The sequence below is a fragment of the Tachyglossus aculeatus genome (assembly GCF_015852505.1).
Source record: "Tachyglossus aculeatus isolate mTacAcu1 chromosome 12 unlocalized genomic scaffold, mTacAcu1.pri SUPER_6_unloc_3, whole genome shotgun sequence".
Lineage (NCBI taxonomy): Eukaryota > Metazoa > Chordata > Mammalia > Monotremata > Tachyglossidae > Tachyglossus > Tachyglossus aculeatus.
The window spans coordinates 2,993,189-3,065,277 of NW_024044830.1; positions in this window are offsets into that span (position 1 = coordinate 2,993,189).

Consider the following 72,089-nt stretch of genomic DNA (forward strand, 5'->3'; position numbering starts at 1 on the left):
GAGCTTAGCAAGTACTACTGTTATTATTACTACTCTCCAAGGGCTTAGTGCACACAATAAGCTCTCAATAAATATGATTCAAGATTACTTGATTGATAGTAAATTATACTGTGTCAACGTAGCCCAGGTGGCTGGAAAGCCAATGAGGGTAGGGATTCCACACTTTTCCGCTCCTTGCTTTCTCCCCACATTTGGGAAAAACTCTCACAGGGAGCAACTGCAAATAGTGCCAGTGGCGGTCCAAAGCCGGTCACACCCTCTCAGCCCTGCATGTCATTTACCCTCTGAAAGGGATTCTGGGACCCACGGAAGGCCAAAGTGACTGCCCATATTACTTACACTGTGCTGGAGCAGTTGGAGCACCGTAGTTGGGAGGGTAATTGGTATGGTAGTTAGGTTTGATGAGGAAGGAGGAGATGTGTGTGATTGTTATGGGTTACTGAACTGGAAAACACCTCCTCTCCTGCTAGCACTCCTGCCCTTCTGGGGCCCACCACCCTGTTCCGAACCCCAATTTAGGCCCCAGACTGGCTCCATATCTTCCCTCCTCATCGTCATTCCTCCTGTCCCTCCATCCCACTCACCCTCATTTACTCTCACCGGGGAGGCATGTGGCTCGCGGTCACTGACTTCTGCAGGGCTGGGCTGGTCCCCTCTTTCCCTTCAGAGTCATGGATTCGGTCAGCCAGGAAGGAATAGAGAGGAGCCCTCGATCCCTCTCCGTTCTCACTCAGACCCTGAGAAGCTCTCCAGACAGCCCCTTCCCCTGTAGATGAAGCAGGAGCTGCTCCAAGGGGGTTCCCTGAAGGATGGCTTGGGACCCTGCCGAAGGACGCCGTGGCCGGGACAAGCCAAACACCCTCTAGGGTCATGTGGTTTCTGAGGCTCCTGGGTGACGAGTCACTGCAGCATCAACCATAGTGCCGGTCCTCCGGCTTCCCGTTGAAACAGTGGCATCTGCATCCCAGCGTCCCAACGCTTCCTGTTTTCAACGACAGTCTTTAGCACAGTGCTTGGCTCAGAGTAAGTGCTTGACAAACACATTTATTATCTTCCCTGAAATCAAAACCCTTGTTGTCCTAGTCTGTAGTTTACCGATCTTCATGACCTAGCAGCAGCATGGTGTAGTGGATAGAATACATGCCTGGAAGTCAGAAGGTCATGGCTTCTAATCCCCGCTCTGCAACCTGTCTGCAATGTGACCTTGGGCAAGTCACTTCACATCTCTGTGCCTCTGTTACCTCATCTGTAAAGTGGGGATTAAGATTGTGAGCCCCACGTAGGACAGGAACTCTGTCTAACCAGATTTGCTTACATCCACCCCAGAATTTAGTAGTTTAACCAATACCATTATTATTATTATTATTATTATTATTATTATTATTATGACTCATAATTATTAACCTTTTGTTGACCTCCCACACTTCACCCCTTGCCAATGGGTCACACGTTCTTGGGAGGCAGAGGCAGGGATTTAAAAATATTATTTATTAGGTGCTTACCATGTGTCGAACACTCTTCTTAGAACTTGGATAGATATGAGTCAATTATGTTGGACACAATCTCTATCCCACATGGGGCTCACAGTCTAAATAGGAGGGAGAACGGGAGAAATGAAGCACAAAGAAGTGAAGTGACTTGTCCAAGGTCACACCGCAGACAAGTGGCAGAGCTGTGATGAGAACCCAGGTCCTCTGTCTCCCAGGCCTGGGCTCTTTCTACTAGACCACGCTGCTTCTTATGGTAAAACCTCACGAAAAGCAATGACTATCAAATTCCCATTGACACAAGTGTCATTCGGGTCCAACTATTAGGAAAAATGTCTAGCCATTCACATATTTATTTCCAAAGAACGCATTGAGTTAAAGTTGAGATAAAAATTTCAACTGTTTTTAATTTTCAGGATTGAGAACAGATTGAGTAAATATGCAAATGAACTCCTATCTCTCCGTTATTGAAACTTTAGTCCATTAATGAAATCACCTGTAAATAAGGCACATCGGATAATGAAACAGGTTGGCTCTGTGAACAATAATATTATCATCATCATTAATAAGAAGAATAGTAATATTTACTATTTACCAGTGCTCAGGACAGTGCTTGACACATAGTAAGTGCCTAACAAATACGATTACAAAATTACCTGGCGCTTACTATGTGCTAAGCTCTGGGCTAGATACAAGGTATGAGATTGGAAATAGTCCCTGGCTCACACAGGGCTCACAAAATCTATCTTAACCCCAGTTTACATATGAGGAAATTTTGAGAGAGTGGTACAGAAAAAAATAGCAAGAGGATAAGAGAAAAAATGAGAGCGAGGATGAGGAAAAAAGAAAGAAGGAAAAATCGTATGAAGGAGTGAAAGGGAGAATAAAAAAGGAGAGAATAAGTGCGAAAGAGAACCAGAGAAAAAGTGAGTAGTAGTAGTAGTAATAATAAGAAAAACAAAAATAATAATAGCATTTGTTAAGTGCTTATTATGTTCAAAGCACTGTTCTAAGCGCTGGGGTAGATACAAGGTAATCAGGTTGTTCCACATGAAGCTCATGTTTTAAAGATGAAGTAAGTGAGGCACAGAGAAGTTAAGTGGCTTGCCCAAGGTCACGCAACAGTAGCATTGATCGAGCACCCTGTGCAGTTTCATTCACATTCAGATGTAATAGGACTCGTATTTATTTCACTCTTTCTACGTGCAAAGCACTGTACTAAGATCTGGGATTGAAATAGATTGGGTTCTTTGCCCGCAAGGAGCTCTGATTCTAAGATAATAATAATAATAATAATAACAACAACAATAATAATAACAATAATAATGATAGTACTTGTTAAGCACTAACTATGTGCCAAGCACTGTTCTAAGCGCTGGGGTAGATACAAGGTATTCATGTTATCCCACTTGAGGCTCAAAGTCTTAATCCCCATTTTACAGATGAGGAAACTGAGGCACAGAGAAGTTAAGTGACTTGGCCAAAGTCACACAGCTGGCAAGTGGTGGAGTCGGGATTAGAACCCATGACCTCTGACTCCCAAGATCAGGCTCTTTCCACTGAGCAACGCTGCTGTCCTCGCTTCCCTTCTGGACACCTCAGCTCCAGTGAAAGGTGGAAGGATGTGGAGAGGGGCGAGAAAAGGGGATGAAATTTGATCTCTTGAAGAAATGGTAAGTTTTAGAAAAACTTACCCTGGAGTGGAGACTCTTTCAAGGGGTCTTCTCCCTTCAGAAAGGGAAGGATTTTCATTCTGTCTCCTCTTGAGCCAGGATAAGAGTCAGTAGCTGACCATGAAGCAGGAGGGATTGAGGGTAGATTCTTAGAATGAATTTCTGGTCATTTAACACTGAAAAGTGAGACGTAGGCTATGGACTCTGCATCCCAAAAGGTTCTAACAGAAATAGAGAGCTAGAGATAAATTAGATTTTCCATCGATTTTTCTAGCACCATTCCCTTTCTATCCCTCTTTCCCATCTTTCTCTGTTCCTTTCGACCTTCTCTGAGGACCAATGTGTCTATCAAGTCTGCTATATTGGACTCTCCCAAGAACTTGATGCAGTGCTCTCTACACAATATGTGCTCAATAAATACCACTGATGGATTACTCTAGCTCGTTCATTCATTCATTCATTCAATCGTATTTATTGAGCGCTTATTGTGTGTACAGTACTGTACTAAGGGCTTGGAAAGTACAATTAGGCCACAGATGGAGACAATCCCTACCCAACAACGGGCTCACAGTGTAGACTGGGGGAGACAGCTAACAAAACAAAACAAGTAGGCAGCACTTGCTGAGTGCTTACTGTATGCCAAGCACTATACTAAACTCTGGGGTACACAAAAGATAATCAGATCCCATATGAGGCTCACAGTCTAGGTAGGAGGGAGAACATGTACTGAAACCCAATTTTGCAGATAAGGAAACGGAGGCATAGAGAAGTGGAGTGAGTTGCCCTAGAGTTCCACAGCAGGTGGCATACAAGTGGCTGAGCTAGGATTCGAACCCAGATCCTTCCGACTCCAAGGTCTTGGATCTATCCGCAGTCCAACGCCACTTCTCACCCCTCAGCTCTTCCTTAGGGCTTTCCACTCCTCAGCTCCCTGAGGTCAATGAGAACTTCAGCTCACACTCTTGGTTCCCTTGACACTCTCCCCAAGCCACTCCTGGACTCACATTTAGGAGTGGACCATCTCTGTTCGGCTGGGACAGGGCTAGCAATTGCGGGCTAGTGATGGTCAAGGCTTTCTCTCTGATTTCTTCAGCGTCTGTGGTTTTGCAGGCAGTGTGGAGTTTTGAGGTAGGGCCAGAAGTAATCCACACAGGGCAGACTAGACCATAAGCTCCTCGAGGGTAGAGATCCTGTCCTATATTGCACTTTCCCCTGCTCTGCACAGAAGGAGTGCTCAATAAATACTCTGGATTAGTAGCACATATACCGAATTTCCATTTTCTTAAATATGCCAAAAGCTACAAAATGGCCAGGGGGGGAGTGTTGGGTTCTTTGTTTCATCCCTAATCACCAGTCCTGGTGCGAAATGAAAGGCAAACAGATTCCCACTCTGGTCTGAAGAAATGATTCTACTGTATGAGCTGTGTAGGAGTAAGTTTTGGAGAATTCATCCTTAGCCTCGTGAGCGAGGATGTGAAAAGGAAGCTGAGCTGGAAACAGCTGAGCTGGGAGGCGGAGAAATGATTATCCCCAGCCATTTGTTCCAATCTCTCCAGGAGTGGGTGGCCCATGGGAAGATGGTTAGGAGTCGAGCTGACGTCCAAGGAAATTTAATTCCTCCAATCGCCTCTGCTCTACATCTCTTTGTCTTTCCAGGGTCCTACTGCCCTTTCTGTAGGATCTAAGGAATTGAGATAGGCGATCAGGAGATAAGGACCAGAATGCCTCTCCAGGTGCTCTTCGCATTTGTGGGTTGGGGAAACCAATGTTTCTTGAGCATGGGATCGTCAAAGGGAGAGATATGTTGGCATAGATGTGGAGCGGCCCCCTGGGATTCTCGCGCCCTCCAGCTGCAACAGTTAGTTGGGCAGAGAGGAGGCCAGAGCAGGAACTCCTGGGAGAGAGGCTTGGGGAGAAAGATGCCTTAGCTATCAGCTTCTGAGCACCTTAGTAATCAGCTTCTGAGCACTTCAATGCATTCTCAAATTCATTATTCCCCAGCTCTGCCACTCGTCAGCTGTGTGACTTTGGGCAAGTCTCTTAACTTCTCTGTGCCCCAGTTACCTCATCTGTAAAATGGGGAGTAGGACTGTGAGCCCAACATAGGGCAACCTGATAACCTTGCATCTGCCCCAGCGCTTAGAATAGTGCTTGGCACATAGTAAGCACTTAACAAATACCATTATTATTAATATTAATATTATTATTATCTTATGGGCTTCATCATCAGTGGAATTATCGAGTGATGAAACCCTCAAGATGCCTTCCCTGATCACGGCTTCATTTCCACTACCTTCCCTTCCTTCTGCATCATCTATGATTGTGGTTGCATATTCCTTAAGCACTTTAATATTCACCCCAGTCCCACGTGAATCAACCAATCGTATTTGAGTGCTTGGTGTGTGAAGAGCACCATACTAAGAGCTTGGGAGAGTATAATATAACAGAAATGGCTTACACGTTCCTAATAGGAGCTTACAGTCTAGTCTACAGTTCATACATACACATCCTTGTATTCTATCTCCAATGTATTTATGTCTATCTCATCCTGTAGTCTGAGGATTCATTGCGGGCAGGGATTGCAACTTCTAATTCGAGTGTATGGTGCTTTTCCAAGAGTTTGGTACAGGGCTCTGCACACAGTAAGCACTCTACAAATACTCTTGATCGACTGATTACTGAGAGACGAATTCCATGCTGCGTGTTCGGGATAATGCAACAAAACCAAGGCACATGCTTAGCATTGCCTTCCAGAAGCTCTGTGAGCTTGTTGTGCACAGGAAATGCGTCTGCTTATTGTTGTATCATGCTCTTCCAAGCGCTTAGTACAGTGTTTTGCCCAGAATAAGCTCATAGTAAGCAGCATGACTTACTGGACAGAGCACGGGCCTGGGAGACAGAAGGTCATGGGTCAAATCCCGGCTCTGCCAACTGTCCGCTGTGTGACTTTGGACAAGTCACTTAACTTCTCTGGGCCTCCGTTACATCATCTGTAAAATGGGGATTAAAACTGTGAGCCCCCCATGGGACAACCTGATCGCCTTGTAACTTCCCGAGAGCTTAGAACAGTGTTTTGCACATAGTAAGCGCTTAACAAATACCATTATTATTATTATTGTTATTATTATTATTATAATCCTGGCTCTGCCACCTGTCTGCTGTGTGACCCTGGGCAAGTCTCTTCACTTTTCTGTGCCTCAGTTACCTCATCTGTAAAATGGGGATTAAGACTGTGAGCCCCAAGTGGGACACCCTGATTACCTTGTATCTACCCCAGCACTTAGAACAGTGCTTGGCACATTGGAACCACTTAATAAACGCTATTATTGTTATTATTATTATTATTATTATTATATATGTTTGAGGGAATAAATGAATAATGGGGTGGACAGCGTGACAAGGGTCTTCTTCCTTGATCTTCAACCTTGATCTTCATCTTGCATTCATTCATTCATTCAATTGCATTGAGCGCTTACAACTACAATTCAGCAATAAAGCGAGACAATCCCTGCCCACACAGGTCTTACAGTCCAGCAGGGGGAAGACAGACATCAAAACAAGTAAACAAGCATCAATATAAATAGATTAAATTATAGATACACACACATCAAAACAAGTATACAGGCATCGATATAAATAAATGGAATTATATATATACATAAATACATAACTTCTGTGGAGTGCGGAGAGGTGGGGGAAAGAGCAAAGGGAGTGAGTTGAGGTGATGCGGACAGGAAAGGGAGCTGAGGAAAAGGGGGGCTTAGTCTGGAAAGGCCAGTTTCTGCTGAGACAAAGGCCAGTCTGTTTACAGACACACCCTCGACTGCTTCTGACTCTTTCTCCTGCTTGTTCTAGGTGCAATGCGAAGAGTTCAGAGTGTCTCATTTTCATTTATGACTTTAGTTTCTGCTGAGACAAAGGCTAGTCTGTTCACAGACACATCCTTGACTGCTTCTGATTCTTTCTCCTGCTTGTTGTTGCTGTTCTAAGTGCAATGCGAAGAGTTCAGAGTTTTTCATTTTAATTTATGACTTTCGTTCCTGCTGAGAAAAAGGCCAGTCTGTTTACAGATACACAATTGACTGCTTCTGATTCTTTCTCCTTCTTGTTGTTATGATTAAGCACTTACTATGGACCAGACACTGTAGTAAGGGCTGGAGTCGATGCAAACTAATCAGGTTGGAAACAGCCCCTGTCCCATATTGGGTTCACAATCTTAATCCCGATTTTTGAGATGAGGTAACTGAGGCACAGGAAAGTGAGGTGACATGTCCAAGGTCACAGAGCAGGCACGTGGAGACCCTGGGATTAGTACTTAGGGTCTTCTGACACCATGCCCTGTGCGTTTTCCACTCTTCACACCGCTACTCAGGTTTGTATGCTTTGCTATAGAATTACAGGTCTGGGTGGTTAAGTTCAGTGGTTCCTGCATACATAGTTTGTGAGCTCGATATGGTCGAGGAACATTTCTACCAACAGTGTTGTACTGTCCCAAGTGCTTAGAACAGTGCTCTGCAGAGTAAGTGCTCACTAAATGCCATTGATACTATTAAATGAAGTTTGTTTCAGGGCTCCACTAGTAACCTAGGAGTTATTACCATGTGGGACAGGAACCGTGTCCAGCCTGATGAGTTTGTATCGACCCCAGAACTTAGTTCAGTGCATGGCACACAGGAAGTGCTAACAACAACCTTCAAAAATGTTTGCTAGTTTGACTGATCGATTGCCTGAACCTTCCCTAGAAGTAGATGATGTGTTTCATCAAAAGTTTCCGCCCCCCCCGCCAAGGTACGCATCCCCAGGACGAACTTCATGTGTCCCTGTTTCTCAGAGCCATCCTCTCACACCCTCCTCAGAGCTGCCTGTCCCAGTTCCTCAGGCTGTAAATGAAGGAATTCAGGGCGGGGGGCTTCATGGCATAGAACATGTACATCAGCAAGTCCAGTGTCGAGGAGGAGTCAGAGGGCGCTTGAGGTGGGTGACAGTCCCCATGGAGGTGAATGAAATCACCACGGCGAGGTGTGGCAGGCAGGTGGAGAAGACTTCGGCCCGGCCCTCGGCATCCGGCATCCTCAGCATGGCCCGGAAGATGTGCACCTACTGGACGACGATGGAGACAAGACATGAGACGTTGAGAATGGCGGAGAAGACCGTGACTCCAATTTCATGGAGGTTCCCACTGAGACCTGAAAGTTCCATCATTTGGGGAGTGTCACAGAAGAAATGGTGGATCACGTTGGATGCGCCGAAGCCGATGGAGAAGGTGGTGGCCACGTGCATGGCTGCGCTCACGGTACCACCCAGCCAGAAGGCGGCCGCCATCTTCCCAAAGGCCCCTCGGTCGATGACCTCGTAGCTCAGGGGGCAGCAGATGGCGGCATAGTGGTCGCAGGCCAAGGCCATGAGGAAGTACAGCTCAGAAAAGGCGAACAGCAGGAGGAACAAGAGTTGAAAGACACAGTTCAGGAAGGTGATTTCTCTACAGTCCGTCAGGGAGTTGTGGATGGATTTGGGGACGGTGACAGAGATGTAGCAGAGGTCGAGGATGGACAGTTTTCTAAGGAAGAAGTACATGGGGATGTGGAGGCGCCGGTTGAGGGCAGTGGTGGCGATGATGAGGAGATTCCCCATCAGAGACACCAGGTTGACAAGGAGGAACAGCGTGAGGGGACCAGTTGAAGCTCCGGGACCTCGGATAATCCCAGCAGGAGGAATCCTGTCACAGCTGTGAAATTGGCCATTTCTTTCCCAGAGATAAGATGTCTTAGCTGTGTAGGAGAATACCGCTTTTAACCATTATAAATGTGTCAAATCATCACACAGTAAGCTCCTTGTAAATACTTGTCCTACTAGTCCTACTTTCCTCTAATGGGCAAGATCATGGTGGCACATATTTGACTCTCCCAAGTGCTTAGTACAGTTCTCTGCACATGGTTAGCGCTCAATTCATGCCACTGACTGATGGCTTGATTAATCAATGGTTGCTTTCCCTTCTAGATTATAAACTACTTGTAGACAAGGAACATGTCAACCAACTCTGTTGTACTATACTCTCTCTAGTGCTTAGTACAGTGCTCTGCACGTAGTAAGGGCTTAATAAATGCGAATAACTGATAACACTCAATAAATATCATTGATTGATCGATTGATTGATGACACACAGCCAGTTTGAGGTTACCCATTTTTTCTTAGGCTGCAAATACCATAATAATAATAATATGTTGGATTCACCAGATTTGAATACTACTTGTGGTATTTGTTGAGCACATACTATGTTCCAAGCCCTGGAATGGATAAAATCCAATCAGATCAGAAACAGTTCCTGACCCACGCAGGGGTCATAATCTACGAGGAAGGAAAACAAGTATTTTAATGCCCATTTTACAGATGAGGAAACTGAATCATAGAGAATTTAAGTGATTAGTTCAAGATCACACAGCAGGCAAGTGACTCCCACCCCTTTGACTCTCATCCCTCTGCACTTTCCACTAGTATGCACTCTTTATCCCCACATCAATATTGATCAACAAGTGGTATTCATTCATTCATTCAATCATTCAATCGTACTTATTGAGCGCTTACTGTGTGCAGAGCACTGTAGTACGCGATTGGAAATACAATTCGGCAACATATACAGTCCCTACGCAACAACGGGCTCACAGTCTAGAAGGGGGAGCACTCAATGTATGCTATACTAAGCATTTGGGGGAGTACAAGAGTTGATAGACACATTCCTTGACCACAATGAGCTTGTTTTCCTTCCTACTTAAACTGTGAGCCCTATGTGGGACCGGAACTGTGTCCAAACAGATTAACCTCTATCTTCCCCTGTGCTTAGAACAGTGCTTGACACTTGGGGAGTGCATAATAAATACTAGATAAATAAAAATAGATGAGCATCCAGTTTAGAGATGCATGGAGACCGTCTGGATCCATTCAGGAAAAATATATTTTTTATGGTATATGTTAAGCACTGACTATGTGCCAGGAGCTATACTAAGCACTGTGGTAGATTCAAGCTAATCAAGGTGGACACAGTCCCTGTCCCACATGGAGCTCACAGTCTTAATCCCCATTTTACAGTTGAGGTAACTGAGACACAGAGAAGCCATTAAATAACTTGTCCAAGGCACAGCAGACAAGCGTTAGAGCAGGGATTAGAACTCAGATTCTTCTGGTTCCCTGGCCAGGGATCTTTCCACTAGGCCACATGACATCTACACTGTGTCCGCCAAACCCCACACCCAACATTTCTACTGACAACCTGACAACTGATAGAATAGCACATAGAGTTATCATGTACCAGTGACCAAATGAGATGGTAGGGACTGAGTCGACTAATCTCATCCACCTCCTCTTCTCCAAACGTTGGAAACCCAAGAGCAAATCTATGATTTTCACCTCCAGTCTGTTCGACGAGAGGTTGGAACTAGCTGAGCCATAGAGGGGGTAGGTTGTTTTATTCCTCTCCGGTTGGGAGTTGTTGCAGGACATCGTTGTATCACTGTTTTCTCTCCATCACCACATTTACTAGTTGGGCTGCTAGTCCAGGGACAGCCAAAGAGCTCAGAGACAGAGTTAAACCACCTGAGACACACTGCACTTCCTGCCAGGACTTTGCTAATCTCCAGGTACACCTGGAGTTTTTTTGTTTGTTTGTTTTTGTGGCATTTGTTATGTGCTTCCTATGCATCAAACGCTGTTCTAGGTGCTCTTTGGACAATCCACTTAACCAGTGGTCCAGAAGTACACATTCAGGTACACAGTAAAAGTCGTAATAGTATTTATTAAGTGCTTACTATGTGTCAAACACTATTCTAACCGCTGTTTGGACAATCCACTTAACCAGGGGTCCAGGAATTCATATTCAGATACATAGTATAAGTTGTAGTTGTATTCATTAAGTGCTTACTGTGGGCAGAGCACTGTACTAAGCGCTTAGTGCAGTGTTCTGCACATAGTAAGAGCTCAGTTAATACAACTGAATGAATAATAAAGGATTGGAGAAAGTACACATGAGGGGATTAAACACAGTCCCCGTCCCTCAGGCAGATCACAATCTAAAAGTGGACAGGAATCACATCTGCCAACTCTGTTGTATCGAATACTCCCAAGCACTTAGTACAGTGCTCTGCATCATCATCATCATCTATGGTATTTATTGAGTTCCTACCATGTGCAGAGCACTGTACTAAGCACTGAATTCCTTAATAGATACCATTTATTGATTGATAGTTGTCCTTCATCCTCGAAGAAGCTTCCACACTAATAATAAGAATATAGTAAGGGCTTAACAAATGCCGTAATAATGATATAGTGAGTGCTTAACAAATATCATCATAATAATAATAATATAATTGCGTAACAAATGCCATAATAATAATATAGTGAGGGCTTAACAAATACCAAAATAATAACATAGTAAGTTCTTAACAAATGCCATGATACTAATAATATAGTAATTGACAAATTCCGTAATAATAATGTAGTAAGTACTTAGCAAATCCAATAATATTAGCATAATTAGTACCTAAGAAATGCCATATCAATAATATATTGAGGGAACAATGTCCCAGCGCTTAGAACAGTGCCTAGTGGCCCATAGTAAGTACATAACAAATACCATTATCATTAGTATTATTATTGTTATTAAGTGCCTTAATAATAAGATAGTGAATGCTTCACTAATACCGCAATAATAATATAGTAAATGTTTACAAATGCCATAATAATATAGTGGGTGCTTAGCAAATGCCATAATACTAATATAATAAATGCTTAACAAATGTCATAATCATAATATAGTGAGAGCTTCATAAATTCCATAATAACAATAGTGTACTGAGTGCTTAACAAATACCATAATAATAATATAGTAAGTGTATAACAAATGCCAAAATAATATACTCAGTACTTAACGCATACCATAATAAGGATTTACTAAGTGCTTAACAAATGCCATAATAAAAACAATATGAGTGCCTAGCAAATGTGATAATAATAATATTGTGAGTGCTTAATATGTACAGCAATAACAGCAGAGTGAGTGCTAAACAAATATCAGAATAGAATAGTGAGTGCTTAACAAATGCAACAGCAATGATGATAATATTAATAATTATTATAAATCTAGGTGGATAAATCTAGATGGTCCAATCTCTTCCGTGAGAGATTTCTAGAGGTTTCTACTTCTAGAGGTTGAACATAACAGCCCAATGGGAATGCTAGCCTCTGTGAGCAGGCAGGATCCCCAGGGGATGGGACAAGATGAGAGTCGTACATTTTTCAGTTCATAAAACCGGCTCCTCTGTTTGTGCAGCACGTTGATCTGAGAGTATTTACCATCAGGGGCTCAGATGGGATGAGCATCAGAGATCTAGAGCACTTTCTGGAAATCGTGAGTGTGGTGGCTGAGATCCGAGTAATTGTGAGAGCTAAGGAGAGAATCCATCAATCAGTGGGTGCTTACTGGGTGTAGAGCACTGCACGAAGCACTTGGGAGAGTACACTTGGGAGAATACACTAGTACAGAGTGGGTAGGCACACTCACTACCCACAACGAGCTTAAAGTCTAGAATTAGAGACAGATGTTAGTCAAACAATCAGTGGCATTATCTAGCGCTTACTGTGTGCAGGGCACTGAAAGCGATTGATAGAGTCCAATATAGCAGAGTTGGGGGATATAATCCCTGGCTCAGCAATTTTACACTGTAGTTGGGGAGGCAGACGTTAGTCAATGAATTAGTGGTATTTATTGAGCTATTGTGTGAAGAACACTGAAGTAAGCAACTGGAAGACTACGATAGAGTCAGTAGACACATTTCCTGTCCACAACGAGCTGATCGTCTAGAGGGAGCAAGCAAAGCTCTCTCATTTCATTCCAGGCCTGATTCTAAGAAGACCCATGAGGAAGGTGAACTTGATTTTCCTGATTTTAATGAATTGGGTATTAAGTTGAGGAGATTGAGATGCAGAGAAGCGAAGTAGCTTGCCCAAGGTCACACAGCAGGCGAGCGGCAGAGCCAGGATTATGCTGTTTTTATTAGACCAAGCTCAGGGTACTATTTACAGGACACGGAATGACTAGGCTGGGTAGAGATGTTCTGTACTGAAGCTGGGACTGAGAACGGAGAGGCTTTTTATGATGATGGTGATATTTGTTAAGCGTTTACTATGTGTCAATCACTGTTCTAAGCCCTAGGGTAGATACAAGGTAATCTGGTTGTACCACGTGGGGTTCACAGTCTTCATCTCCATTTTACTGATGAGGGAACTGAGGCACAGAGACGTGAAGTGAGTTGCCCGAAGTCACACAGTTGACAAGTGGTGGAGTTGGGATTAGAACCCATGACCCCTGACTCCCAAGACCGGGCTCTATCCACTAAGCCACGCTGCTTCTATGTGTTAAGTAGTATTCGTTAAGTGCTTACTATATCAATATTACCATTCCTTCACTATTATGGCATATTACTATTATTATTATTCTAATTACTGTTCTATTCTACTGCTCTACATTCTGTACTGTGCCACTGTTCTATTAATACTCTTCTAAGAGCTGGAGTATATTACAAGTTCATTAGGTTGGATATAGTCCCTGTCTTGCATTGGGCTCACAGTCTAAGTAAGGCAGAGAAGAGGAGAACTGAGGGACAGAGAAGTTAAGTGACTCGTCCAAGGTCATACAGCAAGCAGTTGGCAAAGCCAGAATTAGAACCCAGCTCCTCTGAATTCCAGGCCCATGTTCTTACCACTAGGCCATGCTGCTTCTTCCAGGCTTGTTAGTTTGAGGGTCCCTTGGAGGTTGCAGAGACCCTGCCCTGAGAGGTCTTAACCTGCCATGGCCTGTGATATGCTGCCTTGTACCATATTTATTTATTTATATTAATGTTTGTCTTCCCCTCTAGACTGTCTGCTCATTGTGGGCAGGGAACATGTGTGCTAATTCTGTTGTGTCGTGATGTCCCACGCGTTTTAGTACAGTGCGCTGCAAATAGCCAATAAATACCACTGATCTATTCACTGATTAATTGACTGTGAGAAGCAGTGTGGCTTAGTGGAAGGAGCGTGGGCTTGGTAGTCATAGGTTGTGGGTTCTAATCCCCGTTCTGCCACTTATCAGATGTATGACTTTGGGCAAATCACTCAACTTCTCTGTACCTCAGTTACCTCATCTGTAAAATGGGGATTAAGACTGTGAGCCTCACGTGGGACAACCTGATTGCTTGTATCTATCCCAGTGCTTAGAGCAGTGCTTGGCACATACTAAGAGCTTAACAAATCCCATTATTATTATTATTATTATTATTATTATCAATGTTATTGTGTGCCATGGAACTGAAAACTGGAGGAGCTTGGGTTCAGTTATAGTTGCAGATTAACTAGAAAAATTAAAGTTGCTGGCATTTTTCTCTAATATTTCCTTGCCAGAACAGCATTTTCCAATAGTCAGTCCATCAATCAATCAATAGTATGGATTGAATGTCTTTCATTTGTAGATGCCACGCCCTGGGTAGAGGGGAGAAGAGGAGAAAATGAAAAGGAGGAAAGAGTAGGATCTAATCCTCATTTTACATTTGAGGTAAATGGGACCCAGGGAAGTGAAGTGACTTACCCAAAGTCACACAGCAGACACATGGCAGAACCGGGATTAAAGCCCAGGTCTTCTGACTTCCAGGCCCATGCTCTAACCACTAGACTACACTGTTTGGATAACAATATTTTCACCTCCATCCATCAATTCATTCATTCATTCATTCATTCATTCATTCGTATTTATTGAGCGCTTACTGTGTGCAGAGCACTGTACTAAGCGCTTGGGAAGTACAAGTTTGCAGCACTGGAGATGGTCCCTACCCAACAGTGGGCTCACAGTCTAGAAGGGGGAGACAGAGAACAAAACAAAACATATTAACAAAATAAAATAAATAGAATAAATACGTACAAGTAAAATGAATACGTAGAGTAATAAATACGTACAAACCCTATTTCCTCACAAGGAATTCCTCCTGTTGGGTTTCTCCCTGCTGGGTTTCTCGGAGATCCGGGGCCTGCAACTTGTTCAGGCCGCACAGTTCCTCCTGGTATAACTGGCAGCCCTGATGGGGAATATTCCCATCGTCGCTGTCACCACTCTCGACTGGAGCCTCCACACCCCCATGTGCTTCTTCCTCAGGAACCTGTCCGTCCTTGACTTCAGGCCCATCTCTGTAACCGTCCCCAAATCTATCCACAAATCCCTGACCGACTGCAGAGAAATCTCTGTCCCGGGTTGCATCCCTCAAGTCTTCTTAGTAATCATCCTTGGGGGTGTCGAAGGAACCCGGGTCACGGGGATGTCTTATGACCGCTATGCTGCCATGTGCCACCCCCTGCGCTACGAGGTCATCATGGAACGAGGGGCTTGTGGGAATATGGACGCCACCTCGTGGCTCAGCAGAGGGCTGAACGGAGGCATCAACACGTCCGTGACTTTCTCCCTCCTCTTCTGTAACACCAACTCCATCCGTCAGTTCTTATGCGACATCCCTTCCCTCATCCGGCTCTCTTGCTCCAGATGCTACAGTGATGAGATCGCTGTTCTGGGCCTTAGCGTGTTTCTGGGCGTCGGTTGTTTCGTCTCCACTGTCGTCTCATACATGCGCATCTTCTGGGCTGTGATGAGGATGCTGGCCGCCGAGGGCCTGCCAAAGCCTTCTCCACCTGCCTGCCCAATCTCATCACTGTCACTGTCTTCCTCTCCACAGGTGTGTTTGGTTATCTCAAGCCGCCCTCACACTCTTCCTCGATGTTCGACGTGCTGATGTCTGTGTTCTACACCATGATGCTCCCCACCATGAACCCCCTCATTCACAGCCTGAGGAACCAGGAAATGAAGGCCGCACTGGGAGAGTCCTGAGATGGACATTTTTCATGTATAATGGATGCCTCTAGTCTGTTCAAAAGTGGAAGATCAGCAATGACTCTATCCACCAATCAGTAAGCTGTATTTATTGAGTGCTTACTGTATGAAAAGCACTATACTAAGCGTAGATCCCTTGGAGGAGACAGATATGTGCACTCTAAAGATTTCAGCACCTATTCAATTAATCATATTTATTGAGTGCTTTCATTTTTTAATGATATTTATTAAGTGCTTCCTAGGTGCCAGGCTCTGCTGTAAGCACTAGGGTAAATACAAGCTACTCAGGATGGACACAGTCCAGTGTCCAACATAAGGCTCACAGTCTTAATCCCCATTTGACAGATGAGGTAATTGGGGCATACAGAAGTTAAGTGGCTTGCCCAAAATCTCACAGCAGACAAATAGCAGAGCCGAAATTAGAACCCTTGTCCTCTGCCTTATTTATTGAGTGCTTACTATGTGCCAAGCACTTTGCTAAAAAAAAAACACCCTCGTGCTAGATTAGGATAGAGGTAGACAGGGAATATATCTATCAACTCTATTGTACTGTCCTCTCCTAAACGCTTAGTACAATGCTCTTCACACAGTAAGCACTTAATAAATACCACTGACTGACTCATTCAAGTAGTACAATTTGTGCCTCGATCTTATCTATGTCACCGCCATCCCCTCGCCCAAATTCTGCCCCTCACCTAGAACATCTTCCCCCTTCATATCTGACCAACCACCACCATCCCCACCTTCAAAGCCTTATTAAAATCCCATCTTCTCCAACAGGCCTTCCCCGAATAAGCCCCTATTTCTCCTGCTCTTTCTCCCTTCTATGTCATCTATACGCTTGTATCTGTGACCTTTGGGAATTTGATATTCCTTCACTCTGTGTTGAGCACTGGATTAAAACCCAGCCCACACACTTCACTCCTTTCACACCAATCTTCTCCTTGTACCTCAATCTCATCTATCGTGCTGATGACTTCTCGTCCACATCCTACCTCTGCCCTGGAACACCCTCCCTCCTCAAATCCAACAGATAATGACCCTGCCCCCTTCAGTGCCTTATTGAAGAGACATTTCCTCCAAGAGGACTTCCCTGACTAAGCCCTCATTTCCGTTTCTCCCTCTCCCTTTTGCTTTGCCCTGATTTGCTCCCTTTATTCACCTCTCCCTCAGCCCCACGGCTTTTATTTTCATACCTGGAATTTATTTATTTATATCAATGTCTGTCTCTCCCTCTAGGCAGTAAATTTGTTGTGGACAGTGAATGTTCATTTAATTCACAGGAGATGCAGCATGGCACAGTCGATAGGACACTGGCCTGGGAGTCAGAAGGTCATGGGTTCTAATCCTGGCTCTGTCACATGTCTGCTTGTGACCCTGGGCAAGTCCCTAAACTTCCCTGTACCTCTGTTTGTATACATTTGTATAATGGGGATTGAGACTGCGAGCCCCATGTTGGACAAGGGAATGTGTACAACCCAATTTCCTTGTATCCACTACAGTGTCTGGAACATTGTAAGTACTTAATAAACGCCATAACTATTACTATTATGATATGGAACTCTCCCAGCTGCTTAACTGACTGAATGATTAAATGCTTGGGAGAGTAGAATTGTAGAAACTGAGGTATGGAGAGGCTAATTAACTTGCCCAAGATTATAGCAGGCAAGAAGCCAAACTAAGCTTTCCATTCATTTATTCATTCAATCGTATGTATTGAGCCTTACTGTGTGCAGAGCAATGTACTAAGCGCTTGGGAAGTATAAACTGGGAACTTGTAGAGAAGGTCCCTACCCGGCAACGGGCTCACAGTCTAGAGGGGCCATTCCAGGGCCCTTTCCAGTAGACTGCCCCGCTGAGACCCTCTTTTCCCACCCCATAAGGTGCAGAATCCAGATGGGGAAATCAGAGCTGGTAACGTCATTCCCCCCGCCCATATCAACTCTCCTCACGTCTGTGGGACTCCAGGGACTACCCACTTTTCAGAGCCTCAGTTCCCTAATCTTTAAATGGGGATTAAAATGTGACCCCCATGTGGGACATGGACTGTGTCCAACCTGATTAGTTTGTATCTACCCCAGCACTTAGTACAGTGTCTGGAAAATATTGAGCGCTTAACAAAGGCCATAAAAAAAAAATAGGGCAGCACAGTCACTGTCGCAACCGTTTCATCCTCCTCACACATCTCAACAGTCTGGGGAGTTTGGACGCGGGGGAGATCACAGAGCTGATATCACCTTTTCCCTTACTCTGTTTCCACTGCGGCATACTCTGGGGCCACAGAGGTATGCATTCCGGGCTCACCCCAAGGATGCCAAGCCCCTTGTCCATGAAGACTGCTGGGCAATAAAGCCCAAAGTCTCTCCCCTGTGTCTTGAGGCCCCCAAACAACCAGACACAGCTATGGGTTGTCCTTCCTTGACCAGACACCTGCTCAAATGGAGGCTGGAACCTTACAGAATTTTCCCAGCAGAAACAGGTGAGTCCAGCAAACTGCACCCATTACCTATCACTGAGCAATCGATTGATTTATGGAGATTTTAATGTGTGCAGAACACTCGAATAAGCTTTTGGGAGAGTAATAATAATAATAATTATGGTGTTTGTTAAGCGCTTACTATGTTCAAAGTACTGTTTTAATTATGATGATGATGATATTTATTAAGCGCTTACTATGTGCAAAGCACTGTTCTAAGCGCTGGGGAGGTTACAAGGTGATCAGGTTGTCTCACGGGAGGCTCACAGTCTTAATCCTCATTTTACAGATGAGGGAACTGAGGCTCAAAGAAGTTAAATGACTTGCCCAAAGTCACACAGCTGACAAGTGGCGGAGCCAGGATTTGAACCCACAACTTCTGACACCAAAGCCTGTGTTCTTTCCACTGAGCCACCCTGCTTCTCTGCAATATAACAATACAACAATATAACAGAGTTGGTAGACAAATTCCCTGCCCACAATGTGCTTATAGTCTAGACGGGGAGCTAGATATAAACACAAATAAATCAATTCTGGATGTAACTCATGAACTGTAATTCACTATATAATACAATACAATATAATGTACTATGATATAATAAGTCTGTGGATATGGTACACTTCGTTCGCCCCTCCCTCAGTCCCACAGCATTTCTGTACAGAGATGCAATTTTTATGCTTATACCAATGTCTGTCTTCCCCTCTGGACTCTAACTAAGCTCTTTGGGGGTAAGGAATGTGTCTACCAACTCTTTTACACTGTACCCTCCTCAAGTGCTTAGTACAGTGCTCTGCATATAGTAAACATGATTGATTGATTGGAATGTACATAAGTGCCGACTCAATGGCACTTAATAATAAATAATGATAATAATTCCAACACTAGATTGTTAGATTCTTTAGGGAAGGGATCATGTCAACCTGTTCTATTGTACTCTCCCAAAGGCTTAGTATAGTTCTCTGCACACAGTAAGCACTCATACTTTGTGTTCATGTACTATGTATTATGCGTTCATACTCTGTGTCTGTGCAGACACTCCCCTGCTCACGACGATGTCCTTCGACCGGTACGCGGCCATCTGCCTCTTCCTGCGCTACTGGGTCATCATGGATGTTGTGGCCTGTGGGAAGATGGCGGCTGCCTAGTGGCTCTTTGGATCACTGAGCGCCATGATGCAAAACATCGCCAACTTCTTCATCCCTGCGGGAGGTCCTCCCGCAGTTCTTCTGTGACATCCCTCAGTTTATCAGTCCCGCAGAGCACAGTGTAAATCTCCAGGAATCTGTGTCATAAACCATCTATGTCGGCCACACCTTCGGTTATTTCGTCGCCATAGTCATCTCGCACATATGCATCTTCTGAACAGTGCTGAGGATGCCGGCCACCGAGGGCTGAGATAAATCCTTCTCCACCTGCCTGCCCCACCTTGCCGTCGTGACATTATCCATAGCAAATGGTACCTTTGCCTACCTCAAGCCCGTGTCTGAATCCCCCTCGGCCCTAGTCCTGCTGGTGTCTGTGTTCTACACCGTGCTGTCCCCCACTCTGAACCCCCTCTTCCACAGCCTGAGAAACCGGGACATGAGGGCCGCCCTGAGAAGAATGATAGCAGGGAAATACCCCTAAAATGGCGCAGTAGATGATCCTTCTCCATGAGGTCATGGGCCCTTCTAGCCCGAATAACGGCTGGTCCCCACCCTTAGCATCAGTCCCACGGGACTAACTGGTGAGCAGCGTGGCTCAGAGAAGCAGCGTGGCTCAGGGGAAAGAGCACGGGCTTGGGAGTAAGAGGTCATGTGTTCTAATCCTGATTCAGGCACTTGTCAACTGTGTGACCTTGGGCAAGTCACTTAACTTCTATGTGCCTCAGTTACCTCATCTGTAAAATGGGGATTAAGAATGTGAGCCCCACGTGGAGCAGCCTGATCACCTTATATCCTCCCCAGCGTTTGGAACAGTGCATTCCACATAGTAAGTGCATAACAAATGCCATCATCATCATCATCATCATCATCATCATCATCATCATCATCATCATTATTGCCTTGTATCTCCCCCAGTGCTTAACAAATGCCATTATTATTATTATTATAAAGAAATCTCCTGTGGAGAAACATGGCTGGTCTCGTTACTGAGACCTCAGGATCCAGGTCCTCCATGCCTGAATTGATTACAACTCCAGCCATCTACTAACAATGGTGGCTGTGGAGATTGGCTATTTGTAAAGCGCTTATTGCCAATGAATCAATCATATTTATTGAGCACTTCCTGTGTGCAGGGTACTGTACTAAGCTCTTGGGAGAGTACAGTACAACCACAAGCAGACATTCCCTGCCCACAACAAGTTTACCTTTTAGAGGAGGAGGCAGGCATTACTATAAACAAATTACAGATATGAACATAAGTGCAGAGGGGTGAGAGCGGGATGAATAAAGGGTGAAAATCCAAGTGCAAGGGCAACATAAAAGGAATGGAAGAAGAGGAAATGGGGGCTTAATCGGAGAAGGGCTCCTGGGGAGAGGTGCTCTTAATAAATCTCTAAAGGTGAAGGGAGTGAGAGTTCAGAGGAGGTTGTATAAATAGGCAGCTTGCCAGAGTCTCGTTCATTATCAGAATGTTTCTATATTAGAAATTCATTGTGAGCGGCGACTATGTCTATATATTGTTGTATTCTACTCCCTGAATCACTTACTACAGTGCTTCACACGCGCCAAACAAAGGCGATTGAGTGAATTTGTGACCATGGAATTCTCAAAGGTGAGGGAGATAACATTAGTGGAACAGACCGAGCTTTGCTGAACGTCGGTGATAATGTCACCTCTGGTCTCCTGAGTTTTCCAGGGAAAGAGTCTCTCAGGGAAAACCCTGGGGATGGCCCTCCCGTGGGAACCCCCTCCCTCCACCCCGCCCAGTACAGCAACTGCTGTCTCCGAGGAACCCGGAGCACTGGTTTTATGCCAGATTCTTTCCCATCAAGGCCACAAACCCGCATGAGGAGATGAAGAGGAGGAACTCAGCATCCCCAATCTTGGACCGGCCCGGTGAGTCAAAGCCAATAGTTCAATCCATCCATGGTAGTTTCTGAGGACTTGCTGGTTGCAGAACACTGTACTGAGCACAATTGAGGTGATAGACAGGATCTGTGCCCACACGGAGCTTACAAATGACTGTGTGCAGAGAGCTGTACTAAATGTTTGGGAGAGTCCAGTAAAACAGAGTGGGTAGGCACAATGTCAGCCCTCAAGAAGCTTACAGTCTAGTGTGAGAAATAGATATTTAAATGAATTTCCGTTAGGAATAGCATTAGAGTATGAGAATATGTCCATGTGTGAGAAGCAGCGTGGTTCAGGGGAAAGATCACAGGCCTGGAAGCCAGGGGACATGAGTTCTAATCTCAGCTCCACCACTTATTTGCTTTGTGACCTTGAGCAAGTCACTTCACTTCTCTCTGCCTCAGTTACCTCATCTGTAACATGTGGATTAAGACTGTAACCCTCATGTGGAACATGAACTGTGTCCAAACTGAGTAGCCTGTATCTACCCCAACACTTAGGATAGTGCCTGGCACACAATAACCGCTTAGAAAATACCACCAAAAAGAGAGTAGGTGGTGTAGCTGGGATTAAAACGCAGGTCCTCTGCCTCCCATGTCCGAACGCTTTCTACTTAGGTTATGTGGCTTCCCAATCAGAAATCACGGAATGGAAAATATAGAATAGAAATCCAGGTTGTAAGGAAGGGCCAGATAAAAAGCCAGGAAGGCAGAGACGATGGAATGGGAAGGCTAGGTGTGAGAGGAGCGACCAGACGTGGGATGCGGGTGGCAAACCAGCCGCTGTGGAAAAAATACTGACTGCCCGAAGAAGAAGAAAAGTCTCTGAATTAGGAGACATTGATTAATACATACAGTATTTCTTAAGCGGTTACTATGTGCCAAGCACTATTTTAAGTTCCAGGGTAGATACAAGGTAATCAGGTTGTCCCGCGTGGGGCTCACAGTCTTAAACCCCATTTTACAAATGGCAGTCAGAAGACCTGGGTTCTAATCTCCTCTCCACCACTTGTCTGCTCCGTGACCTTGGTCAAGTCACTTCTCTGTGGTTCAGTTTCCTCATCTGTAAAATGAGGATGAAGACTGTGAGCCCCTTGTGAGGCAGAGGCTGTATCCAACCTGATTAGCTTGTATCTACCCCCATTGCTTATACCGTGCATGGCACATAGTAAGTTCTTAACAAATGCCACAGTTATTTTTTATAATCATTATTATCTTCAGTGAATAAGAGGACAACAGCACAGGCAGAGAGAGGGAAAAGTAACTTAAGGCGGGATCCTAGATCATAAAGAGGGAATCAAAAAGAGACTCTTGATCACAGAAATGATTTCAGATGACAGAAAAATAGCCCGTGAGAAGACATCTTAGAATCTATGCGGAGATGGTACTGGTAAAAAGAAATCATACCAGCCTCCTCCACTTAAAACCTCAATCATCAATCATCAACATCAATGGTGTTTGTTGAGCGCTTACTTTGTGCAGTGCACTGTACTGAGCCCTTGAGAGAGTACAGTATGCCAGAGAAGCAGCATGGCATAGTGGATAGAACATGAGCCTGGGTTCACGGGTTCTAATCCTGGCTGTGCCACCTGTCTGCTGTGTAACCTTGGGCATGTCACGTCACTTCTCTATGCCTCAGTTACCTCCTCGGTTAAATGGGGATCGAGACTGTGAGTCCCACGTGGGACAGGGACTGCATCCATCACAGTTTGTTTTTATCCACCTCAGCACTTAATACAGTACTTGGCACATGGTAAGTGCTTAACAAATACCGTCATTATTATGATGATGATGATTATTATTTTCATTGCAGTATAAGAGTTGGTAGACACCTTCCCTACCCAAAAGAAGCAAAAAGTCTATTGATAGAGACAGGCATTAATCTAAATAAATAATTCACGACGTACAATTCATAATCTATAAATATGAAGTGCTGTGGGGTTGAGAGTAGCTTAACTATCCTCGTGGGGAAGCCAGGATGATTCATTCATTCCATCGTATTTGACAGCACAGTAGATTCTGGGGGCTTTCAATCACGAGGTCCCTCAGACCAAAAGAGGAATCCTGCTTTCTCCAAAGGGAAAAGAGAATCCAAGTGGGAAGGATCATAAATTGCCGCTCGAAAGAACCACAGAATATGAAAGACACCATCTTTCGGGAACTCCTCAACAAGAGAGTGATGTCATCCCACGGATACAACCATTCATTCATTCAATCGTATTTATTGAGCGCTTCCTGTGTGCAGAGCAATGTACTAAGCGCTTGGGAAGTACAAGTTGGCAACATATAGAGACGGCCCCTACCCAACAGCGGTCTCACAGTCTAGAAGGGGGAGACACACAATAAAACAACACATATTAACAAAATAAAATAAATAGAATAGTAAATATGTACAAGTAAAATAAATACAAGTAATTAATCTGTACAAACATATACATAGGTGCTGTTGGGAGGGGAAGGAGGTGGGGGGGATGGGAAGGGAGAGGAGGGGGAGAGGAAGGAGGAGGCTCAGTCTGCGAAGCCTCCAGCCTGCGAAGGGCTTTGAAGGGAGGAAGAGAGCTAGCTTGGCGGATGTGCGGAGGGAGGGCATTCCAGGCAAGGGGAAGGACGTGGGTCGACAGCTGGACAGGTGAGAAGGAGGCACAGTGAGGAGGTTAGCGGCAAAGGAGTGGAGGGTGCGGGCTGGGCTGTAGAAGGAAAGAAGCAATCATTCAGTGAAATTTATTGAGCGCTTACTTTGTGCAGGGTACTGGACTAAGAGCTCGGGAGAGTACAATATAACATTGTTGGGAGATACAATCTCTCGCTACAATGAGCATACAGACCAGAGGGGGAGACAGGCTTTAATTAATCCATCAGTAGTGTTTCCTGAACGTTTCCTGTAAGCAGAGCTCTGTACTAAGCGCTCGGGAGAGTGCAATATGAGTTGGGAGACAGGTTCCCTGACCACAACGAGCTTGAAACCTAGAGATTGAGGGGAGGTTTTCAAGTCTGGGAGAAATGTAACCAGAAATCTCCTGTTTCCATCCATTGGTAAGTGCAAACGTGCATCAGGAAATCCATTTCAGTGACCTTCAGTTGTTTTGTTGTTCATGTGAGTTTCTGCCTGATCCTTGTCTTTCTTTAGCTTGATAAGCACTTACTCTATTCTAGGCAGAGTGCTAGGCTCTAAGATATTACAAGATTGAACAGGGTCCATGTCCCACAAGGGGATCACGGTCCAAATTGGGGGGAGAACAGGTATTTTTCTATGTACTGTTAAGCGCTTAGTGAGTGTCTTGTAATAATAATAACAATAATAATGATTATGGTATTGGTTATGTGTTCACTATGTGCCAGACACTGTACTAAGCGTTGGAACTGTTCTAAGTCATGGAGGTGATACAGGATTGGACATAGAAAATGTCCCACATGGAGCTCATACTCTAAGTAGAATGAAGAACCAGTATTTCTTTTATTGGTACTAGTTAAGCACTTAGAACGAGCCTAATACTAAGTGCAGGCAGAGATACAAGATAATAATAATAATGGTATTTGTGAAGCACTTACAATATGCCAAGTACTGTTCTAAGCACTGGGGTAGATACAAGGTAATCCGGTTGTCCCACGTGGGGCTCACAGTCATAATCCCCACTTTACAATCAATCAATCGTATTTATTGAGGGCTTACCGTGTGCAGAGCACTGTACTAAGTGCTTGGGAAGTACAAGCTGGCAACATATAGAGACAGTCCCTACCCAACAGTGGGCTCACAGTCTAAAAGGGGGAGACAGAGAGCAAAACCAAACATATTAACAAAATCAAATAAATAGAATAGATATGTACAAGTAAAATAAATAAATAAATAGAGTAATAAATATGTACAAACATATATACATATATACCGGTGCTGTGGGGAAGGGAAGGAGGTAAGATGGGGGGATGGAGAGGGGGACGAGGGGGAGAGGAAGGAAGGGACTCAGTCTGGGAAGGACTCCTGGAGGAGGTGAGCTCTCAGCACGGCCTTGAAGGGAGGAAGAGAGCTAGCTTGGCGGAGGGGCAGAGGGAGGGCATTCCAGGCCCGTGGGATGACGTGGGCCGGGGGTCGATGGCGGGACAGGCGAGAACGAGGCATGGTGAGGGGATTAGCGGCAGAGGAGCAGAGGGTGCGGGCTGGGCTGTAGAAAGAGAGAAGGAAGGTGAGGTAGGAGGGGCAGAGGTGATGGAGAGCCTTGAAATCGAGGGTGAGGAGTTTCTGCCTGATGTACAGATTGATTGATAGCCATTGGATATTTTTGAGGAGGGGAGTAACAGGCCCAGAACGTTTCAGGACAAAGACAATCCGGGCAGCAGCATGAAGTATGGATTGAAGTGGGGAGAGACATGAGGATGGGAGATCAGAGAGAAGGCTGATACAGTAGTCCAGACGGGATAGGATGAGAGCTTGAACGAGCAGGGTAGCGGTTTGGATGGAGAGAAAAGGGCGGATCTTGGCAATGTTGCGGAGCTGAGACCGGCAGGTTTTGGTGACAGCTTGGATGTGAGGGGTGAATGAGAGAGCAGAGTCGAGGATGACACCACGGTTGCGGGCTTGTGAGACGGGAAGGATGGTAGTGCCGTCAACAGAGATGGGAAAGTCAGGGAGAGGGCTGGGTTTGGGAGGGAAGACAAGGAGTTCAGTCTTGGACATGTTGAGTCCAGGTTACTGAAGCACAGAGAAGTTAAGTGGCTTGCCCAAGATCACAGAGCAGACAAGTGGAGGAGGCAGGAATAGAACCCACGTTTTCTGACTCCCTAGTTTGCGCTGTATCCACTAAGTCATTCTGCTTCTCTAGTAATCAGAACCCTCTCACACACGGGGCTTGCAGTTTACGTAGCAGGGAGAAAAGGTAATTAATCACTATTTGCAAATGAAGGAACTGAGACCAGAGAAGTTATGATACTGGCCCAAGGTCTCACAGAAGTTCACACTGAAAGCTTAGTGGCAGAGCTGTAATTAAAACTCTTTCTCTTGGTCTAGGTATCTCCTTGAGTTTTGTGTGGTCTCTATGCTTCAGTCTCCTTATCTCCATTTCTCTGCGTCTGCCTGTCTTTAAGACATCCTGCCACTTCTTGTTTATCTTTGTGTTTATTTGAGAGAGGAGAGTGATGGTCTGTCAGATATGAAGGGAGAGTCCGTTCCAGGCCAGATAAGCTACTGTGAATGGATAAAAAAAGGAGTTGCAGTATCTCAATCTTCACAAACCTTTAGGAACACGGAACGTTCCTAGGAGAATAAATTGGTTTGAGTGCTTGTCTTAATTCCAGGCCAGAGGCAGAAGAAAGAGAAATCTGAGAGGTCCGATGCAACTTAACAATTTCACTTTTCCTAAGTGTTTCTTGGAGAGATACTCAACTGTTTTCTTGGTACCCTTAGGCAGTCCTCAGACCACATGGCCAATCACACAGTTGTGACAGAATTCCTCCTGTTGGATTTCTTGGAGGTCCTAGAGCTGCAGCTGGTCCACGTAGCGCTGTTCCTTCGGCTCTATGTGGCGGCCCTGTAGGGGAATCTCCTCATCATCGCCGACAACGCTTTTGGCCGGCGCCTCACACCCTATGTACTTCTTCCTCAGGACCCTGTCCATCTTCGACATCTGCTACATGTCCGTCGCCGTTCAAAAATTGATTTCCAACTCCCTGAGCATCAACATAACCATCTATTTCAGATGCTGCCCAGGTCTTTTTGGTGGTTCTGTTTGGTGGTTTAGAGCTGTCCATCCCCATGGCGATGTCCTACGACCGCTAATGCCTCCATCTGCCACCCCCTGCGCCATGACGTAGTCATGAATAGGGAGGCCTCTGAAAGATGTCTGCCGCCTCCTGGCTCAGCGCGGGGCTGTTTGTGGCGATGTACACAGCTGGGATGTTCACATTTAACTTCTGTGAGTCCAACATGATCCAGCAGTTCTTCTGCGACGTCCCCTCCTTACTGAAGATCTGTTCTGAAACGGACATTGTCGTTGACGTCATCGAGGCTATGGGTATCGGTTTTGGTTTCTTCTCATTCGTCTCCATTGTCGTCTCCTACGTCAGCATCTTCTTGGCTGTGCTGAGGTTCCCGTCCACCGTGAGTCGGGACAAAGCCTTATTCACCTGCCTGCCCCACCTCGTCGTTGTCACCCTTTTCCTCTCGACCGGAATCTTCACCTACCTCAAACCCGTGACAGACTCCCTCTCGACGCTGGACCTGTTGGTGTCCGTGTTCTACACCATGGTGCTCCACAACCTGAACCCCCTCATCTACAACCTGAAAAATAGGGATATGAAGGCCGCCTTGAGGACAGTTCGTGACTTGTACATATTCTATTTATTTTATTTTGTTAATATGTTTTGTTTTGTTCTCTGTCTCCCCTTCTAGACTGTGAGCCCACTGTTGGGTAGGGACCCTCTCTATATGTTGCCAACTTGTACTTTCTAAGCGCTTAGTACAGTGCTCTGCACACAGTAAGCGCTCAATAAATACAATTGAATGAATGAATGAATTTCTCTTGTCTTCTCTCCCCTCTGCTTCGACTCTAAAATTGGCTGTATATCCCTTAAACACTTTGATACTCACCCCAGCCCCACGATACTTGTATAAATAGTCTTATGATCAACTATTTCCCCTACCCCTAATCCACTTTAAGGTCTGTCTCCCCCTGTAGGGCAAGTATAATTTCTACCAACTCCTATGCCTTGTACTCTCTCAAGTGCTTAGTCAGTGCACTGCAAACAGCAAATGCTAAATAAAAGCTCATTGATTGATTGATTGATTGCTGTCCCAATCCCTAACAATGCATGGGGACAGAAATCCACAGAGCTCAGAGGAGACGATGAGAGAGGCGAAGAAGGAGGAGAAGGGAGATGGGCAGAGAGAAATTAGACAGATCCCTGAAAGCAAGGGTGGAGTGGTCAGAGGATGCAGAGAGGCTGCTATGGGGCTGATGGTGATCTAGAAAAGACAAGGTAGCCAGGGCCAAGGAGGTAGGGATGTAGAGGAGGAGGATTACCCAGAAATCATTGCTACAGGAAATGGGCCACAATCAGAGGTCATTAGAGGACCAGATAGAAAAGATCTTGATAAGCTGCGTGGCTCAGGGCTTTGAAGTCAGAGGTCATGGGTTCTAATCCCAGCTCCACCGCTTGTGAGCTCTGTGACTTTGGGAAAGTCACTTAACTTCTCTATGCCACAGTTACCTCTTCTGTAAAATGGGGATTATAACTGTGAGTCCCATGTGGAACAATCTGATTACCTTGTACCTCTCAGTGCTTAGAACAGAGCTTGGAACATAGTAAGCGCTTACAAAATACCAGAATTATTATTATCCTGGGTCATAATTACCCAGGGAGAAAGGAGGATCTAGAGGGAAAGACTGTAACCTTATTTTTTTAATAGGACGTAAATGTTTACTGTGTTTCAAGTACAGTACTACGGGATGGGATAAGAGAAAAGGCATGGTCTAGTGAGTAGATCACATACCTGGGAATCGAAAGGAGCTGATCTTCCACTTGTTTGCTTTGCGACCTTGGGCAAGTCGCTTCACTTCTCTGTGCCTCAGTTGCCTCATCTGTAAAATGGGGATTAAGAATGTGAGCCCCAAATGGGAAAGGAACTGTGCCCATCCTGATTACCTTGTGCCTAACCCAGAGCTTAGTACAGTGCCTGGAACATAGTAAATGTTGACCAAATACCATTGAAAAGATAATAATGATATAGATCGAGTTACTGAGCAGATAACTGGTAGAGGTTGGATTGATAATAATAATAATAATAATATTCATTCATTAATTGTTTCAATCATTTATAGTGAGCGCTTACTCTGTGCAGAACACTGTACTAAGCGCTTGGAAAATACAATTCAGCACTAAAGAAATACAATCCCTGCCTACTCAGGGATTACATTCTAGAAGGGGGGAGACAGACATCAAAGCAAGTAAACAGTCTTTAATATAGTTATTAATATAAGCAGCCATTAATATAAATAGAATTATAGATCTTCTCAAGTGCTCAAGTGCTGTGAGCATGGGTGGAGGGGTAGAGCAAAGGGAGCGAGTCGAGGAGACAAGGAGGGGGAGCTGAGGAAAAGGGGTGGCTTAGGCAGAGATGATGATTATCATATTTTCAGTATTTGTTAAGTGCTTATCATATGCCAGACACTTTTCTATGTAATAGGATAGATGCAAGCAATCGTCCCAAATGGGGCTCAAAGTCTTAATCCCCATTTTACAGATGAGGGAACTGAGGCGCGGCGAAGTGAAGTGACTTGTCCCAGTTCCCTGAGTAGACAGTTTACTGAGTTAGTATTAGAACCCAAATCTCCTGACTCCCTCTCCCCATGCTCTATCCACAAGGTCACGCTGCTTCTCCACACACTGGCTGGGTTCCTATGAAGCAACTCCTGAAAGGAATTCCGAGTGGGTCCTCCCAGAGGGACCCGTCCCTTCTCTCCACAGAGCCAGTTTCGATGGCAGAGTATTTAAGCCTCTGTGAGGGAGGGCAGATTCATTCATTCAGTCATTCATTCAATGGTATTTATTGAGCGCTTACTGTGTGCAGAGCACTGTACTAAGTGCTTGGGAAGTACAAGTTGGTAACATATACGGGCGGTCCCTACCCAATAGCCGGCTCACAGTGTAGAAGGGAGAGACAGACAACAAAACAACACATATTAACAAAGTAAAATAAATAGAATAATAAATATGTACAAGTAAAATAAATAGAGTAATAAATCTGTACAAACATATATGCAGGTGCTGTGGGGAGGGGAAGGAGGCAGGGTGAGGGGCATGGGGAGGGGAAGGAGGGTGAGAGGAAGGACGGGGCTCAGTCTGGGAAGGCCTCCAGGAGGAAGCGAGCTCTCAGTAGGGCTGTGAACGGAGGAAGAGAGCTAGCTTGGCGGATGTGCGGAAAGAGCGCATTCCAGGCAAGGGGGAGGACGTGGGCCGGGGGTCAACGGCGGGACAGTCGAGAACGAGGCACAGTGAGGAAGTTAGCGGCTGAGGAGGGAGGGTGCGGGCTGGCCTGTAGAAGGAATGAAGGGAGGTGAGGTAGGAGGGGGAGAGATGATGGAGAGCCATGAAGCCGAGAGTGAGGAGTTTTTGCCTGATGTGTAGGTTGATTGGTAGCCACTGGAGATTTTTGAGGAGGGGAGTAGCATGCCCAGAGCATTTCTGCACAAAGGTGATCCAGGCAGCAGCGTGAAGTATAGATTGAAGTGGGGAGAGACAGGAGGATCGGAAATCAGAGAGGAGGCTGATGCAGTAATCTCGTTGGGATAGGATGTGAGATTGAACCAGCAGGGTAGTGGTTTGGATGGAGAGGAAAGGGATGCTCTTGGCGATGTTGTGGAGGTGAGACAGGCAGGTTTTGGTGACAGATTGGATGTGAGGAGTGAATGAGAGAGCATAATCGAGGATGACACCAAGGTTGCGGGCTTGTGAGACAGGAAGGATGGTAGTACCGTCAACAGTGATGGGAAAGTCAGGGAGAGGGCAAGGTTTTGGAGGGAAGATAAGGAGCTGAGTCTTGGACATATTGAGTTTTAGATGGCGGGCAGACATCCAGATGGAGATGTCCTGAAGGCAGGAGAAGAAACAAGCCTGAAGGGAGCGAGAGAGAGCAGAGGCAGAAATGTAGATTTGGGTGTCATCAGCGTAGAGATGATAGTTGAATCCGTGGGAGCGAATGTGTTCACCGTGGGAGTGAGTGTAGATCGAGAACAGAAGGGGACAAAGAACTGACCCTTAAGGAACCCCTACAGTAAGGGGATGGGAGGGGGAGGAGGAGCCCGCAAAAGAGACTGAGAATGAGCGGTCGGATAGACAAGAGGAGAAACAGGAGAGGACAGAGTCTGTGAAGCCAAGGTTGGATAGCATGTTGAGGAGAAGGAGGTGTTCCACAGTGTCGAAGGCAGCTGAGACTTCGAGGAGGATTAGGATAGAGTAGGGGCCTTTGGACTTGGCAAGCCGGAGGTCATTGGTACCCTTTGAGAGGACAGTTTCGCTGGAATGTAGGGGACGGAAGCCAGATTGGAGGGGGTCGAGGAGAGAGGTGGCGTTGAGGAATTCGAGGCAGCGGGTGTAGACGACTTGTTCAAGGAGTTTGGAAAGGAATGGTAAGAGGGAGATGGGGCGATAACTCGAAGGGGAGGTGGGATCAAGAAAGGGTTTTTTAGGATGGGGGACACGTGGGCATGTTTGAAGGCAGAGGGGAAGAAACCAGTGGAGAGTGAGCGGTTGGAGATGGAAGTTAAGGAGGGGAGGAGGGACGGAGCGAGCTATTTCATAAGATGAGAGGGAATGCGGTCAGAAGCACAGGTGGCCTCTGTAGCACTTGAGAGGAGGGAGGAGATCTCATCTGAGGATACTGCTGGGAAGGATGGGAGAGTAGCGGAGAGGGCTGAGAGCCGGGGTGTTGGAGAAGAGGGAGGAGTAACTTTGGGGAGCTCAGACGTGATGGAGTTAATTTGTCTAATGAAGTACGAGGCCAGGTCGTTGAGGGTGAGGGAAGGAGGAGAGGGAGGAACAGGTGGTCTGGGAAGGGAGTTAAATGTACGGAAGAGCTGACAGGGATGATGGGCATGGGTGTCAATATGGGAGGAGAAATAGTTTTGTCTGGCAGAGGAGAGGGCAGAGTCAAGGCAGGAAAAGATAAACTTGAAGTGAACGAGGTTGGCTTGGTGTTTAGACTATCGCCAGTAGCGTTCAGTAGCTCGAGCATAAGAGTGAAGGAGGCGGACAGTGTCAGTGATCCAGGGCTGTGGGTTAGTGGTAAGGGAACGGCGAAGGGAAAGGGGAGCGAGCGAGTCGAGCTGAGCAGAAAGGGTATAGTTGAGAGCAGTAATCTGATCATCAAGATGGGATAGAGAGGAAAGGGAGGCTAGGCGGGGTTTGCGGCGCTCAGAAAGATGGATGGTGTCGAGAGAGCTGAGGTCTCTGTGAGGTAGTAATATAGATTTACAGGGGAGAGGAGTGTGAGTGAGGAAGCAGGTGAAAAGGTTATGATCAGAGAGAGGGATTTCAGAGTTGGTGAGGGTGGAGATAGTGCAGCGGTAGGAGATGATGAGGTCAAAGGTGTGACCACGGTGGTTAGTGGGCGACGTGGGGTGGAACAGGAGGTTGGCAGCGTCAAGGAGAGATAGAAGGCGGGTGGCACAGGACTCACCAGGGATATCCATGTTGATGTTGAAGTCTCCGAGGATCAGGGTGGGAATGGAAAAGGAGAAAAGGAAGGTGAGAAAGGGGTCAAAATCGTTAAAGAAGGTGGAGGTGGTGCCGGGCCGGGGCGGTAGATGACGGCTACAATATCTGGAGGGGGTAGTTGAGGCGAATAATTTGGGCTTCAAAGGAAGGGAAGGAAAGGGAAGGGGGAGGAGGGATAGTGCAAAAGAGACATTGCGGGGCGAGAAGGAAACCCATACCTCCTCCTTTTCGGTGAGTCTGGGGGAGTGGGAGAAGAAGAGGCCTCCACTGGAGAGAGTAGCAAAAGAGACCGTGTCGTCCGGAGACAGCCATGTTTCAGTTAGTGCGAGGAGGAGTAGAGAGCTGGAAAGGAATAGGTCCAGGATGAAAGGGAGCTTACCTATAATGGAGCGGAGGTTCCAGAGGCCACACTTGTCAGCAGCTGTGGAGGGAGGGGAGGGAGGGGGAGGGGTACGAGGGGTGGGGAGGGTTTGGATTGGGATGAGTTGGCAGGGGCCTGGGCAGGGAGAGTGGGAAAATGGGTGGCGATGAGAAAGGAGAACTGAGATGGGGTGGAGGCTGGGAGGAGGGGAAGGAGTGGGCTGGGAGGGAGGAGTTGAGGGTTGCCGCTAGTACAGAGGGATCCTGGTTGGAGGCGAGGGGAAGGGGAAGATGAGGAATGGGAATGGCAGTTGGGAGCAGGGGAATTGATAGCTCATGGTGAGGTCAGCACAGCGGGAGGTTAACAATTGAAATGCAGAAGCAATAACACAGTAGCAATGATATAAATAGGTGATGTCATCACAGAGGGTGGTTAACAGTTAACATGCTATGGTGATAATAAAATGGGCAGAAGATGATATCACAGAGAGCAGATAACAACTACTATGTGATGGCAAAAAATAAGCAGATGATATCGCAGACAACAGCTAACAATTAACATGCGATGGCAGTAAAATGAGCAGGTGATCACCTCATCGAGAGATGCTAGCAATTAGCATTCGGTGAAATAATAAAATAAACAGACAATGACATCACAGAGAGCAGTTAACAATTAACATGCAGAAGCGACCCTAAGATGGGCACATGATGCTCAAAGCAGAAGGATGAATTGTCCATAGGTCAGTCAAATCAGGTCAGAAAGATTAATGGTAAGCAGAGTCCAGGGTCCCTTGGCAAACCTGTCTCGGAGGTGTAGGAGGATGGAGTCCTATGGATGACAGCTCTGGAGTAGGGCGGAACTGTTAAAGGAGTCACGGAGCGGAGATGCCTGTGGAGAGGAGTGAATAGCCAAACAGCATGGGAGGGCTGACTAGGTGCGAATGAGGTTGTCCTTAAAGTAACTTGGTGATAACAAGGGACTTTTTCCCGGGGAAGGGAAGGCGTGGGCTGGGGGGAATCAGTGAGGTCGGGACCGGGAAAGAGGGAGTGGGGGTCTCCTCAAAGATGGTCGCTTAAGCAGTGGTGGTGGGGAGATGGAAGCAGGGAGACCCAATGACCCACGGACAAGCAAGGGATACAATGACCCATGAACAAGCAGGGGGACACAATGTCCCACGATCAAAGTTAGCTTCTTGGACAGAGTGGAGGTGACTTCGAGGGATGGGTGTAGCGAAGATGGGGGGGTTAGAACCCGGCCCAGGGACCTCGGTGTGCTCGGGCGGGGATGCAGATGCCTGGGCCGGGGACGGCCAGGAGCCCGGCCGTGGGGCATAAGCGCCCGATAGCAGGCTGCTCAGGTAAGGACGAACGGGCAGACGGAGGGAGTGAGGGAGGGTGGGGGAGCCCCGGTCCTCGTGGCGTCGTCCAGAGGACAGGATCCTTCCGGGAGCAACGGGGCCACGCGGTGTGATGGCTGGCGGGCGGGCCTCTAGGAAATGGAGTCCCGGGCTCCTGTGGCGGCGCTCTGAGAGGAGGATATCCTAACAGGAGCTGCAAGGCCGTGCGGTGTGATGGCGGGTGGGCCACTCGGGAACGGAGTCCCGGGCGCCTTTGGCGGCGCTCTGCGGGTAATAGCCTTCTGGAAGCAGCAGGGCCGCGCGGTGTGATGGCGGGCTGGCTGTCGGCCACTCCGGAATGGAATCCCAGGCTTCTATGGCGGCGCTCTGCGGAGATGATCCTTCCGGAAGCAGGGCCGTGCCGTGTTGGAAAATAAATACTTGGTACCTGCACCAGAGCATTCTGGGATCAGCCAGGAACAACCTGGAGACAGATGGGAGGCGTGCCGGGCCCAGCTGATACCAGCCGAAGGCAACAGAGAGAGTCCCCTCCTATCCTCCCGGCCTGGCCCGATGAGTCTGAAAAACAGGAAAGGGGAGCCTTTAGAGGCAAGATGGAAGCTTTTTTGTTTTGCCTCACAGATGCAATCGATGTTGACTGACTATGTAAGGCCATAGGTCAGAACCAGGATCGGCATCTTTCCTCGAATGGTAGCTGCTCGGTGCGTGGATAGAGCCCAGGACTGGGAGTCAGAGGATCTGAATTTTAATCCCGGCTCTGCCCCTTGTCTGCTATGTTATTCTGGGCCAGATACCTAACTTCTCTGTGCTTCAGTTATCTCTCCTGTAAAATGGGGATGAAGACTGTGAGCCCCAAGTGAGACAGGGACTGTTTTCAACCTGTTTAGCTTGGAGCGACCCCAGTGCTTAAAACAGTGCTTGGCATATAGTAAGGGTTTAACGAGCACCATTTTTTAATAAAAGAGAAACTAAGTGACTTCTTTTCTGAGAATGGTGCTCTGCCAGACATGAAGGCAGAGGGGGTTCTAGGCAGATAGTCTAGTGTGACTAAATAATAGGACTTGCAGTATCTCAATCCTCACAAACATTTCAGAACAGGGAACGTTCTAGGAAGAATAAATCGGTTTGAATGCTTGTTTTCATTACAGGACAGAGGCAGGAGAAAGAGGAATCTGGAGGTCCGATGCAACCTAACAATGTCACTTGTTTATGTTTTTCTCGGAATGATACTCAATTGTTTTCTTGGTACCCTCAGGAAGTCCTCAGAACATAATGCAAACGACAAGGCAGTGACGGATTTCCTCCTGCTAGGATTCTCGAAGGTACCGAAGCTGCAGCTGGTCCATGCCACGCTGTTTCTCCTGGTCTACCTGACGGCCCTGACGGGGAATCTCCTCATCGACGCCGTCACCGCCCTCGAACGGAGTCTCCACAGCCCAATGTACTTCTTCCTCATCCACGTGACCGTTCTCGACATGTGCTACATCTCTGTCACCGCCCCTAAATCCATCCACAACTTCCTGATCAACAACAGATCCATCTATTTCAGAAGCTGTGTGGCCCAGGTTTTTTGGTGGATCTGTTTGCTGCTTCAGAGCTGTCAGTCTTCATGGCGATGTCCTACGACCACTACACCGCCATCTTCCACCCCCTGCGCTACGACATCGTCATGGATCCAGGGGCCTTCGGAAATATGGCCACCATCTCCTGGCTCAGCGGAGGGCTTTTCGGGGTGATGTACATAGCCGCGACGTTCACATTAAGCTTCTGTGAGTCCAATGTGATCCAGCAGTTCTTCTGAGACGTCTCCTCTTTACTGCAAATCTCCTGTTCGAAAACGCAGGTTGTCGCACGCAGCGTGGCTATGGGTATCGGCTTTTGTTTCGTTTTCTTCATCTCCATCGTCGTCTTCTATGTCCGCATCTTCTCGGCCGTGCTTAGGTTCCCGTCCACCGACAGTGGGGCAAAAGCCTTCTCCACCTGCCCGCCCAACCTCGCCGTCGTCACTGTTTATCTCTCGACCGGAGGCTTTGTTTACCTCAAGCCCGTGTCAGACTCCCCCTCGACCCTCGACCTGCTGGTGTCCGTGTTCTTCTCTGTGGTGCCCCCCGCCCTGAACTAAATCATCTACAGTCTAAGGAACAGGGACATGCAGGCTGCCTTGGGGAAGCTGCTGGGTGTAAGAGGTTGGTCCTAAGAAACAGGGACATGAGGGTCGCTCTGAGGAAGGTTTTGAGCTAAGACCCATTTCTCAAGAGTCAAATAATCCTTTCTAAATCACCTTGCTATTGTTTTCCTACGAAAACGCAGCCCACACACACTGCTCCTCCAATGCTACTCACTGTACCTCGACCCCTCGTCGACCCCTCGTCTACGTTCTCTCTCTGGCCTGGAACACCCTCCCTCTTCGCGTCCAACAGACAATTACTTTCCCCACATTCAAAGCAATATTGAAGGCGCATGTCCTCCAAGAGGCCTTCCCTGATTAAGTCCTCTTCTCCCACTCCTTTCTGCATCACCGTTGCAGTTGGATGTTCACGCTTTATTCACTCCACTCTCTGCCCCACACCACTTATGTCCATATCTGTCATTTATTTATTGATATTAGTGTCTGTCTCTTTCTTTAGACTGTAAACTCGCTGTGGACAGGGAACATGTCTACCAATTCTGTTATACTGTAATCTCCCAAATGCTTAGTACATTGCCTTGCACATAGTAAGCCCTTAACAAATATGATTGATTGATTGCTTCCACTCCCAAAATGGCCACTCCTTGTTGCATCCTAAAATGGGTCCTGTACCAGATCTTTCTAAAATGGCTTCTGATCCTGGTTGCCACCACAGTCTGCAATAAAGTTCTGGGAGGTCATTCAGTTCCCATCCCATGCCCTACTGCTGTTCCTTAGAACAAGGTCCATGAGCACGGTTAGATTTCATTCCTCCAAAAACTCTCTGCTTCCTTCCTCTACCCTCCCTCCATTTTTTAAAAATGATATTTGTTAAGTGCTTACTATGTACCAAGCTCTATATTAAGCACTGGGGTAAATACAAAATAATCAGATCCCTCATGGGGCACACAGTAAAACGGAAAACATGTATTGAATTCCCATTTTTCAGAGTGGGGAACTGAGGAACAGGGAAGTGAAGTGACTTGCACACAGCAGTGAGTTGCCCAAGGTCACACAGCAGACCATTCACTAAATCGTATTAATTGAGCGCTTGCTGTGTGCAGAGCACTGTGCTAAGCGCTTGGCACTGTACTAAGCGCTTATGTTGGTATTTGGTAAGCGCTTACTATGTGCCAAGCACTGTACTAAGCGCTGGGGTAGATACAAGGTGATCAGGTTGTCCCACGGGGGCTCGCAGTCTTAATCCTCTTTTTACAGATGAGGGAACTGAGGCCCAGAGAAATTAAGTGACTTGCCCAAAGTCACAAGGCTGACAAGTGGCGGAGCCGGGATTTGAACCCATGACATCTGACTCCAAAGCCCGTGATCTTTCCAATGAGCCACGAAGACCAGCAGTGGAGCTGGAATTACAACCCAGGTCCTCTGACTCTAGGGCCCGGACTCTTTCCATTAGGCCACGCTGATTCGGCTGAGATATTCAGATGGTCCTAATTCCTGGCATGAAATGAGGTTCATATGTTCAGGGTTTTTTACTAATTCTGGAAAAGGAATGATGGTTAGTCCGTTGACGTTGTTCTAGGAAGGAATCCCAGAGTGGGAACCACGTCGTACTGGACAATTATTTAGATTGTGAGGGCCAGGACTACAGTAGATCCATTTCCTTCCTGGGTTGTGCTACCCATGAATTCTCTGTGGTTCTGTTTGGCGGTTCAGAGATGTTTGTTTCAGAGATGTTCATCCTCACGGCAATGTCCTAAGAATGCTATGTCACGACGTGCAGTCTCCTTCACTATGGTTTATGAGGTCGTCATAAACCAAGGGGCCTGTGGGAAGATGGTAGCTCCTTCCTGGCTCACCGGGTGTCTGTTTGGAGTCTTGCTTTCAGCTTCGACCTTCTCCCTGTTCTTCAGCGACGTCCCCTCGCTGCTGAAGTTCAACTGATCCGAGAACCACGTCGCCATCGATGTGAGTGTTGCTATTGGTTACTGTCTGGGTTTTGTGTGCTTGGTCTTCATCATGGCATCGCCTCCATCTTCTCCACTGTGCTGAGGATTCCATAAGCCGATAGACGGTCGAAAGTCTTCTCCATCCGCCTTCCTTACCTTCTGGTGGTCACCGTATTTCTCATGATGTCTGCCTTCAATCACCCCAAGCCAACAACAGAGGCCTTCCCAACACTGGAATTTCTGGTGTCCGTGTTCTACACTGTGGTGCCCCCCCGCCCTCAAACCCCTCATCTACAGCCTGAGGAACGGATCATGATGACCTGCCTGGGGAGGATCTTTGGAGGGAATGGCTTCCATTTTGGGGAGAAAATCGTCATCTTCTGACTTGAATGATCCCATTATTGGTCAGGGACCTGATCTTTGTACCCAAGCATAAGTTACCCACGTGGGCATCAATTGATCATATTCACTGAGTGCTTACCATGTGCAGAACACTGTACGAAGAGTTTGGGAGAGACGAGTATAATAGAGTTGATAGACACGTTCGCTGTCTACCACTCAGGAGCACTTATTGTGAATCAACTGTGCCTGAGCACTGTAGTAGGTGCTTTGAAGAGAACAATGGAAGTCATAGGAATGATCATTCAGTCAATCAATGGTATTTAGTAGACTCTGACTATGTGCAGAGCATTTTTCTAGGCACCTGGGAGAATACAAAGAGTTAGAAGACACAATCCATGCCTTCAGCAAACTTACAATCTAACAGGGGAAAAAGCCACCAGAATAAACTACAGACAAGAGGAAGAAAGAAAAGGAGATATTTTACTGTGTAAATAATAAGGTATACACAGTATCTGCACAAATGCTAAGGGGGTTTGTGAGTAATCAAGGTCATAGGTGCTACAAGATTCTGAATAGGAAATTAATTAATTCAATCATATTTACTGAGCGCTTACTGCGTGCAAAGCACCGTACTAAGTGCTTGGAAAGTAAAATTCAGCAATAAAGAGGGACAATCCCTACAATGGGCTCACAGTCTAAAAGAGGGGAGACAGACAACAAGCCAAGTAAACAAGCATCAATAGATCAATCAATCAATCAATCGCATTTATTGAGCGCTTACTGTGTGCAGAGCACTGTACTAAGCGTTTGGGAAGTACAAGTTGACAACATATGGAGAAAGTCCCTACCCAACAGTGGGCTCACATTCTGAAAGGGGGAGACAGAGAACAAAACCAAACATAATGACAAAATAAAATAAATAGAATAGATATGTACAAGTAAAATAAATAAATAAATGGAGTAATAAATAGGTGCAAACATATATGCATGCATATATATATATATATACATATATATATATATATATGTATATATATATATATCTGCTATGGGGAAGGAAAGGAGGTAAGATGGAGGGATGGAGAGGGTGACAAGGGGGAGAGGAAGGAAGGGGCTCAGTCTGGGAAGGCCTCCTGGAGGAGATGAGCTCTCAGTAGGGCTTTGAAGGGAGGAAGAGATCTAGCTTGCCGGATGGGCAGAGGGAGGGCATTCCAGGCCCGGGGGAGGACGTGGGCCGGGGGTCGATGGAGGGACAGGCGAGAAAGAGGCTCGGTGAGGGGATTAGCGGTAGAGGAGCGGAGGGTGCGGGGTGGGTTGTAGAAGGAGAGAAGGGAGGTGAGGTAGGAGGGGGCGAGGTGATGGAGAGCCTTGAAGCCGAGGGTGAGGAGTTTCTGCCTGATTCGCAGATTGATTGATAGCCATTGGAGATTTTTGAGGAGGGGAGTAACATGCCCAGAGCGTTTCTGGACAAAGACAATCCGGGCAGCAGCATGAAGTATGGATTGAAGTGGAGAGAGACACGATGATGGGAGATCAGAGAGAAGGCTGATGCAGTAATCCAGACGGGATAGGATGAGAGCTTGAACGAGCAGGATAGCGGTATGAATGGAGAAGGGCGGATCTTGGCAATGTTGCGGAGCTGAGACCGGCAGGTTTTGGTGACGGCTTGGATGTGAGGTGTGAATGAGAGAGCAGAGTCGAGCATGACACCAGGGTTGCGGGCTTGTGAGATGGGAAGGATGGTAGTGCCGTCAACAAAGATGGGAAAGTCAGGGTTTGGGAGGGAAGACAAGGAGTTCGGTATTGAACATGTTGAGTTTTAGGTGGCGGGCAGACATCCAGATGGAGATGTCCTGAAGGCAGGAGGAGATGCGAGCCTGGAGAGAGGGGGAGAGAGCAGGGGCAGAGACGTAGATCTTGGTGTCATCAGCGTAGAGATGATAGTTGAAGCCGTAGGAGCGAATGAGGTCACCAAGGGAGTGCGTGTAGATCGAGAACAGAAGGGGACCTAGCACTGAACCTTGGGGAACCCCCAGAGTAAGGGGATGGTCAAAAGAGACTGAGAATGAACGACCGGAGTGATAAGAGGAGAACCAGGAGAGGACGGAGTCTGTGAAGCCAACGTCGGATACCATGTTGAAGAGAAGGGGGTGGTCCACAGTGTCGAAGGCAGCTGAGAGGTCGAGGAGGATTAAGGTAGAGTATGAGCTGTTGGATTTGGCAAGCAGGATGTCATTGGTGACCTTTGAGACGGCAGTTTCCGTGGAATGTAGGGGACGGAAGCCAGATTAAAGGGGGTCGAGGAGAGAGTTGGTGTTGAGGAATTCGAGGCAGCTCGTGTAGACAACTCGATCAAGGAGTTTGGAAAGGAATGGTAGGAGGAATATGGGGTGATACCTAGAAGGTGAGGTGGGTTCAAGAGAGGGTTTTTAGGATGGGAGAGACATGGGCATGTTTGATGGCAGAGGGGAAGGAACCAGTGGAGAGTGAGCGGTTGAAGATGGACGTTAAGGAGGGGAGAGGGGATGGAGCGAGAGACTTCACGAGATGAGAGGGAATGAGGTCAGAAGCACCGGTGGCCGGAGTAGCACTTGAGAGGAGGGAGGTGAGCTCCTCTGAAGATACTGCTGGGAAGGATGGGAGAGTAGCAGAGAGTGTTGTGAGCCGGGGGGTTGGAGGAAGGGGGGGGAGTGACTTTATGGAGGTCAGACCTGATGGATTTAATTTTGTTAATGAAGTAGGAGGCAAGATCTTTGGGGGTGCGGGACGGAGGAGGGGGAGGAACCGGGGGCCTGAGAAAGGAGTTAAATGTACGAAAGAGCTGGCGGGGATGATGAGCATGGGTGTCAATAAGGGAGGAGAAATCGTTTTGTCTGGCAGAGGAGAGGGCTGAGTTAAGGCAGGAAATGATAACCTCTTGATTCCTGTTTACGTGTTTTGATGCCTGTCTTCCCGCTTCTGGTCTGTGAGCTCGTTGTGGGAAGGGATTGTCTGTCTGTTGTTGAATTGTACATTCAAAGTGCTTAGTACAGTGCTCTGCATATAGTAAGCGTTCAATATATATGTATGAATGAATGAAGGAATTAATAATCCGGTTGGGTATAGCCCTTGCCACATGGGGCTCACAGTCAAAATAAGGATGGCAAAAGATTTAATACTCATTTTAAAGATAAGGTGACTGATGCATAGGAGAAGTAAAGTGACTTGTCCAAGGTCACCTAGCTAACATGTGGCTAAATTCTGGGGTAGCTACAAAATAATCGGATTGGATACAGTCCCTATCCTACAAGAGACTCTCAGTCCTTCAGAGTGCGTAACTGAGGAACTGGGAAATGAAGTGACTTGCCCAACGTTACACAGCAGATGAGCAGAGGAGTCAGGATTAGAACCCAGGTTCTCTGACTCCCAGGCCTGGGTTCTTTCTACTAGGCCAAGCTGTTTCTAATCTCCAGACACTAACTAGCTTGCCAATCTGATTCTCCACTCGTTCCTCTGAGTAACTAATCATACTCCCCCAGTGAGGATATAAGGATCTATTCTATTTCTATTTTCGTTATGGTATTTTTTAAGCACTTACTTCGTTTCAAGCACTGTTCTAAGTACTGGGATAGATGTAAATCATTCATGTTGCAAACAATCACTCTCCCACATGAACTGTTCATATAGATGGAAGTACTGATATTGCATCTCCATTTTACAGCTGAGGAAAATTAGGCCCAGAGAAGTGAAGTGACTTGCACGAGGTGACTCGCCAAGCATTTGGGAGAGCTGGGATTCTCATGCCCAGATTCGTTCCATTAAATCATGCTGTTTCTCCTAGTCAGAAGCATATCACTCTCTCCCTCTCTCTCTGCGTATGCGTATACTTTGGTAGAAGAAGATGCTCATGTTGCCATGGGAACATAATGGGCCAGAACCGTTGTTGCAGTTGGGAGTGCCATGCTCTTATCTCCAGAGGGTTCTCGCGTCGCCTGACCCACGAGGCCCAAGCCGGTCCTACAAGGATTCCCCTCGGAACAGCGACTGCTTTATCTATTGGGACGGGGTCCACCTGGAGAGTACGTCAGCATCCATGGGAGAGCGGAGAGTGGCTGAGTGCTCCTGGTCGTCGCTTCATGGCTGACCGAAACCAGGAGTCCGAGGAGAAAGAGGAGACCAGCCCATTCCAGAGGAGGTCGGTTCCCCCTGCCAGCTCCAGCTGCCCTGGTGAGAGTGAGCCGGGGTGGAGAGATGTAGGATGAAACCATAAGGATGAAGCCAGAGATGAAGCCATTCTGGGGAGATTCCCTCACTCGGGGAACAGGTTAGAATTGATTCATTCATTCGATCGTATTTATTGAGCGCTTACTGTGTGCAGAGAACTGTAGTAAGCGCTTGGAAAGTACAATTCAGAAACAGAGACAATCCCTGCCCACAACGGGCTCACAGTCTACAAGTTGGGGGGAGAGAGCAGTTCAGACCAAGACAGTACCCCAAAATGGGCAGGCTTGTAGGAGGGGAATGACATGTCAGCAACAATAAATCATAAATAATTTTGGTACATATTAAGCGCTTACTGTGTGCCAAGCACTGTTCTTAGCGCTGGGTTAGATACAAGTTAATCAGGTTGGACTCAGTCCTTGTCCATCATGAGGCTCGCAGTCTTATCCCCATTTTACAGATGATGTAACTGAGGCACAGGGAAGTGAAGTGACTTGTCCAAGGTCACACAATAGACTTGTGAGGGAGCAGGAATAAGAATCCACATCCTTCTGACTCCCAGGCCCGTACTGTATCCACCAGTGGCCCCATCACGGACACAGCTCTCTTCCCTCCAGTATCCCCACCCTGGCTACCACGGCAACAGCCCGCCAGGCTCGGAAGCTACAACCGAGCATCGGCACAATGCTACAGTCACTTTGGCTGTCAGTGGTTCCTGTATGTCAAAAGCGTTTTGAGCAGGAACGTGACTGTCAGGGATGTGAGAGCCTGACTGATTCTGGGAAAAACCCCGGCACAATCATCAATTCTTCTCAGTGGAATTTCTCCTACGAATCAATGCTTTCCCGTGGCAGGAGAGTTTGCGTATGCCAATGAAGATTAAAGCTATGCGATTGAGAGATATTCTCGAAGCGTCAGACAAACTTGATTTACCTGTGCTGGGCAGAAGCGGGATAAGAAAGAGTCAAAGTCAGCGTCTGTTTCCCCCCTCTAGATTGAGGCGAGGGTTTATGTTTTGATAGCCTACAATAGTCTCTTAAAGATCTTAGCCTAGGACTCTGCGCACCTTAGGAGTTCAATAAATGCTACAGATTGAATGATTTATTAAATTACCTCTTCAGCACTTTTTCACCACCTCTGCGGTTATGCATATTTTTATAGACCCAGCTAGGAGGAGGGTGAATCCTTCCAGAGGCCAGTGAGGAATTTTTTTAAGGTATTGGCTATGAGCTTACTTTGTGCGAACTATTAAGTTTGTACTGTGGTGGATACAAGCTAATCCCAGACTAAGTCCCCCTTTTCCTCTGCTCCCCCTCCCCTCCTCATCACCCCGACTTGCTTCCTTTTCTCTACTATCTTGTCCCCTGCTGAAACACATGTGTATATTTGTACCTAATTATAATTCTATTCATTTACATTAATGATATGTATATATCTATAATTCAATTTATTTATACTGGTGCTACTGATGCCCGTTTACTCTTTAGATGCCCATCTCCCCACTTCTGGACTGTGAGCCCGCCGTGGGCAGGGATTGTCTTTCTTTTTGGCTGAATTGTACTTTCCAAGTGCATGGTACAGTGCTCTTCACATAGTAAGTGCTAAATAAATACGATTCAATGAATGAAGGAAGCAATAATCAGGTTGGGTATAGTCCTTGTCCACATGGGGCTCACAGTCTAAGTAAGGGGGGCATAGGATTGAATCCCCATTTTACAGTAAAGGAGATGGAGGCATAGGAGATGTAAAGTGATTTGTCCAAGGTCACCTAGCTAACATGTGGCTAAATGCTGGGGGTAGTTACAAGGTAATCATGTTGGATAAAGTTCCTATCTTACATAGGACTCTGAGTCCCTCAGAGTGTAAGTGCCTTATTTGCCCTTCTGTTGTATACTCAATTTGATTGACATAGTACTTACATATTGAAATAAAACAATTTGCCTTTCCTCTCCACCCAAACGCTACCACATTAATCCAATCACTTATCCTGTCCCACCTTGATGACTGCATCAGCCGCCTTGCTGACTTCCCTGTCTCTTTAGTCTCTCCATTCAAATCCATACTTCACTCTGCTTCCCGAATCATTTTACTACAAAAATGTTCAGGCCATGTTTCCCCACTCCTCAGGAACCTCCAGGAACCTGCTTCGGATTCCACCTCCAAATCAAGCAGAAACTCCTTATCATTGGTTTTAAAGCACTCAATCAGCTTGCCCCCTCCTACTTCAACTCACTGCTGAAACTCAGCCTGCACACCTCACCTAACCTACTTACTGTACTATGATTTCGTCTATGTCACTGCTGACCTGTCGCCCACATCCTGTATCGGAGATGGAGTGCCCTTTGTCTTCATATCCGATGGATGATCACTCTTTGAAGCCTTATTTCAGGCACAACTCCTCCAAAACGCCTTCCCTGAATAAGCCCTGATTTCCTTTTATCCCACTCCCTTCTGTGCCATCCTGATTTGCTCCCTTCTTTCATCCAGCCCCATAGCACTTATACCCATATCCAGTATTTATTAATATTGACGTCTGTCCCCCTCTCTAGCCTGTAAACTCGTTATGGAGGAAAGGGAATGCTTCTTTTATATTGTATCATTGTACTCTCCTACGCACCTAGTTCAGTGTTCTGCACACAGTAAGCCCGCAATAAATACAATTGAGCAGATGACTGATTATCTTGTATCTGCATTTAGTACTACGCTTGGCACATACTAAGCACTTAACAAATTCCAAAGAAAGGAAGACATGCACATTCTGGCCTCAGGGAGTTCACAATTTAGTGAAGAGAGTAGACACCAGTGATTCTCATCAGAGAACATAAGGATTTTATAGGGAGGGGTACCAATAATAATAATAAAAATAACGGTATTTGTTAAGCGCTTATTATGTGCAAAGCACTATTCTAAGCACTGGGGGATACAAGGTGATCAGGTTGTCCCACAGGGGGCTCAGAGTCTTAATCCCCATTTTACAGATGAGGTAACTGAGGCACAGATAAGTTATGCAACTTGCCCAAAGTCACACAGCTGACAATTGGCAGAGCCGGGATTTGAACCCATGAGCTCTGACTCCAAAGGCCGAGCTCTTTCTACTGAGTTGAACTGTTGTGAGTTGCCTGGGGCAAACTTCCAGGAATTGGGGATATGGTAACCGTGTCGCTTGGGTCTTGGTACCCTCTTCTATAAGCCCTTTCTCTGTCCCCACTCACCCCACCTCATCATATAATCGGTCAATCAATCCATGGTCTTTACTGAGCGAATACTGTGTGCAGAGCACTGTACTAAGTGCCTGGGATTGTACAGTAATACAGAGCTGGTAGACAGGTTTTCTGTCCACAATGAGCTTAGAGGCTAGAGGGGGATAGAGACATTAATCAATCGATCACTCAATCAATGGTATTTATTGAGCACTTTCCATGTCCAGAACACTGTAATAGGTGCTTGGGAGAGTACAGTGTAATTGAGTTGGCAGACACATTCACTGCCCACAGTGAGCTAGAGGAGGATACAGATATTAATCAATCAGACAATTTAGCAATGGTGTTTAATGAACACTTATTCTTTGTGGAACACTGTACAAAACAATCGATAAATTAATGGTATTAATTGGGAGAATAGAATATAACTGAGTTGGTAGATATATTCCCTACCCATAATGAGCTTACAAGTCTAGGGAAGCAGCGCGGTTCGGTGGAAAGAGCACTGGCTTAGGCGTCAGAGGTCATGGATTCAAATCCAGGCTCTGCTGCTAATGGGGATTAAGATTGTGAGCCCCACATGGGACAACCTGATCGCCTTTTACCCTCCCTTCCCCTTAGAACAGTGCTTTGCACATAGTAAGCACTTAAGAAATACCAAAATTATTATTATATTGCTAGAGCAGTATTCTTAAAAGCCTAGAGAAGGATACAGATATTAATCAATCAATCAGACCATCAGTCAATGGTATTTATTGAGTACGTACTCTGTGTGGAGCACTGTCTAAAGCAAACGATTAGGCAGTGGTATTTATTGAGTGTTTACTATGTGCAGAGCATGGTACGAAGTGCTTGGGAGAATACAATACAATAAAGTTGGTCGACATGTTCCCTGCCCACATGGAGCTTACAATTTACAGGGGTACTTTGCATTTCTCCCATGCGGGATCAAGGAAAGATCTCTAAATCCTGAACATGAAGAAGGGCTATCTCAGCCACAGCAGCACACATAGGAAAACCTTCCCTGTCGGGACTCTGTCCTTAGACCGGAAGGGTGACTGTAAATCTGTACAAATCCTTTGACAATCCCTCTGAGAACAGCTGAGATCATTGGCAAGGAAAAGCACACTTTTTACGCCAGAGATGGAGCAGGGAGAGTGTACCCTTTAGGACCTTCACCAGGGCAGATTTCACATCTTTATTCTTCAGGCTGTACATGAGGCGACTGAGGGGGACACACACCACGGTGCAGGTAGAACGTGGACTCTCACGGCTTCAGCTACCATCTCTACGCTGATGACACCCAAATCTACATCTCTGGCCCTGCTCACTCTCCCTCCCTCCAGGCTCGCATCTCCTCCTGCCTTCACGACATCTCCATCTGGATGTCTGCCCGTCACCTAAAGCTCAACATGTCCAGGACCGAACTCCTTGTCTTCCCTCCCAAACCCTGCCCTCTCCCTGACGTTCCCATCACTGTTGACGGCACTACCATCCTTCCCGTCTCACAAGCCCGCAACCGTCGTGCCATCCTCGACTCCGCTCTCTCGTTCACCCCTCACATCCAAGCCGTCACCAAAACCTGTCGGTCTCACCTCCGCAACATTGCCAAGATCCGCTCTTTCCTCTCCATCCAAACCGCTACCCTGCTCGTTCAAGCTCTCATCCTATCCCGTCTGGATTATTGTATCAGCCTCCTCTCCGATCTCCCATCCACCTGTCTCTCCCCACTTCAATCCATACTTCACGCCGCTGCACGGATTGTCTTTGTCCAGAAACGCTCTGGACATGTTACTCCCCTCCTCAAATATCTCCAGTGGCTACCAATCAACCTACGCATCAGGCAAAATCTCCTCACCCTCGGCTTCAAGGCTCTCCATCACCTCGCCCCCTCCTATGTCTCCTCCCTTCTCTCCTTCTACAGCCCAGCCCGTACCCTCCACTCCTCTGCCACTAGTATCCTCACCGTGCCTCGTTCCCGCCTGTTCAACCGTCGATCCCCCCGCCCACGTCATCCCCCTGGTCTGGAATGCCCTCCCTCCCCACATCCGCCAAGCTAGCTCTATTCCTCCCTTCAAGGCCCTACTGAGAGCTCACCACCTCCAGGAGGCCTTCCCATACTGAGCCCCCTCTTTCTTTTCCCCCTCCTCCCACTCCCCATCCCCCCTGCCGTGGTGTATGAAGGCACGGACTCCGGCTTGGGTAAGCACGAAATCGTTTATTGGGTTAAGCAGCAAGACTTTTATATCTTTCAGTCACATTCTGTATTTTTCCATGTTCCTGTGTTTATAACTAACACAGCAATTCCGTAACCTTCAAAGCCAGTAACAAGCAACACCCGTCTATGCAAGGCCATAGGGCCGATAACAAGTAACTCTTGCCTGTACAAGGCTGTGATAACAGAGACCAGCCTTTTGGCCACAGCTCTCCTCTTGGTTCCTTGTTTACTTGGCCCTGCTGTTCCCCACATCTCCCCCTCCTTTATTTATAACTATACCATTAGTGAGCAACGCAAGGGAAATATAAAGGTAAGATTGTTATGTAGTGCATCTAAAGAAGAGAAACAATTCCCATACCGTACATTGGTCAGGTTAATACAGTAAGTGTGGTTGCACTGGCTTATGGTAGCCGCTTGTGCCATCGCAAAGACGTAGGGATGTGAAGTGCAAATCATAACTGTGTAGCGTTAGCAGTATGATTAGACAGGGTGAGATTCCATAAGGTACGATTAATAAACGTGAAGCCTAAATGCCAAATTCCCGTATGCAATGCGGAGGCGGTGTTGTTGGCGGGCACATAAAACTGTAAAAGAGGCCCAGCCAACCCACCGCCATGCCAGGATACACTATGGTTATGGATGCCGAACCCAACAGAGTGGTTGCTTGCCGGGTCCCACAAAACCCCATGAGGGCCCCAGTCCAAAATAGTTCCCGTAGTTCTGTTGACGCCAACAGGATCAGGACCGAGCCCGCAACATGGCTGCCAGTTTATCCATGCGTTGTCTGCGAGTGGGTCCTCCGAACAACGGGGCAAGTCGGGGGTATATATCCCCACTTCCATCAGGTTGTGGAGAGACGATGCTCCAGACACACCCAGGATGCTTATTAAAGCGTAATTCTTTGTTCCACGTTTGTCCCTCACTATCACGTGTTGCTGAGGCGACATCGGAATACAGCCGATGTTGCTGTCATTATTAGCGTATCGAGCCCCGCATCAGGGGGCGCCGCCCGCGCCTTCGCCATCCTGGTGGTCCTCCGCAGATTGTGGTATCTCTGTCTTGAAGGGCTTGACACAACGCGCCGGCAGCCACTAGGGGCCGGAAGGCAGAGAAACACAGGCGTACCCACGGACCCAGGTGATCAGAGGTGCAGGTCCTTGCCACTGTCCCGACCCAAGAGGACTATAATACACACGGGGCCGTTCGGGCCACGTAGTATCTCGTCCAAAGTGGCGCTGTGCTGCCGTAAGGGACAAATCAGACAAGGTTAGAAAATTTAAAACGTATGTAGCCTTGTATAACCGTTCCTGGGGAGTCATTCCCGTGGGATTCCCCTTCTTTGTTTAAACAACAAAGCTTTAAGCGTGTGGTGCATCCGTTCCACAATGGCTTGCCCAGTAGGGGAGTAAGGGATACCAGTGATATGACGCACCCCTCAATCTTGGAGAAAGAGTTGTACCCTACGAGAGACATAGGCGGGACCATTATCAGTTTTAACAGTAACTGGGACCCCCATGACGGCGAAAGAGTGCAACCAATGTCGAACCACATCACGAGCCTTTTCACCTGCATTGGCAGTGGCTACAACAAGATGTGAGAAGGAGTCAACAGTAACATGAAAATAACACATTCTACCAAATTCGGCCACATGAGTGACATCGGATTTCCAAATGTCATTTGATCAAAGGCAGCGGGGATTTGCCCCTGCAGGAATAGGTACTGAGGACAGTTGCTGACAACGAGGACAAGCGCGAACAATATGCCTTGCTTGTTGAATAGTCAGCGAAAATTGTTTGCGCAGAGACCGCGCATTCTGGTGGAAAAACATGTGTGAAAACCGGGCCTGTGTTAACAGATTTGGCCGTACTACAAGCATTGTTAAAGCGTCCGCTACAGCATTGCCCTCGGTCAGTGGACCAGGCAATGCCGTATGTGATCTAATATGGACGACAAAATTCGGGTGAGACCTTTGTGTTAACAGGCGCGATAATCGGAAAAGCAATTGGAATAAGAGGCGATTCTCCACTTCCTTAATAAAGGCCCCTTCGAGGCGTTGGACTACACCCGAGACGTACGCGGAGTCTACTATCAGATTCAGAGATTCGGATGCAAATAATTCAAAGGTGCGCACAGTGGCGGCCAATTCCACAATCTGGGTTGATCCCTGTACTTGGAAAACGTCCGATTCCCAAGGGCCCGAGGCACCTTTCCAGACGACTACCGCCTTTCATGGTTAAGGAGGCAGCCTGGGTAAAGGCCACCCGGTTTAATTGAACCTGTGCTTGGGACGTGGCAAACTGTCCTTGCCCTACTAAATCATCCACCCCAAGATTAATATTGTTAGCAAGATTACCCATAACTTGCAGGGCAACAGCTTCCCGATACTCAGAGTCCCACAAAGAGTACTATGTCGGGCTAAGCAACAAACGCAGCAAAGTGTGCCAGTCATGGGGTGTCATCACATACGATTCAGAGACAGCCACTATTAGATTCACTGTATAGGACGACTGTAACCCATAATTGCGAACACGTTTCCGCAACTCGTTAATCAACTCATAAGGGAGAGAGTCATACTGAGCCGGCAGCCCGAAAGGGCCCCGGTATAGGCAGGCTGAGCCGTAGCAGGCACAGCATATACATACGGTGGCGCAGCAGACAAAGGGGGAGCAAGGGGGGAGGGGGAACGATCGACGAACGGGATACTGCCTGCAGGCATTGGGTCTGCAAAAGGTTCTTTGCTGTGGGTGCGGCAGCAGCCGTCGTTGTAAGAGGGGCCAAAGGCGGGTATAGATCACATCCCTCCTTCGAGTCTGCAGTCCTAGAGTCAGAAGGATCGCCAGAGTCATTATGATCCTGGTCCCGATAGAGGTCCTCGGGATCCGGAACAGTAGCGTACATCGGCTCCAACTCTTCTGTTGGAGGCAAAACTTCAAAGGACAGGGGGTCCTACTGATCACTCCCTGCCCCCAAGTCGCGCGCCGCCGACGTCTCCTGCAACACCCGTTCAGCGGGATGCAGCGCCCGCAGCCCCGTAAAAACAGTTCTCCATGTAATCAGTACCCCTTTGGGTAGGGGCTGGGACAAACTTTCACGAGTCTGTAGCTCCTGGCTCACTTTTTGCCATAAGGTAAGATCGTAAGAACCGCCTTCAGGGAACCATGCACAATGATCCCGAATCCATACTAATAACTGGACCAACTGCACATGTGGCACCTTGAACCCCTGCTCCTTCAAAATACGCTGTAATATTTTGAGCTGTAATTTTTGCTCTCTCGTGGCTGATTGCCCCATGCTGTCAATACTTCCACGGCTGCTCACCTCTCCGTCCTGCGGATGGTGATGTCCTAACGTCTCTGGCCGGAGTTTTTACTAACTCATATCCTCCGTCCAGCCGCGGGTAAACCACCAGATCATAAAGTCAGATTTATATTCCCGATTCGGGCGCCATTTGTGGTGTCTGAAGGCACGGACTCCGGCTTGGGTAAGCACGAAACCGTTTATTGGGTTAAGCAGCAAGACATTTATACCTTTCAGTCACATTCTGTATTTTTCCATGTTCCTGTGTTTATAACTAACACAGCAATTCCGTAACCTTCAAAGCCAGTAACAAGCAACATCCGTCTATGCAAGGCCATAGGGCCGATAACAAGTAACTCTTGCCTGTACAAGGCTGTGATAACAGAGACCAGCCTTTTGGCCAGCGCTCTCCTCTTGGTTCCTTGTCTACTTGGCCCTGCTGTTCCCCACACCCTGCCTTACCTCCTTCCCCTCCCCACAGCACCTGTATATATGTATATATATATTTGTACATATTTATTACTCTTTATTTTATTAGTACATATTTATTCTATTTATTTTATTTTGTTGATATGTTTGTTTTGTTCTCTGTCTCCCCCTTCTAGACTGTGAGCCCACTGTTGGGTAGGGACCGTCTCTATATGTTGCCAACTTGTACTTCCCAAGCGCTTAGTACGGTGCTCTGCACACAGTAAGCACTCAATAAATACGACTAAATGAATGAATGAATGAATGAACTCCAGCAGATCCCGCGTCGAGGGGGATTCCGAGGGCGGTTTGAGGTAAACGAAACTCCCGGTAGAGGAAAAAGAGCAATGACAACAGTGAGCTGAGGCATGCAGGAGGAGAAGGCTTTGGCCCGGCCCTCAGTGGCCGTCATCCTCAGCACGGCCCAGAAAATGAGGATATATGAGACGACGATGGGCACGAAGAAGACGACGGCTAACGCCACCCCTGTGATTATGCTCACGTCCGTGGCAACGTGGTCCTCGGAACAGGAGATCTTCAGCAGAGCGGGGATGTCACAGAAGAACTGGGGGACAACGGTAGACCTGCAGATGGACATGGAGAAGGTCGAAGCTGAAAACAAGACCCTAATCAGTACTCCGGTGAGCCATGAGACGGCGACCATCTTCCCATAGGCCCCTCGGTTAACGATGATGTCGTGGCGGAGGAAGAGGCAGATGGCGGGGTAGCGGTCGTAGGTCATCGCCGTGAGGACGAAATACTCAGAAACCACAAACAAGATCTATATAAAGAACTGAACGATGCAGCCTAGGAAAGGAGATAGAGTTATTATTGCTTAGGGAGTTATGGATGGACTTGGGGAGGATGACAGATTTGAGGCAGAGGTCGAGGCCAGATGAGGTAACTGACAGATTCCTGAGGAAGAAGAACATGGGGGTGTGGAGGGGCTGGTCGAGGGCTGTGAAGGGGGCGATGAGGAGATTCCTCGTCAGGTCCGCCAGGAGAAATAGCGCAGCGTGGACCAGCTGCAGCTCCCAAACTTCTGAGAATCCCAGCAAGAGGAATTCTGTCTTCACAATGACACTGCTCATTTTCTGGAAATTGTCATTGACTGCCTAAGGACATTTAGAAAATGGAAGTGGACTCAAAAAGGGACGAGAATAATAATCCAGAGAAAAGTGCACAAAGGAGAAAAATCTTGGGGTTATAGGGTATATCTCAGATTTTGGGGTTTTTATGGTATTTGTTAAGTTCTTACTTCTACCAAGCACTGTATTAAGGGCTAGGATAGCTACAAGCTAATAACGGTGTCCATCTCTCTCAGTTTACCTGCCTCTGTTCAGACCAGCAGGAAACCATTCCTGACTCCTAGGTGTCTATTCCATTTGGAAATATCTGCAAGGATAGTGGTCGCTTAATTCCACATCATTTGAGAAGCATCGCAGAATGAGCTCGGACCTGGGAATCAGAGGACCTGGCTTTTCATCCCCGCTCTGCTATTTACCTGCTGTGTGACCTTGGGCAAGTCACTTCACTTCTCTAGGCCTCAGTTCCCATATTTGCAAAATGGGGATTCAGTGCCTGTTCTCCCTCCTATTTAAATTGTGAGGTCCATGAGGGAACTGATTAACTTGTATCTATCCCAGCACTTACTACAGTGCTTATCACGTAGTACATGCTTAACAAATACCATTGTAATTATTATTATTATTATTTTGAACTAGTCAAATTCTTTCCTATCTTTTTATGCCTATTCAGTAGCTCCTCTACCTTTCACATCTATTCGTCTCACCTTCTATTCCCCAACATATTATTTTAATTCATCCCTGCCCAATCTTCCAGCTCTGCCTCATTCTCATTACTCCCACGTCTCTAACCTCTGTCCGGCTGTTCCCCGACCTTAGAACTCCCAACCGCTCAAATAATAATTACGGTATGTGCTAAGCTCTTACTATGTGTGAGTTACTGTACTTAGCGCTGGGGCAGATACAGGCAAATCGGGTTGATCCCACGTGGGGCTCACGGTCTCAACCTCCATTTTCCAGATGAGGTAACTGAAGGTCCAGAGAAGTGAAGTGACTTGCCCAAGGTCACACAGCAGACAAATAGCAGAGCCGGGATTAGGACCCATGACATTCTGACTCCCCGGCTCGTGGTTTATCCACTCCACCGTGTTGCTCCTCCTGGCAGGCCACAATCCTTCCACGTCCCAACTCCCACAAAAGAGCCTGTCTCCTCCAACGAGCTTTTCCCAGTTAACTCTCAGGCAGACAAACACATCCACCATCTCTACCCATCATGGACCGACTGATACTCCTTCTAGGTAGGTATATTGTTTACCCCATCGCACAGCCACCTCTCTAGTTTGCTCTTCTGTAAATACTTCTACGTCTACCTCCCCTTTCCTTTATTTTTATAAATGTCTGTCTCCCCCTTTTGACCGTAACCTTGTGAGCAGGGAACATGTCTAGCAGCTCTGCTGTATTGTGTTCTCCCAAGTGCATACAACAGTGCTCTACACCCAATAGCTCAGCGCTCAATATATAACATTGATTGATTAATTGATCAGAGTCTAGGCACTGTGTGGGCAAAGAATATGTCATTACTGGTCTTATGCTTCGATAGGCCAACAATTAATTATGACTTCCTCCTTATCCCTAAACCTGTCACAAACCAAAGACAACATTAATCAATCAATGATAATTATTGAGCATTTACAGTGCAGAACACTGTACTAAGCACTTGGGAGAATATAATACAACATGGTTGACAGAGAACCTCCTTGCACACATGAAAACAGTTAATCCATCAGCGGTATTTACTGAGTGCTTACCATGGGCAGTCTGGGAGAACACAATACAACGGAGTCGGTAGACATGTTCTCTACCCACAATAAATCAGTCGATACTATTTATTGAGTGCTTACCTTGTGCAGAGCATTGTGCTCAGCGCTTGGGAGAGAACAATGCAACAAAATTGGTGGATTTTTGCCCTACCCACAGTAAGCTCTCAGTCTTGAGACCAGTTTAACTTATTTCTATCCCTCACCCTATGCTCAAACCTGCTCCTTTTCCTTACTTTACAATTTGCAACTCAGTAAGATACCTGGAGTCTTTTATAAGCACTATAATAAGAATAGACATATTAATATACGATATAGGTAATATAATAACAATAATTATGGTATTTGTTAAGCACGTACTATGTGTCAAGCATTATAATACGTCCTGGGGTACATAGAGGATAATTAGGTCCCTTTTAGGGCCCCAGGCTCAGTAGGAGGGAGAACTGATGTTGAATCCTCATTTTGATCCTACTGTATGCTGCTCACTGGGTTACGGACGTTGGACAGAGTCTCTGGTATGCTTGAGGCTTACAGTCTAAGAGAGAGGGAGAGTAAAAATGAAATCCTTGCCTTGGAGGAGTTTACAATATAATGGATTGTTGGATCTCTGCCCACACTGGATGAAAGAAGCCAAGGATCCAGGCAACTTATGAGTTACGATAGTATTACTGTGGACCAAGCACTGATCTAAGATCTGGGGTATTTGCACATTAATCAGGTTGGACACAGTCCCTGTCCCATATGGAGCTCACACTTCTAATCCCCATTTTGCAAATTAGGTAACTGAGACTCAGATAAGTGAAATGACTTGCCCAAGGTCACACAGCAGACACATGGCAGAGCCGAGATTAGGAGCCAGGTCAAACTGACTTCCAGGCCTATGCTCTATCCATTAGGCCACGATGCTTACTGAAAGCTATGATGTTTGAATTAAAGCTACAGATTGATAAATCAATGATATCTGGTGAGCACTTACTGTATACTAGGCATTGTATTGAGCGCTTAGCAGATGAGGAAACGGGAGCACAGAGAGAGATTAAGCGACTTTCCTGAGATCACACAGCAGGCCAGTGGTGGAGATGGGGGTCTTCTGAGTTCCAGAACGTGGCCCTTTCCACTGACAACTGATTGGTGGCTGAGTTCCCTTCACTCACAAAGATCCACATTCCCTCATCTGGCCCTGGGGAGGGTACTGGCTGGAATGGTTCATCTCTCCTCAGGTAAGTAACATGAAAGAATAGGAGAAATTCTAACTGTGATCCTCCTATTCTGGGCTTACAGTGAAATTTCCCTTCCCTGGCCCTCACCTTTCCTCTGCTCCTCTCCAGAGTCACATGGCCTATCCTGGGCTGGCGAGCACCGACCTCTGCTGAGAGAGACTTACTTCATCTCATTGTTCTTGGACGCTGGTGGGGGTGACAGGAATGTCTGTGTAAGGAGTGAGAGCAGTCAGGATCCTCCCTCCCCCTCAGCCCTCCAGATGCCTGCACCACCCCCTCGAAAGACAGCCGGGCTATTTTCTGGGGGATTCCCTGTGGGAGAACGGGCCCTGGCCTCCGCTGAGATGGCTGACCATCTGGGAATCTCAGAAGGCCGGGATCGTGGGCTTTCTTTGTTCCCGGCCCCACAACCTGAATAACTGCCCAGTCCCACGTTGTTCCCACTCTGGGACTCCTTCCTTGAACAACCTCAACGGACTCATCATTCTTTTTCCATGATTAATGCTAGCTTTATGTTTCCACGCTGGGGATTGGAGATATTTCGTCGTAGGGGGAATAGGCACCCTAGCCTATTTGGTTAGCAATTGTTGAATGCAATATTCAGATTGACGTGGCAAAAAAAAAAAGAAAAGGACCCCAAGATCTCATTCCAGTTCTGCCACTGAATGACTGTGTGACAAAGACACATGTAACATTTTGGAACATTTAAGCTCCTTGTGTGCAAAGAATGTACCTTGGCCTTCTGTTGTACTTCAATTTGATTAATTGATTGATTGAATTAATACTTAAATACTGGAGTATATTATAGAATAAATAATAATACTAACAACAGTAAAAGCCGGAAGAGAAATCATAATGGAGTTTATTTAGTGACAACTGAGAACATTAAGTGTTTGGAATAATTCAACCTGTACCCCTGCCTCCGTCTTCTGGGACAGATTTGAGGATCAAAGTTAAGCTCAAAACACCCTTCTGCAGCTACCTCTTCCATTTTATTTAATGGTATTTGTGAAGCCTTACTATGTACCAGGCACTGTATTCACCACTGGGGTAGATACAAGGTAATCAGGTTGGACACAGTCCATGTCCCACATGGGGCCAACAGTATTCATCCCCATTTTACAGATGAATTAACTGAGACCCAGAGAAGTGAAGTGATTTGCCCAAGGCCACACAGCACACAAGTATCAGAGCAGGATTAGAACTCAGGTGTTTCTGACTCCGAGATCTGTACTCTACCCTCTGCTGGTGGTGAATAAAGGGGGTGAATCCAAATGCAGACATCCATCCCCAGGCATGGGAGCTAGATTTAAATATCAGACAAGAATAACTGGTAAAAACTCTCCTCCAAACTAGTCAAAGCCATTGATAACAGGCAGCGTGCAGGCAGGAAATGTCTTTAGTGACAAATGTCACAGATCTTTGCAGGCTGCCCAAGTCCAAACCAGGACTCTCCCCATTGCCATCTTCACTTCCCTGTTCCTCAGGCTGTAGATGAAGGGATTCAGGGTGGAGGGCACCGCGGTGTAGAACACGAACACCAGCAGGTCCAGCTGAAAGGACGAGCTGGGAGTTGGTTTTAATTGGGCGAAGGCGGCCTTAGAGAAAAAAAGGTGATGACGATGATATGGGGCAGGAATATGGAAAAGGCTTTGACCCCGCCCTCGGAGGCCGGCATTCTCAGCACGGCCCGGAAGATGCTCACGTACAAGACCACAATGGAGATGAAGCAGAAGACTCTAAAACAGGCACCAGTGGCTACAGCCACATTGAAGGCAGCAAATGTTTTACAGCAGGAGAGTTCTATTACCGACGGAACGTCACAGAAAAACTTTGGGACCTGCAGAAAGGCAGGGAGAATGTCGCAGCTGAAACGAAGACTCCGAACATTGCCCCGGTAATCTAGGACACGACTGCCATCTCAAGGCAGGTCCTATGGTTCATGATGACCTCAATCAATCAAGCAATCGTATTTAGTGGGTGTTCACAGTGTGCAGAGCACTGTACTTAGCGCTTGGGAAGTACAAGTTGGCAACATTTAGAGACAGTCCCTACTCAACAGTGGGCTCACAGTCTAAAAAGGGGGAGACAGAGAACAAAACCAAAACACACTAACAAAATAAAATAAATAGAATAGATATGTACAAGTAAAATAAATAGATAAATAGAGTAATAAATATGTACAGAGGCACTGGGAAATGAAGTGACTTGCTCAAGGTCACAGAAAAGATAAGCGGTGAAGTCAGGATTAGAACCCAGGTTCTCTGGCTCCCAAGCCCGCGCTCTTTCCACTAGGCCAAACTGCTTCTAGTCTCCAGACACTAACTGAGCTTGCCAATCTGTCACTCCCTATCTCTGTGTTGAGGGCTCTGAGGCTCTGATCCTTCATTGGTTACTCTAACAAATCATACTCCCCCGGTCAGGCTATGAGGATATATTCTATTTTTGATATGGTATTTCTTAAGCACTTACTTCGTGTCAAGCATTGTACTAAATGCTGGGCTTGACATATAGTGAGTGCTTAACAAATGCGATTATTATTATTGTTATTAATAGCATCAGTTTGGGAAGGGCTTAGGGGTTCTGAAAATGGGGTGGTGGGAAGGATTCACTGATACTGGCTGGATGGACACTTTGGGAAAACCCCTGGTTTCAGAAGGAACAGGTTGTAGCCTAGGGTTCATCCTCTTCTATCTGAGAGCTGAAACACTGTACCAAGCTGAAGATGAGGAAGTCATTGCATTCTCTCCTCTGAATGGCCTAACCCCTTTCAAAATATCTCAGTGATGGAAAATGGAGGAATAATCCGTCATCGCACATTTCATCCTCCCCACTTCCAGTCCATCAGAGCACAGCTTTCCCTGTCTTCCCAGCATTCGGGGCGGCAGATGGCGGCGTAGCGGCCTTAGGACATGGCTGCGAGGATGGCCACCTCTGAAACTGCAAAGAGAACCACCAAAAAGACCTTGGCAGCACAGCTCATTAGGGGGATGGAACTACGATCGGTCAGGGAGATGACAACGGACTTGGGGACGGTGACAGAGACGAGGCAGAGATCGAGGACAGACAGGTGCCTGAGCAAGAAGTACATGGGGATGCAGAGGCGCTGGTCGAGGGTGGTGATGGCGACAATGACGATATTGCCCCTCAGGGCCTCCAGGTAGACCAGGAGGAATAGCGTGGCGTAGTCCAGCTGCAGCTACCGGGCCTCCGAGAATCCGAGCAGGAGGAATTCCCTCACCGTGGAGACACTGGACATTCTTGGGAGCCAGCATTGACTTTCTGCAATGGATCACGAAAGAGCTAATGTTAGAGTCATTTGATGGTATGAATGAAGGAACTGGTAGGACATTTGCTGGTGATTCTCTATGGAGAGGAGACAGTTATTGAATTCAAAATGATCTTTGATTCACTGTGGAGATATTGAATATTTCTGGGAAATGATGTCGACTCCCTGCATAGGAAGAGGGAAGACTTCAATTTAGTGACACTGATGTTGGGGGTGAAGGAATAAGACTAATTCAATCAATTCTATTTACTGAATACCTACAGAGTTCATGGTATTCGTACATATGATAACGGCCCCCAAAGAACTTCCATTCTATTGGAAGCACCAAGCTTTGAACTGTGTAGAAGCAGGCTTCTATTGGGAAAGAACCAGGCCTCGGTGTCAGAGGACCTGGGTTCTAATCCTAACTTTACCACTTGTCGGGTGCATAGCCATGGGAACGTGACTTAATTTCTCTACACCTCAGTTTTCTCAATAGTAAAATTAGGACTCGATATCTGTTTTCCCGCCTACTTAGTCTGTGAATCCCTTATGGGACACAGACTGTTTTCTACTAGATTGTCCTGAATCTACCCCAAAACTTAATACCTTGCTTGGAACGTAGTAAGCACTTAATAAATATCAAGAGTATTATTTTTGATTAAGGAGACTGAAACTAAAATGAATAGTCGATAGGAGAGGTCAGAAAACATAAAGATATGTACATGACTTTTGTGAAAATTTTTCGGCAGTTTTATAGTTAAATGAAATGGGCGTTTAAATATTAATTCATCCATTTAGTGGAGAGAGAATGAGCCTTGTAAACAGAAGGAGCTGTATTTTAATCTTGTCTCCTCTTCTTGCCTGCTGTGAGACCTGGGGGCATTCATTTACCTTCTCTGTGCCTCAGTTACATCATCTTTAAATTGGGGATTACAACAGTGAACACCCTATAGGTCATGAACTATATCCAACCTGTTTAGTTTGTATCCACCCCAGTGCTTAGAACACTACCTGGCAAATATTAAGCTCTTAGCGTTACCATAGAACAAACAAAAAATGAAACCCACATATACATCAAACTGATTCCATTTGCTCACATATTTGCACTGAAACTTGTAATTACACAAACACAAGCATACCTCAGAATTCATCTAGTCCTTTCCTAAAGCATCGCTCAGCCTACATCGCTCCTCTCCTCAACCTCCTCTCATGACAAGTTGTGCCTTTTCACAAGTAACAAAACCTCACAATCGGCTTGAATGCTCTCCACCCTATGACTCCACTTCACCCCCTTTCCATCGTTCAGCTCGTTTTCTCAGCTCTCAGAGCAACGTTCTAGTTGTTACTCATGATTGACTCTCCCTTTCCATCCTAGCCTGAACTCCCTCCCTTATCCACTCAAAATCAGGGAGAACACAGTTCTTTCTGACTTCTGAGCACTGCTAAGATCTCCCCCTCCTCCAACCAGCTTTCCTGATTCATTTGCCACCTCTCTAATCCTACGTCACCTAACTCAAGCGCGAATCAACTCATTTCCATCCTCATTTGGGGAAAATATCATGTGTCCAAGAGTTCTCTTCTTTACTGTGAACTCCTTGAGGGCAGTATAAACATCTACCAGCTCTGTTCTATAGCATATCGTAGAAGAAGTCAGAGGACGTGGGTGCTAATCCTTCCTCTGTCCCTTTGCTGCTGTGAGAACTTGGTCAAGTTGCTTAACTTCTCTGGGCCTCAGTTCCCTCATCTGTAAAATGTTATATAATAATTACATCTTCATCTTTCTATTCCTTCTTTCCTTCAAGAAGGGGAAGGGAAAGTGTCTGTTATGGTGCTTTCAAGTGGATAGAGCACAGGCTTGGGAGTCAGAAGGAGTCTGAAGAACCTGCGTTCTAATTCCGGCTCTGACTCATGTCTGCTGTATGACCATGGGCAAGTCATTTAACTACTCTGAGCCTCAGTTGTCTCATTTTTAAAATGGGGGTTAAGACTGAGAGCCCCATATGGAACTGCATCCTGCATCTAGCCTGCTTAACGTGTATCTACCCCAGTGCTTAGGACAGTGTTTGGGACAGAGTAAGAGCTTAACAGGTGCTGCTATCATTATTATTATTATTACTCCCCTAACGGCCTAGTGCACATATTAAAAACTCAATAAATATGATTCCACATTGATTGACTGATAGTAAACTGTATTGTGTCAACCTAGCCCGGTAGACTGGAAGGTTCCTGAGGGCAGGGATTACAACCTTTCCTGCTATTCGTTTCCTTCCAATATTTGCGAAAATATCTTACAAGGAAGAATTTCAGATAGTGCTGGTGGCGGTCCAAAGCTGGTCACACTCTCTCAGCCCTACTTGTCATTTACCCACTGCAAGGGATTCCGGGACCCACTGACGGCCGAAGTGACTTTCCGTGACACTGTGCTGGAGCACCGTAGTCCCGTGGGTCGTTGGCATGGTAGCTTGGTTTGAGGCCGAAGGAGGAGATGTGCGTGATGGTTGGTGGTTACTGAACTGGAAAACAACACTCCTCCTACAAGCCCGCCTCCCCTGCAAGTGGCCTCGGCCTTGTTCCGAACACCAACATAGGCCCCAGACTAGCTCCATCTCTTCCATCCTCATCCTAGTCCTCTCCCTGCCCCTCCATCCCATTCACCGCTCATCACTCTCACCGGGACTGGACGTCGCTGACCTCTGCAGGGCTGGGCTGGTCCCTTCTTTCCCCGCAGAGTCCTAGGTTAAGTCAGCCAGGAAGGAACAGAGAGGAGCCCCCGATCCCTCTCTGCTCTCCTTCAGACCCTGAAAAGCTCTCCAGACAGGGCCCCGTCCCTGTAGATAAAGCAGGAGCTGCTCCGATGGCGATCCCAGGAGGATGGCTCGGGGCTCTGCCGAGGGACCTCGTGGCCTGGACAACCCACGCACCCTCTGTTCAGGTGCTTCCTGAGGCTCCTGGGATACAAGGGCCTGTCCCTGCAGCATCAGCGATGGACCGGCCCTCGGGGTTCCCAAGGAAACTGCGGCATCCGCAACCCAGCGTCCCAATGGTTCCTGTTTTCATCGACAGTCTTTGGCCACTGTGATTGGTATCACCTTTGTCTAATTCAAAACCTGAGACATTCAGTCTGTCAGTTAATCAGACAATTGTAACGTTTTCTTAAGGTATTTTTGAAGGGTTTACTATATATCAGACACTATACCACGTGGTGGAGTAGATACAAGATAATCAAATTGAACAGAGTCCAGGTTCCCCGTTGGGCTCACATCTCAATCCCCGTTTTACAGATAAGGGAACTGACGCACGGATAATTAGGCAACCCTGCCCAAGGTCAGACAGCAGACACGTTGTGGAACTGGGATCAGAACCCATGTCCATTTGAATACCAGGCCCACGCTCTACCCACTAGGCAGCGCTGTCTCTTCTGATTTGTCCTGATTGCAAATCCGTTTAAGCGCTGTTCATACCGACTATACAAACCGTATTCTTGAATCAAGCATTCATCCTCTTTCTCATCTTCCCCTTCTCTCTTTCCTCCTCTACGTAATTCACTCTGTGTCTATCTCCCCCATTAGATTATAATCTCCTGGAGAGCAGGAACAATGTAATTTTATCTCTTTTCACCTCTCCTGAGAGCTTACTGCACTGCTTTGCATTCAGGATAAGGTCAATAAATGCCATTGATAATAATGATAGTAATAATTATGGTCTTCGTTAAGCTCTTAACTCTGTGCAAAGCACTGTTCTAAGTGCTGGCGTAGATATAGGGCAATCAGGTTCGACACAGTCCCTGTCCCACATGGTGCTCACAGTCTCAATCCCCATTTTACAGATGAGAGACCTGAGGCACAGAGAAGTCAAGTGATTTGCCCCAGGTCACAGGGCGGACAAGAAGCGGGACTGAGATTAGAACCCGCGACCTATGACTTCCAAGCCCATGCTCTGGATGGATGGATGGATGAATGGATAGATGAATGGTTGGAAGAATGGGTGGACATAAAGAAGGAAAAATGGATTGATGAGAGAGGATGGATTTGACAAGAGAGGATGGATTTGACAAGGGAGATGGAGCTGCATGCAGTCATCCTTTCTCTCCTCCCATACTTCTCATTTTTCAACTTTCATACCCACTCCCAGAGTCATGCTAGGGAGCATATATATCATTATATTTTTTTAGTCATTGCTAATAATGATATCATTATTGTATTTATTGAGATTGTGTGCCTGAATTATTCCACTTGCTAGAGTAGAAACAAAAGAATCAGTACAGACACAATTCATGTCCCGAAGGGGCTTAAAGTGTAAGAGGAAGAGAGATCCTAGGGATATTAAGTCACTGTCCCCAGTTCACACAGCACGCCAGTAGCAGACCTAGCAACAGAACTCGTCTCAATCAATTATATTCATTGAGCACTTACTCTGAGCCCAGCACTGTACTAAGCACTTGGAAAAGTTCAGTATAAAAGAGTTGGTAGACACATTCCCTGCCCACAATGAGCTTACAGTCTAGAGTGATTCCCATTCCTTTAGGCCATGATAAAATGAAAAATAAATTATGGTATTTGTTAAACATTTGTTATGTGCCAATCACTGTTCTAATCATAGTGGGGTAGATGCAACGTAATCAGGTTATTCCATGTGGGGTTCACAGTCTTAATCCCCATTTTACAGATGACATAACTGAGGCACGGAGAAGTTAAGTAGCTCGCCCAGGATCACACAGAAGACAAATGTCTGAGCAGGGATTAGAACCGCCCCCAAACTTGATTTACTGTATTAAGCACTTGGGGAGGTTAAGTTTACCAGAGTTGTTAAACACATTCCCTGCTCACAGTGAGTTTACAGTCTACACGGATTCCTCTTCCTTTAGGCTATGATACCTCCCACAAACTGGATTGTCCGTCCTACTTCAGTTTTAGCCGCCTCCCTCCCAGACTTTGACAATTCATCAACGTCCAGCGTTTTCTGTGAACTCAGTAGGACAGTTAAATGTCTGGTTAAAGAACAATTCCTTGGTTAAGTGGTTGTGTGAGATTATTTACACAACGAAGGAGACATTTTGTCCCAGAACAGAGTCTGGGTGAGTGACCCTTTTAGGATATTGCCCATGGCGGCCTTCATGACCTGGTTCTTCATGCTGTAGATAAGGGGGTTCAGAGCAGGGGGTATCACGGCGTAGAACATGGCACCAGCAGGTCCACTATCAAGGAGGAGTCTGAGGGGAGCTTGATGTAGACAAATGCACCCGCAGAGAGGAAGGCAGCGAGGACGAGAAGGTGGGGCAGGCAGTTGGGGATGACTTTGGCCTGGCCCTCGATGACCAACATCCTCAGCACGGCCTCGAAGATGTGCGCGTAAGAGACGACGATGGAAATGAATTAGACGACAGCAAAGGCTGCCCCCAAATTACAGTCGCGTCGATGGCGATGTGCTTCTCGGAACAAGCGAACTTCAGCAGAGGAGGGACATCATAGAATAACTGGGGGACGGTGTTGGACCCGCAGAAGGACAGGGAGAACCTCCCAGCTGAAAACATTGCTGCAAACAGGCCCCCGCTGCGCTAGGAGGTGGCGGCCATCTTCCCACAGGCCCCTTGAGCCAGGAGGACCTTGTAGGTCAGGGAGAGGCAGATGGCAGCGTAGTGGTTGTAGGACATCACCGTGAAGACGGACAGTTCTGAGCCGGCAAACCTGATCACGGAGAAGACCCGGGCGGCACAACCCTCTAGAGAGTTGGATGTCTTGTTGCTGAGGGATTTGTGGTTGGATTTGGGGACGGTGACGTAGATGTAGAAGAAGTCGAGGACAGACAGATTCCTGAGGAAGAGGTACATGGGGGTGTGGAGGCACCAGTCGAGGGTGGTGATGGCGACGATGAGGAGATTCCCCGTCAGGGCCGCCAGTTAGACCAGAAGGAACAGTGCGGCCGGAACAAGCTGCAGCTCCCGGACCTCCGAGAATCCCAGCAGGAGGAATTCTGTCTTCACGGTGACAGTCTTCACAGTGTAACTGGAACTCCTCCCTATGACAGACATTCGGCTGGGGTCACGTGGCCCCATGGGGCAGACATTTGGGGCAGGGCCGCTAGCGTGCCCATGGGGCCAGGGCATGAGCAATGCAGGCCCCACGGGAAGCCAGCCCCTAACAGGACGTAATGAGGTCCCTCAAGCCCAATGTGTGGCCCGTCCCCCGGGAGGAATCCCACACGAAGCGGCAGAGAGCTTGTCCGGAAAGGCCCGTCCTCGCCGAGAAACCATCACGCTCCAGGTCTCCAGGAGTCCCCCCTGCGGCAGACGTCCGGAACCTGAGGGGATGGGGTTGGTTGTAAGACAGCAGAGACCTGCGCCAGTTACCTTGTCTCTTAACGTCCCCCACAAAAAACAAATCTCTCCCCCTGGCGTCTCAATTGCTCTCCATCCTTCAGATCCCCGGGTGGGTGACTGGAATGGACAGGGATTTATTAAGCACTTATTATGTGCCATGTACTACCACTATGCACTAAGCACTGGGGTAGATGCAAACCTATCAGATTGGACACAATCTCTGTCCTACAGTCTTCATCCCCATTTTTCAGATGAGGAAACTGAGGAACAGAAAAGTGAGGTGACTTGCCTAAGGTCGCACAGCAGACAAGTGGTGGAGCCGAAATTAGAAGCCAGGTCCTTCTGATTCCCAGGTCGGGACTCTATCAACTAGGCTATGTTTCTTCTCATCGTCTGTCGACAGGCACAGCATCTGCTGGACCTCCTCTGCCTTCAAGGAGCTGACAATGTAGTGCAGGGGGCTAGACCTAAAATGAATTACAGAGAAGGGATGGCAGAATGTAAGAATAATGCATACAAGTGTTACAGGGCTGGAAGGGATGAGCATCGAAATCCTGAAAGGTTATAGACCCAAGTGCATAGGCGAGTAGGGAACTGAGGTGGTAGTCGGAAGGCTTCCTGGAAGAAGTGAGATTTGGGTAAGGATTTGAAGATGGGGAGAGTGGTGGCAGTCTGTAGGATATGCAGTGGAAGGGAGGTCCAGGCCAGAGGGAGGAGGTGAACTAGGGGTCAGCCGTGAGACAGACGAGATCGAGGCACAGTGAGTAGGTTGGTGTTTGAGGCGTGAAGTGTGTGGCAAATTAAGGAACTGAGGAAGAAAAGGGCGAGCAGATCGAGTACCTTAAAGCTGATGGTGAGGAGTTTCCGTTTGATATGAAGGACAGTGGACAATTATCGGAGGCTTTTGAGGAGTGGGGAGACGTGAACGAAACATTTTTAATAAACTAACCTGGGCATCAGAGTGGAGTATGTACCAGAGACGGTGGAGACTGGAGGCAGGGAGGTCAGTGAGGAGGCTGTTGCAGTAATCAAGGTGGGATACAATAAGTGTCCGGATTAACGTGATAGCAGTTTGAATGGAGAGGAATGGGGGGATTCTAGGAATTTCGTGAAGGTAGAACCGACGGGCTTTGGTGAAAGACCGAAGAGAAATAAGTGGAGGATAATGCCAATGTTACCACCTTGCTAGACATGGTGGATGTTGGTGTTGTCTGCAGTGATTGATAAGTCTGATGGAGAACAGGGATTGGGTGGAAGATGAGAAGCTCTATTTTAGACATACTAAGTTTGAGGTATGAGTGGGATATTCAAGTACAGATGTCCTGAGGGAGATAGGGATTGAAAAGTCTGAGGGAAAACAGTGTTTGAGAGGGAAGATGAGAAGCTCTGTTAAAGCCATGTTACATTTGAGGAGGGAGTGGGGCATCCAAATAAAGATGCCCTGAAGGAATACAACCTGAAGAGAAGGAGAGAGTTCAGGAGTGGGGATGTAGATTTGGGAATCTATATCCGTGCTATGGAAATGGGAGGGAGGATGAATAAAGGAGCAAGTAAGTGGCTTAGAAAGAAGTGACAGATCTGGGAATCATCTGTGTAGAGATGGAAGTTGAAAGCACGAAGGCAGCAGAAGAAAGTGGCTAAAACTGAAGCGTGAGAGACATGGGGGAAATATACTAGACAGAAGGAAATTTAGAGATGGGATTGGGGTGGAGGTTTATATGGGGCAGCCCTGTTCAAAGTTTGTCTGTCCCGTGTCAGGTACGGACACGACAGAAAGCGGTCTTCTGTCCCGTGTCTAATTCACACTTCAGCCTCTCTCAGCCTACGATCCCGCTACTAATTTCTGCTGTTCGGACATGATGCCTGTATTCCAAAGTCCCTGGACTGTGACCTACTGACTTGGGAGCGAGTGGCAGGAGATGATCAGCTGTCCCCTGCTGACATGTTCTAGGGGTGATTGTTGCAGAATGACATGTAGGATGACAACATACCCACCATCAGATATCTACAACCTCTCTATTCCACTCTCCTGTCCCAGTAGACCCAGTCTCCACTCTTAGACCCTTTCAAGCCCATCTACTCACTGGGTCTCGCTCTCCTGTCTCCTACCTCCAACCCCTGTCTGAAAACACATTTCCTCCAGGAAGATCTCCCTGGTTAATTTTGATTTTCCCCTGGTTTTAATCCCGAAACTACCATCTCACACTTTATGCCAATCATATGCTTATTTACTCAGAACATCCTGTACAACACATACTTCTTTTTTCAAACCCCGGTCTTATGTAGTCACTTTCCTTCTTCCTCCTATAATAATAATAATAATAACAATAATTGTTGTATTTGTTGCGTGCTTACTATGTGCCAGACACTGTACTAACTGCTGCTCGCATCTCCCCCTGTCTTCAGGACATCTCCATCTGGATGTCTGCTCGCCACCTAAAGCTCAACATGTCCAAGACTGAACTCCTTGTCTTCCCTCCCAAACCCTGCCTTCTCCCTGACTTTCCCATCTCTGTTGACGGCACTACCATCATTCCCGTCTCACAAGCCCGCAACCTTGGTGTCATCCTCGACTCCGCTCTCATTCACCCCTCACATCCAAGCCGTCACCAAAACCTGCCGGTCTCAGCTCCGCAACGTTGCCAAGATCCGCCCTTTCCTCTCCATCCAAACCGCTACCCTGCTTGTTCAAGCTCTCATCCTATCCCGTCTGGACTACTGCATCAGCCTTCTCTCTGATCTCCCATCCTCTTGTCTCTCTCCACTTCAATCCATACTTCATACTGCTGCCCGGATTGTCTTTGTCCAAAAACGCTCTGGGCATGTTACTCCCCTCCTCAAAAATCTCCGGTGGCTACCAATCAATCTGCGCATCAGGCAGAAACTCCTCACCCTGGGCTTCAAGGCTCTCCATCACCTCGCCCCCTCCTACCTCACCTCCCTTCTCTCCTTCTACAGCCCACCCCGCACCCTCCGCTCCTCTGCCGCTAATCTCCTCACCGTACCTCGTTCTCACCTGTCCCGCCATCGACCCCCAGCCCACGTCATCCCCCGGACCTGGAATGCCCTCCCTCTGCCCATCCGGCAAGCTAGCTCTCTTCCTCCCTTCAAGGCTCTACTGAGAGCTCACCTCCTCCAGGAGGCCTTCCCAGACTGAGCCCCTTACTTCCTCTCCCCCTCGTCTCCCTCTCCATCCCCCCATCCTACCTCTTTCCCTTCCCCACAGCCCCTGTATATATGTATAAATATTTGTACATATTTATTGCTCTATTTATTTTACCTGTACATATCTATTCTATTTATTTTATTTTGTTAGTATGTTTGGTTTTGTTCTCTTTCTCCCCCTTTTAGACTGTGAGCCCACTGTTGGGTAGGGACTGTCTCTATATGTTGCCAACTTGCACTTCCCAAGCGCTTAGTATAGTGCTCTGCACACAGTAAGCGCTCAATAAATACGATTGATTGATTGATTGTTGGAGTGAATTCAAGCAAATGAGTTGGACACAGCCCCGTCCCACATTTTACCAATTTTCATCCCATTTTATCAATGAGGGAACTGAGTCACGGAGACGTAAAGCGACTTGCCCAAGGCCACACAGCAGACAGGTGGTAGAGGTAGGATTAGAACCCATGACCTTCTGACTCCCAAGCCCGTGCCCTATCCACCACGGCAAGCTGCTTTTCCAATATATCTTGTCTGTAATATATTTTAGGGTCGGCCTTCTCCATTCGACTGTCAGCTTCTTGAGAGTACGAATCATGTCAACTAAATCTATTGTACTCTCCCAAGCTCTTAGTAAAAAGGTTTGTGCATAGTAAGTAGCATTATTGATGGACACTTGTTTCTCAATGCTTTTGGCATTTCATAAGCACTGTATCCTTAGTCCCACAGCACTTATGTCCATATCTGTAATTTACTTATTTATATTAATGCTCAAGACTATAAGCTCAATGTGGATAGGAATTGTGTCTGTCAACTCTGTTGTATTCGCCCAAGTGCTGAGTACAGTGCTTCTCGCACAGTAAGCACTCAATAAATACCGTTCATTGACAGAGTAATTCCTCTAGACTTTAGATTCGCTGTGGTCAGGGAATGTGTCTACCAACCCTGCTATATTGTTCTCTTCGAAGAGCTCAATTCAGTGCTCTGCATATCGTAAGTGCTCAGTCTAATGGGGGAGAAAGACATTAATATGAATAAATAAACTATGACTATGGACATAAATGCTGCGGGGTTGAGATTCCACCTCCGTTTCTTAACAGGTTACCTCGGCAATCCCCCAGAAATGGTCAATGTCACCAAGAGGGAAGAGTTCCTGCTGCTGGGATTCTCAGAGATCCGGGAGATTCAGCTGGTTCACAACGCGCTGTTCCTCTTGGTCTACTTGCTGGCCCTGACGGGGAATCACCTCATCGTCGCTGTCACCATCCTCGACCGGCACCTCCACACACCCATGTACGTCTTCCCCAGGAGCCTCTCCATCAGCGACCTCTGCCTCATCTCCGTCACCATCCCCAAATCCATCCACAACTCCCTGATCGACCGTAGATCCGTTTCCTTCCTGGGCTTTGCCACCCAGGTCTTCTCCGTGGTTCTCTTTGATGGTTCATAGTTGTTCCTCCTCACAGCGATTTCCTACGACCGCTACGCTGCTATCTGCCTCCCCCTGCGCTACGAGGTCCTCGTGGACCGACGGTCTCGTGGGAAGATGGCCGCCGCCTCTTGGCTTGGTAGGGGCTGGGACGTTATCTTACACTTCTACGGGTCCTTTCTGATCCCAGAGTTCTTCTTTGATATCGCTGTCGTGGTCCGACCCTTCTGCTCTGAAGCGCACCTTGTCATCGTTGTGATTGTAGTCACTGGGACCGTTTGGGGCGTCTTCTGCTTCGTCTCCATAGTGGTCTCGTTCGTGTACATCTTCCGGCCCGTGCTGAGGATCCCGGCCTTCGAGGGCCGGGCCAAAGCCTTCTCCACCTGCCTGCCTCACCTTACCATCATGACTCTGTTTCTCACCACGGCTACCTATGGTACCTTACATCCACCTTCAGACTCCTCAGCTCTGGACATGCAGGTGTCTGTGTTCTATACCCTGGTGCCCCCAGCCCTGAACCTCCTTATCTACAGCCTGAGGAACTAGGACGTGACGGCCACCATGAGGAGGGTATTAGATGGGAGTCATTTCACCCAGGATAGAAGGTTCCTCATGATACTTTGATCTTTTGGTTTCTCTCTCCTTGGACTGACTCCGAGCAACGCTCACCCATGTAGAGAAGCAGCGTTTCCTGGTGGAAAGAGTATGGGCCTGGTAGTCAGACGACCTGGGTTCTAATCCCGGCTCTGCCACGAGTCCAATGTGTGACCTTGTTCAAGGCACTTAATTTATCTGGGCTTCAGATACTCCAATTATAAAATGGCGATTAAATCCTACTCCCTCCTACTTAGATTGTAACTAGGACAGGGATTGTGCCCACCTCCATTATCTTGTTTCTACCGCAGGACTTAGTACAGTCCATGGCACATAGTAAGCTCCTAAATGCTATTATCATTGTTACCCCCATCTTTCAAGGGGCTCTTTTGTGCTTGGTTATTTTTCTTCTCTCATCCCTTCAGGCAGGATCAATTGTGTTAAGTGGTGTTCTGCACAAAGTAAATGTTCAATAAATATGATTGAATGAATCGTTCAATCACTGAACTGTATATATTGAACACTTATTGTGTTCTGAGTACTGTATTAAACACTTGGGTGAGTATAATATAACAGGCACATTCCCTACTAAAGCGAAATTACAGTCTAGACAGGGAGACAGACATTAATATAAATAAATATATTACAGATATGTGTTCTGGGACTGGACAGGTGAAAAGGGGAGCAAATCAGAGTGATGAAGAAAGGGGTGGGAGAAAAGTACATGAGGGCTTATTCGGGAAAGGCCTCTTGGAGGGGATATCCTTAACATTCATTCAATTTCATTCATTCAATCGCACTTGTTTACTGTGCTTACTGTGTACACAGCACTATGCTAAGCCCTTGTAAAATATAATTTGCCAACAGATAGAGACCATCCCTACCCAACAACGGGCTCACAGTCTAGAAGGGGGAGATAAACCTCTGAGAGCAAAGCTTCGGTGG